This window comes from Ranitomeya imitator, chromosome 1 (assembly GCF_032444005.1).
Source record: "Ranitomeya imitator isolate aRanImi1 chromosome 1, aRanImi1.pri, whole genome shotgun sequence".
In the NCBI taxonomy this organism is placed as follows: Eukaryota; Metazoa; Chordata; class Amphibia; order Anura; family Dendrobatidae; genus Ranitomeya; species Ranitomeya imitator.
Window position 1 is genome coordinate 628,953,913 of NC_091282.1, and position 72,089 is coordinate 629,026,001.

The 72,089-nt window shown below is 42.3% G+C and overlaps 1 protein-coding gene across 2 annotated transcripts; it reads right to left on the reverse strand.

Moving 5' to 3' along the window:
* Positions 1 to 4,129: 4,129 nt before the first annotated feature.
* Positions 4,130 to 37,728, reverse strand: LOC138637951 (receptor-interacting serine/threonine-protein kinase 3-like). Of its 2 annotated transcripts, none has more exons than XM_069726875.1 (10): positions 37,504 to 37,728; positions 23,634 to 23,970; positions 22,673 to 22,812; positions 15,818 to 15,867; positions 15,491 to 15,649; positions 13,862 to 13,968; positions 13,403 to 13,463; positions 9,260 to 9,354; positions 7,282 to 7,336; positions 4,130 to 6,136 (listed from the first exon to the last, which is right to left on the reverse strand). In XM_069726875.1, the coding sequence occupies exons 1-10, from the start codon at positions 37,635 to 37,637 to the stop codon at positions 5,916 to 5,918; spliced, it is 1,359 nt and encodes a 452-aa protein (XP_069582976.1). In that variant the 5' UTR covers positions 37,638 to 37,728; the 3' UTR covers positions 4,130 to 5,915. The 2 variants fall into 2 exon arrangements, with proteins under 2 accessions (XP_069582976.1, XP_069582983.1); XM_069726882.1 differs by having other exon boundaries at positions 37,500 to 37,636.
* Positions 37,729 to 72,089: the final 34,361 nt, after the last annotated feature.

A 72,089-nucleotide genomic window follows, 5' to 3' on the forward strand; every position in this document is an offset into this window, starting at 1 on the left:
TTGCACAAGGGCCCCAAAGCTGTCTGTGTCCGCCCCTGTATACACATACATGCACAGTCATGACTGAATGTGTTGACGCCCTTGAAGTACTAGAAAATGAAGTATTTCTCCCACAGGAAAGATATATATCTTGGTACCGTGTTAGCCAGTAGATAGAAAATTGAGAATTGAGAGTCCTCACCATTGTTGCCATCTTTTCAGTTAGCCATTAAAAGGTATCAACCACTGAGGACTCTCAATTCTAAATGTATTTCTCCCAAAAAATTTAATGCAATTACACACATTTTGTTATACACATGTTTATTTCCTTTGCGTGTATTGGAACACAGCAAAAAACTGACAAAAAAAATGCAAACTGGACATAATTTCACACAAAAATGAACCAGACAAAATTGCTGGCAAGTAACAGGTGTGGGCAATATGAAAATCACACCTGAAACCAGTCAAAAATGGGAGAAGTTGACTCAATCTTTGCATTGTGTGTCTGTGTGTGCCACACTAAGCATGAATAACAGAAGGAGAAGAGGACTTGAGAACCAAAATAATGTATATTCCTACATACACACATATTTCCCCTAACTTATTTTAAAATATTATAAAAAAAAGTTAGATATACCAAAGCATAATTAGGATCAGAAAATCCACCTTAAATTATTTTATTTATTTATTATTATTTATTTATATAGTTAATTCCATGGTGCTGTACATGAGAACGACAGACTGGTACAGAGGGGAGATGCCGATTACCATAATAGATGGACCAGGTAGGGGGGATACGCAAGATGGGGGAAAGAGGATGAGTTCGTTTTGTCTACATTGAGTTTTAGGAAGCGAGAGGAGAAGGAGGAGGATATGGCTGATAGACACTCCGGGATTCTGGACAGCAGAGACATCTGGGCCAGAGAGGTAGTTCTGAGTGTCATCTGCATACAGGTGGTACTGGAAGCCATAGGACTTTATGAGTTGTCCTAGGCCAAGAGTATAGATGGAAAAAAGTAGGGGACAAAGCCTTGAGGGACTCCAACAGAGAGAGGGCGGGATGAGGAGATAGTGTGGGAGAAGGAAATGCTAATTGTGCGGTTGGATAGGTATGAGGCAATCCAGGACAGGGCAAGGTCTTTGATGCCAAGGGAAGAAAGAATCTGTAGCAGTAGGCAGTGATCGACTGTGTCGAAGGCAGAGGACATGTCGAGAAGGAGGAGGATGGAGAACTGTCTGTTAGCTTTGGCTGTGAGTAAGTCATTAGTAATTTTTGTCAGGGCAGATTCGGTGGAGTGGTGGGGGCAGAAGCCAGATTGGAGGTTGTCAAGGAGAGAGTGAGGGTACCGTCACACACTGCCATTTCCATCGCTACGACGGTACGATTCGTGACGTTCCAGCGATATCGTTACGATATCGCTGTGTCTGACACGCAGCAGCGATCAGGGATCCTGCTGAGAATCGTACGTCGTAGCAGATCGTTTGGAACTTTCTTTCGTCACTGGATTTCCCGCTGTCATCGCTAGATCGGTGTGTGTGACACCGATCTAGCGATGCGATCTAGCGATGCGTTCGCTTGTAACCAGGGTAAACATCGGGTTACTAAGCGCAGGACCGCGCTTAGTAACCCGATGTTTACCCTGGTTACCAGCGTAAATGTAAAAAAAAACAAACAGCACATACTTACATTCCGGTGTCCGTCAGGTCTCTTGCCGTCTGCTTCCCGCACTCAGTGACTGCCGGCCGTAAAGTGAAAGCAGAGCACAGCGGTGACGTCACCGCTGTGCTGTGCTTTCACTTTACGGCCGGCAGTCAGTGAGTGCGGGAAGCAGACGGCAAGGGACAGACACCGGAATGTAAGTATGTGCTGTTTGTTTTTTTTTACGCTGGTAACCAGGGTAAACATCGGGTTACTAAGCGCGGTCCTGCGCTTAGTAACCCGATGTTTACCCTGGTTACCTGGGGACCTCGGCATCGTTGGTTGCTGGAGAGCTGTCGTATCGCTGGTCGTGATCGTAGGTAAATCGTATAGTGTGACGGTACCCTTAGATGAGAGGTGGGAGGAAAGTTGAGCATGGTCGTGCTGCTCAAGGAGTTTTGAAGCAAACGGGACCAGTGATATGGGGCGATAGCTGGGCATAGCAGTTGGGTCAAGGTTAGTTTTTTTGGGGATGGGTGTAATGGTGGCATGTTTGACACTGCGTGCCAGAAATTCTTTTTAAAATTAATCAAAAATTGTGTGCTACAAAATAGTTCAATAACAAAAGACTTCCAATAGCTCATCCTGAAAAACAAGTGTTCAGACTAAAATCAAAAATATGGCGGCACAAAAAATTATGTTTTTTTAAGTATTTGTATAGTGCAAAAAAATAGTACACATAAAAATATATGTAGATCTGGCATTGCCACAAAGATATCAGCCCTACAAACTTAGCTAATTTGTCAATCATACCATACGGCCGTACGGTAAATGCCTTTTTTTTTTTATTTACAGAATTGCTTAAAAGGAAAACAGTAGTTTGCATACATCCCTACAATAATGCTGCCAAACACCCTTAGCACAAATAATGCTGCAACAGGCTCTCGCTCTCTCTGTCTGGTGAATCTGCTATGATTTGTGGAAATACCATATAATCTGTAATAACCGATTTTTAATAGCACTTGATCTTTTAGTCCTAATATCAGACTTGATCCCAAGATCATTTGATCTATTTTACTATATATTGCAATACTTCTGGAGCAACTTAATGCTGCTGTGAAACATTGTCATGTCGGATTGAATCGGTCAGACTGAATCTGTCACATCGGATAACACTATCTGCTGATATAGGGTTAAGTTGCAGGTAAATAGCATAAGAAAGGTTCCCGGCCTCCGTACTGAAAGTGTTGCTCCCAGGGAAAAATTAACTTTTAATACACCAGTGAGCCGCCGGCTTTCAGTCAGAGAGATGTTTAGGAGTGGTTTCAATCACAGCTCACAGCACCGTGACCGGCAAGAAGCACTCACAGACAATGACAGACGGCTCTGCACTGATGTGCTGTCAATCAAAGCTGTAATGCTGCTGCAGTGCAGTATAGTGCAATCTGCACCAGGGTATGCTGGTGAGGGAAGAGAGGTTGCACAAACACCGTAACACCACTGAGCAGCAGCACAAGCGCCACCTGGTGGCGAAAGAGTGGTCAGATGGGCTGAGTCAGAAACAATCAGGACAAGATGTAGCAGAGGTCACAGCAATACACGTGGTCAAATACAAGCCAGAAGTTAGAGACAGACGGGAGCAGAGATAACAGAGATGAGAGACAGTCAATCAAGTCAGAAGACAAGCCGGGTCACATACCAAAAGGTACAAAAATGGGGAGCAAACACTAATTAAAGTGGGGAGGCAGGAAAGGGAAGCCACGGGAACAGAGGAAATGGGCAAAGGACAAGACACGGTATCAAGGGGTCAGCTGCTCTAGCCTGGGAGCATGAACTATCACTGACATTGGTCTGCAGGCCACAGCAGACTGAAATAACCACACAGAACCCAAAATGAGGCAAAGCAGGTTAACCCCCGTATGACCAGACCGGGGAGAAAATAACATGAAAGAAACCCCAACAAAAAGCCCTGTGGCATGATTTTATCAAAACTGCAGCAGGCACCTCAGTAAGTGACACATCACTAGAATCATGGTCACTGCCCCACATCATGCTGCTTTCAGATGGGGTAACAAAAACCTGGTGACAGATTCCCCTTAAGAGAAAAAAAAATTGGCCTCAGTGTTGACAGAGAGTGTGAGCGTCCTGCTTTGGTATCAGAGCACTTTCTAAAGAGATTTATTCTAGGCGGGCTCTCTTTTGTTTGAGGAATGGTGGACTCCTTTTTTCAAGGAAAAAAAAATTAAAAGAAAGAAAATCAATACTACTATTAGATATACGTACTATGAAACCTAGATCACATTTTCGCAGCCTCATATCTTTTCTCCTTCTTTCATGTTTAGGACCATCCCTATAGCGAACAATCATTTTTCATGCAATTTGTGGATGTCTTTATTTTTGTGATACTTATATCACAATACTATATTCTTAACCGATCTTAGTTTTCCTTCGATTTCTTGTAGATAGCGTAAGATCCCGTGTTTGCTGAGAAGATTAGCACGATGGCGTCAGTGTTTTCACTCTTAACTTGATAATAAGGTTTTAATAACACTTCAACATAAACAACGTACAAAAATTCATATTCATAAAAATTGTCCCAAAAGCAAAAAGCTGTAAACACTAAGAAAAAACAGTACATAGTATAAAAAGATGCAAACTCAAGGACCTTATATTGGCCATATATGGTTCTGGTCTTCCTCTGGATATCAAAATTAGAATAGGAACTGCTCTCTGCATGGAGAGATATTCAGCACATTATAAAAAAACAAGTATAGCTTTTATCTGAAAATAATACTAACTAAACTGCTGTCCACAAAAGGCAAGTGATCAGTATAATAAAGAGCTGTACAAATCAAAGGTGTAATGAAAATGGGTGCTGGGGTTGCAGTTACACCTGGTTCTTGGATCCTATTGAGGCCAAAATGTCCTTTCGCCCATGCAGGAAGACTACCGTAGTTCTACTAAAGACTAATAGTTAAAGATCCTGCATTGTGACCAATGACCTTTAAGTTACACTTTCTGATGCTAAGTTACTATGTTATATAGCACCATGGAATCAATGGTGCTATATCAATGAATAATAATAATATCGACCTAATGACAGAACAGTCCAGCTGACATATGCTATCTATAGAAGCAGATAAAATAATTGAGCAACCACAATTGAATGAAATGAGATGTAGAAAATTTGCGAAAGACGTTTCTCAGTGAAGAAAATAACTGAAAACTGAAATTAAAAAAACCCCAAATGGTTGAGTATAATCGACTTTGGAAAGAGGCAGTTCTATAAGTTAAAACCAGAGTCCCAAATTCTGAAAGATGACAAAAAAGAGACACGGAGAGGTCAATGTCAAATTTGCTCACATTTGAAACACTTTGAAAGCACTAGTCAAATTTGGAGAGACCCAATCTCGGAAAAGGCAGGCGGAAGTTAAATAATCAGTTCGTTATAAAGGATGAACTTGAATTATGTAAACGTTATCAGTGGGATTGGTATTAATGGCGTCCATGATCTTCTTAGCAGTGGCTAAGGCTATCTTCCAAACTGTTATGCACCCTAAAAAATAATTTCATAGTTTTGTTGTAGTGAATGGTGATGGTCTTAGTTCGAGAATCGGCAACTTTAGACATATGAGAATTTTCCTGTGCCAAGTGGTTTGGTGTTTGAAGCAAGGTTTCCAGTGAGGATGGCTCAGTAGTTGGCTAAGCAATGTGAAATGTTGTCACAATATTATGGCAAGGCTGAAAATACCGGAACAATTCAGTTCTTGTTATACAAAAGCATAGCAAAGCTGGTGGCAGGTGGTTCAGTCTGGAGGGTCTGTGGAAATGTAGAGCTCTCACGTAAGAGAATATTAGAGGAACATCGTATTGGTAACAGTAAGACATTTGTTCTACCTTTCTCTACTGAGTAGAACCAATCTTGCCCCAAGGTCTTATATAAAGGAGAAGTTATTATAAAAATCATCTATTCTTGGATCTGATTGACACAAGTACATATTTCATAAGAATCAGCATCCACAAAGGCTGGTTCTCTTCTTCTTTCCTTGTAGGATAGGTGAATGACTGAAAGAGTTCAATTTCTCAGAGTGCTGGCAGGTATTTTGAATGTTTTGGACCATCCTATCTTTCGAGTTGTCTTTGTGCTTTGCCATATGATATAGGTCAGTATGTAACAGCACACCAAGATCTATTGAGCTTCATTAATACAGGACTGCAGTATCCAAATGTCCCAATAAATTGGTTACGTGGAATTGTTTGTGGTCAGTATTTATGCTTGAATTTTAATTGTCACGGTTTAAAATTTTTTGAGTAAAGATAAAATCTTGTCAGGATTCTTTACATATTTGGTAAGTAGGACTTTCCCAGCGATGTTCCCTAACTCCTTCAAACTCTGGTTGCTGTTCAGTTGCTCCTGTATTTCCTTAGGCACAATTTCATTATTATCAATCATCTTCTTTATCTTGTTATACTCTCCAGATTCCTTGACGACTGTCACAATGTTATCCACTACAAGCTCTGAAACAAAGACCAGTCATTAGCACATAAATATAGAAAGCACATATTATGTCTGCGAGTTTTTTAGAGCAAAGCTAGAGCCATTCATAACAGGCTTCACGGTGAGACTATGTAGCAATTACTGTCCAAACATCACATAATATAGTTAAACTTCATTGGGATGACATCCCATCTTAAGTCAAAAGTGGTCTGCATTATTGGTCCTTTTAAAGAGAAAAGCCAATACTCATGGTACATAAAGACATTGAAAATTTTGTCTATATCTTCCTAAATGAGTGGTCTTTTGAGGAGATTCTCTGTCATGCTGGAAACTCGCACGGGCGATAGGCACAGCTCTACTCACTGTGGTCATCGCTCTGTTCTCCCCAGTTGCTGACTGTCTCCATGAACTGCCTCTTGTAGCATTTCCAACACTGCTGCATCCTCCTGCTGCTGGTGAATCGCTACCTGGCTATACGGGGGCATGGCTACTTCCTGCAGGCATTTAATCCCATCCTGTGCTGCAGAAGGAAGATTCTCTGGCCTATCCCCAAGCAGCAGGGGGTTTATTAGGCAGCTCCTCCCACCACTACTTGCCTAATATAAGGTTCCAGTTCAATCTGTCTAGATTCCAGTAAGGACCTCTCTAGTATTATCTAACCTGTTTTCTGACCCATCTTGCCTGCCCTTTTATTTTGACCTTTCCTTTCCTAAACTCGACTACATACATTGAACATGTATTGCTTGCCTTGACCCCAGATTGTCTGACCATCTCTTTGACTCTGTCCACCAGCACCTCATATCCGTGTCTCTGACCCTTCCAGTGAGCTGCTGCAGACCAAGGTAGTGCCCTGAACTGGCACTTGGTGTCTACGTGCAGCCCAGCCTATCCTCACCATCAGAGGTTCAAGTGACTGCCCAGCAGTCACTTAGTTACACCGCTCTAGTGTAAGCCCGGCCTGTGGCACAGTAGGTCCACACCCACCAAAGTTACATTTTCCATAAATAGCGTTTATATGATATGTATAGTCTTCTTTGACTATCTTATGCTTATAGTCACACAGTGATTGTTTTGCCATAGCTTAGTGATTTTGATGGAGGATACCTATTCTTGAACTTTAGCTTTTGATTTTAGATGTGATATATGATATAAGATTGTTAATAACCTGCAGTTGAAATATCTTTGTTCACATGTATGACTTCTGGAGGCTGGGGAGGGTCCTGAAAGAGAAAAAAGCTAGAGTAAGCATGTGCTAATATTTTTTTTATAAAACTTTATTAGCGCATTTTAGCCCTCGGAAAAGATTATAACAAATATTTTGAGAACAAAATTATGTTTTTGATATCCAAAAGGAATGAAATCAATACAGTATAGATCGTAGTGATAACATATTGAAATATATCATATTATATATCTGTTATCCCCAAAAGACTTATAGAAGTAAATTTGAGGTAATACCGGTAATAATAATCTCTTTATTTATATAGCATCAACATATTACGCAGCGCTTCACAGACATTATCATATAGTATTACCAACAATGGGGGTAGGATTGGACGTAGAGTGTAGCGTCTACATGTCTTATAGTATAAATGATGGGCCTTCCACTAGAAAGGAGCGAATATATTAGACAAAGTTGAATTCTATTCCAACATTACAAAAATGTGAATTTGTCAAATGCTGATTTTTTGGAATTCGCTTCTACGAGGATTCAGGAAAAGAGTGCCATTTAGTGGTTATGAAAACATACTTTACCCATCACTTCTCCGACCCTTCAGCTCCACACCATCTCTTGTTTGGTTCTCATCTTCTTATCACCGCTGCTCACACTGATATCCCCAGGTCTCTTCATACTGACCCAGGAACGTCTGGCTCTCATGAGGCCCAGGATGTTTCCACACAAAATCGCGGCACATGTCTCGATGCAGAACCATCGCAAGCCTCATCAGAGCTAGAAGTTCCAGTCCAGTATGAAGAGGCCTCAGAAATTATTGCTAGTGGCAGTGATAAGAACAAGTATTAAGGACCAAATGGGTGAAAGTGAAAAGTGGAGGCGGGTCTTACATATTACTGATGTATGACCCCAGTGCATAATAAGAGGCATTCCATTTATGGAGTAAAACTTCTCTGAATTGAATTTCCCTGGAAATTCTGTGCAGACAATTTTTGAATGTTCACAAAAATTGAGCTTGAATTAAGTTGGCCATAAAACATATAAAACATACAAGAGAAAAAATGAGCAAAAACCCTTCTGTAAATAAGTAAAAAGCAGCAGGAGTTTTGCTCATTTTTGGTATTATTGTATTCTGTGCATGCTGGGGTGTGGCCATCTTTTTCTGAGCGGGAGATTGTATATAAAGTTTCCCAAGGCTGGTGTTCTGTTGGTTGGGCCCAGTCCTGTTGTCTGCCCTTATTTACACTGAGGTCAACATTGATACATGGTAAGGTTTCTAATATTAAACAGTGTAGGACTGTCCCAATCAGAGTTACCTTGTTGTGGTGGGATAGCTTTTATGCTATTATTGATAAAAAACAGTATTACTAAAAACTGTGTAATTTAGATGCACTTTTTTCATTTTACTTATTAACAGCAGAGTTTTTGCTCATGTTTTCTCTTGTACGCTTTATATGTTTTATGGCCAATGTGAACATGCGTTTATATGCTGCATGTGTACCAACTTTATTCAAGCTCAATTTTTTTGTTTTTTCTTTGTATTATTGCTTTTTGTGCAAGCCGGGGTGTGGCCACCCTTTTTTAAGCTGGAGATTGTATATAAAGCTCCCCCAGGCTGGTGTTCTACTGGTTGGGCCCAGTCCTGTTGTCTGCCCTTATTCACACTGAAGTCAACATTAACACATGGTAAGGTTTCTAGTATTAGACAGTGTAGGACTGTCCAGATCAGATTTACCTTGTTGTAGTGGGATGGCTTTTATGCTGTTTTTGATCAAAAACAGTATTACTAAAAACTGTTCTATTTTGATGCACTTTTTGCTTTTCACTTATTTACAGCAGGGTTTTTGCTCATTTTTTCTCTTGTATGTTTTAATTTTTGAATGTTGCCTGATCTGTTCATCTCTACCTACCACCCATCCTGTTGCAGACAACCTCTACTAGAAAAGCTCTAGTGCCATACAGAACACACCATATCATCTTTCTCAGGTTCTTCATCTTTTGCTTTTTTGTCTCTTGATCTTGGCTCCTCTATCACTTGAGTATCTTGAAGATCATCTCTGAAAGCTAAAATAGGTAATCTATTATTAGCAGAGCACAGTATATAATTTTTGGGTGTTGTAGCACAATAGATTTTACAATGAAGTTCTTAATACATGCAATGAATGGACAGGACTTTGATACAAGGATACAGCCTAGGCCTAGATGCATAATATTTAGAGAAAAAACACTTTGTAGAACTCAAATGCTAGCATTCTGGATTCTTCTTGTGATTAAATGACACAAACAACATCATGACATAATAAGAGGCTTTATTTGATGTTATGACGTCAAATAATCACAAGAGATGCTCAGGATCTCGGCACTAAAGTGCCAGCCGAACATGTTTGAACCACCGTGGTGCAGCTGGCATGATATACCGTCATGAGCGTTGGACCAGTGTCCTCATAATCATTTTGCTCAAGGGTTGTGGTGTTCTTTTAGTGTGCTTCCTTACAATATGAAAAATAGATTTTAGAGGGGTAATCATATACATGTCAATCTATGGGACCACATTGGCTTCAGGAGATAACAGAAAACCCAAATACATATTGTGAGATATGGAGTGTGGCGAGTAATAGCACCCACCCTCAAACTTTCTCAATCGGCTCCAAAAACATCATATGAGAAAGGAGAAAATACGGAGCATCGATGAACAATAAATATCAAAGTTTATTTCATAAATAGTCCATAATAAAAAGTGAAATTCATTGATATTATACAGTAACATACACGAAGATGCCAAGAAATGGTGAAGACCCCTCCCCCCACACTCAAGTGGTGCCCCCACAAAAGAAAGCATCAAAGACCCCCATGATCTAATATAATCAAATGCTGCTTAGCAATGGTCTAAGTAGACCTAGCCCTGGTCCAATACACAAATACCCCACCAAAGTGTATCTCCATCCCATAACACAAAAAATAGGGAATGAGTATAAGTACCAGGCTTACCAATATCGGGGGCAAGTTGGGAAGGAAAACAGGCGGAGAGTGGACCCCGATGCACGTTTTGTGGCAGCGCTGTGCCGCTTTCTCAAGGGGATGGCATTTGGTGCTGAAAAGGACCTTCAAATAGCCCAATGACCCCAATCACATGGTGGTTACCGACGAATCACAGAGGCACTCTCGGCGCGTGCGCATTGCGTCCGCCAGGTCCTAGCTGTGGAACCCGGCATCATGCCCAGTGCGCACGCGCGGGGAACAAAAAGCTCCCTGAGCACACGGACAAGGCCAAAAGACGCCAGTCCACACCAGGGAGCAGCAAACCGCAACGCGACACGCACGGCCACAGCTCAAACATACATTTTGTATCTTGCCATAACCTCCATAGCAAACAAAAGAGCCTAATACAACTGTTTCTAAATTACAATATCAGGAAAACACACTTTGAATGGGGATCGTGTCACTATACATAATAAGATGAATCCACGCATTGGGTAAGTATCAGTCCATTCAGAAGAGGGCAGTTGTCCAGCATGATGATCAAAAGGGGGTCATATATGTTGTCCATAGTTTATGTCTAGAATCCCCGAAGCATGAAGTGGCACATCAATCAGGAGTGTCGGCAAGATCAAAAACGGCTAAATGAAGGAAACCTTGGGCACCAGATGTATCAAAAGTTACTAATAATACAAGGAAAAATAAAAAAACATTAAAGAAACATACAAAAGCACATAAAAACAACAACCCGGCTGAAACGAAAGGGGAGAGGAAACAAAAGAAGGAATTGATGGGAAACAGGAGGTAACTAAATGTACACTATAACCAAAGCAGGAATAAGGGGCAAAATTCAAAATACTTATAAGAAGGGAGCAAAACTCAGTGCTTCGTTCAAGCCTTTTGGTGACATGGTATTAAGTTGCACAATCCATTTCATTTCGATTTGTGCTAAAAGTTTCTTATTGTCACCACCTCTAATCCCCATGTGCAGGACATCAATCTCCTTCACCCGAAGAAGTCTTGCGTCGCATTTATGATGCAACCTAAAGTGACGGGGGATTGTTTTAAGATCTGAAGTGTCAGACACTGTCCTGGCCGCACCAATGTCCCGCACATGCTCTCAGACTCGAACTCTAAGTTCACGAGTAGTGAGCCCCACATACACCATAGGGCAGGGACATGTAGCATAATAAGTCACGTTGGTTGTGCTACAGGAAATCTTCTGTCTAATTTGGAATTCCTTAGTTCCATCAGTGGAAACAAAACTAGAGCAGTGCAGGACAATCGTGCAGGCAAGATGGTGTCCGCACGGAAAGCATCCCCGGATGGGACCATTCATACCAAATGGATTGCTTGGGGTGGGGATATAATGGCTATGAACCAATAGATCATTTAAGTTTTTGCATCTCCTAGAGGTCATGTGTGGAAAGGACCCCAGGGAGGCCGTCAGGGAGGGCTCCGTCCCAAGGACGGACCAATGTTTAGTCAGAATGGAACGCATATTGTTCCACTTATGGTTGTAGGTAGACATGAACCGAATAGGGCCATCTCTACCTACATTTTTCTGCCTCCTGGGCGGATGTAACAAACTATCACGTGGGGTTTTTCTGGCTCGGTCATAACCGTGCTTGACAGATCTCCGACTATAACCCTGGGCCAGAAAACGATTTTTCAAATCCGAGGCCTGTGCCTTGAATTTGGATTCAGAGGAACATATTCGCCACATCCTAAGGAACTGTCCGACCGGGACGGCCCTAATCGCGGACGGGTCATGAGCTGATGAAGCATGTAATAAAGAATTAACCGAGGTCGACTTCCTAAAGACATCCACCTGGATACGCCGATTAGTATCGACCTCCACTCGGACGTCCAGGAAGTCAACCGTAACATCACTATAAGTGTACGTAAGCCGGATGTTAGAAGTGTTGCCATTCAATGTACCTATAAAATCCTCGAGCTGGTGGACCAACCCATCCCACAAGAAAAGAATATCATCAATGAAGCGATACCAGCACAGCACATGGGAGGCGGCCGGGTTGTTGTTTTTATGTGCTTTTGTATTTTTTTAATGCTTTTTATTTTTCCTTGTATTATTAGTAACTCTTGATACAGCTGGTGCCCAAGGTATCCTTCATTTATCCGTTTTTGATGTTGCCGACACTCCTGATTGATGTGCCACTTCATGCTTGGGGGATTCTAGACAAACTATGGACAAGATGTATGACCCCCTTTTGATAATCTTGATGGACAACTGCCCTCTTCTGAATGGACTGATACTTACCCAATGCATGGATCGCCCTATTAAGTATAGTGACACGATCTCCATTAAAAGTGTGCTTTCCTGATATTGTAATTTAGAAACAGTTGTATTAGGCTCTTTTGTTTGCTATGGAGGTTATGGCAAGATGCAAAATGTATGTTTGAGCTGTGGCCGTTTGAGCTTTTTGTTCCCTGCGCGTGCGCACTGGGCATGACGCCGGGTTCCACAGCTAGGACCTGGCGGACGCAATGCACACGAGCAGAGAGTGCCGCTGTGATTCGTCGGTAACCACCATGTGATTGGGGTCATTGGGCTATTTGTAGGTCCTTTTCAGCACCAAATGCCTTCCCCTTGAGAAAGCGGCACGGCGCTGCCGCGAAATGCGCGTTGGGATCCACTCTCCGGCTGTCTTCCCACCTCGCCCCCTATATTGGTAAGCCTGGTACTCATTCCCTTTTTATGTGTTTTGGGATGGAGTAACATTTAATATACTTTTGTGGGGTATTTGTGTATGGGACCAGGGCTAGGTCTACTTAGACCATTGCTTAACAGCATTTGACTATATTAGATCATGGGGGTCATTGATGCTTTCCTTTGTGGGGGCACCACTTGAGTGTGGGGGGAGGGGTCTTCAGCATTTCTTGGCATCTTCGTGTATGTTACTGTATAATAGCAACGAATTTCACTTTTTATTATGGACTATTTATGAAATCAACTTTGATATTTATTGTTCATCGATGCTCTGTATTTTCTCCTTTCTCATATATTGGTTTCAGGGGAGTGGTAGTTAGGTTTTGGTGCATCTATCTCCATGTTCTAAGAGTGAAAGAACCAAGTAAGGTGTTCTCCATCGACTCCCAAAGTAGTTGAACTGACCTCTGATGAAACTTTCTGCAGAAAGGCTGGGATCTTCTAATGTTTCAAATATATCTAGTAACTAAAAATGAGAAATTAGATTAGAGGGCATTTTTTACCCACATGTATGTAATTACATTATAATTATCAATTCTTCTGTATATTAATGTACCCACTTCTAAAAGCGTGTTATCTTTATATAAAACAAAAAAAATCTAGTCTAGACTAGTAGATATACTAGTACTATATGTACTTGATCCTACAACCATCTATGACATATGTGTGCTTGAAGTCTACAGTTGTAAAATAATATGTGAATGTATTTTCATTAGTACAATATCATTAGATGATGAGTCTTTATCAAACCTAGCTTCTATCAACCTTGATGTAAATCAAACAAGCCAAAAAAATGTACAAATTGAGAGAAGACACCAATGGTTGAAAATTGACAAATACAACTGAACCAACAGTAGACTGTACCTCATCTTGGGACGGTTTCTTATTGAGAAGATTTTCAACACTTCGACCAGCATCAATAACTTCATCTTTATATGCATCAAACATCATTGCCGTGAACACAGTACATTCTTATGAGAAAAAAAAAAACATGGATGGAAGAGTAAGATTACAAAATGCAGAACTATTGGCAATAAACAGTGCTGATTCTTTATGGTGGTAAATTCAACATGAGCAACAAATACGGTAACTTAATGTATTTTTTTTACTCAATATTTGAGATTAGAGAATAGTTTTGCAGGGCCCTTGTTCTGTGGCCATACAACTGGAGCCAGGAAATGTCCTCCCACTTGTCAGAATCCCTAGCATCATGCTTCATTCATCCATCATTTCAAGAGCTTGTTTGTAAGAAAAATTAAAGTCACTTAATATTTAGCAAAACTTCCTTGATCACCAAAAATTGCAATAAAAATGATCTTCAAAAAGAACAGTAGACCTCTATAATATGAACCTTCTTTACTTCTATTACATAGGACAAGTTTGTATTTACGCTCAATATTCCCATTAGATGGGAGAACTCATTGATATCAGTGACTAACCCTGAAGATCTAATCGAGAAAGAGAAATTGGTTGTTACTCTAAATTTAAATGTTCTAAAAGCTAATCCCACCTTGACTTTGCAATAAGGTTACATGTCCAGTCAGTGTGATTCAGCATCCTCTGAATGGGTTTTCTCTCAACACCAGTATATTTTTCCACGTCTTGACTGCCTACACAGTCTTGACTACTCTTCATCCTTGGTACTTTGTTTTCCCAAAGCAAATCAATTCCCCAGATTCCTATACCTCACAATATTGTTGAGTATTTGATGGCACATGATCACAATCCCATACGACAGTTATTTATATCGTATAGTACTGATCTGATGACCCAAACTGTACTTCTATGCATCATTTCCCGCTACTATGAGCAACTGCTTGTTTTGCTGAGTATACCTTAGTTCAGGTTGTTAAATCTAAGTATTCCAAAAAAGAAGTCTGATGAAGGCTACCTTCAGAAATGAAAATCAATGGTCATCAAAATATGGGTGGGCAAAACAAAATTTAAAAAAGGGGACCATTTATTTGAAAAATGCCCTACTAGCATTTTTCCATGAATATCAGTATGAATCACTAAGTAACAAAAAAAAGACTATGAGAATTGAGATACGTGTCAAACTTCAGTCAAATACACCTCAGTGTGTCTAGAAAAGGAAAGGTGATTTTCTCCACTCATGCGATGAACATTATTGGATTATATACATGACTAAGACTCTGATGTGTTGATTAATGCTATATTTTGCTAAATTTGATTATTCCACAATACTGCTTGGAAACCAACATTGGCTGAGACCAAGGACCCAGAACTCCTGATACTAATACTCACTTTGGTTAGATTGTGCCTAACATGCCAAATTTGACCAGGTCAGCTCCTGCCCGATATATCTCTTGACCAAACTATGGTACCAGAGAAAACTTCCTTTTTTTTAATTTATTTTAGGTCAAGACTAATAAACAAAACATGGGTAAAAAGACCATAGATATTATAAAGTGGTCTAAATTACACCCTAAAATTCAGTTCGACAGTGTTGGTAAATTAAATTTTTGTACTTACCATGGAAACTGGGTCGGTTCTCTGCATTTTGGTTCCAACATCTAATCATTAAATCTTTAGCTTCAGGCACCATTTTGACCTCACTGTGCTCATCTACATCGCTAATTCTAGGTCTTTGGCCTTCACCCACCAAGCGCCGGATATCAGCTGCATCTCTGCCTGTAATTGAGGGAGACAAATATATATATATATATATATATATATATATATATATATATATATATATAACTTGAAACCTGTTATATGTTGTGTCAACAAAAAAAATAAAGGACTGTAGTATTTTCCATGAATGTGCTATGTTGTCTGAGGCTGCATACTGGAACCTACCGTGGTATGGCTCTTCACGTGAGAACAATGTCCACATTAAGATTCCATAGCTGCAATTCAGAAAAAATAATAGAGACATATCACATATTCATTATTAGTTATTAATAATGTCAGATGAACTTCTGTCTAACAGTGCCTTGAAAAATTATTCATACCCCATTAACTTTTTCACATTTTTTCATGATACACCCACAAACATAAAAATATGTCATTGGGATTTTACAGTTCTGCTCAAATGTTTACATACTCCAGAAGAATTTTTGCTGTCTAGGCCTTTTTTCAGGGAATATGAATAATAACACCAAAACTTTTTCTCCTCTCATGGCTAGTGGTTGGGGGAAGTTGTTTATTGTCAAACTAATGTGTTCTCTTTTTAAATCATAATGACAACCCTAAATATCCAAGTGACCCTCATCAAAAGTTCACATACCCTGGTGATTTTGCCTGATAAAATGCACAGAAGTTGACACAAATGAGTTTAAATGGCTGCTAAAGGTAACATCCTCACCTGTGACCTGTTTGCTTGAAATCAGTTTGTGTGCATAAAAGCTGAGTGAGTTTCTGGGATCCAAACAGACTCTTCCATCTTTCATCCAGCCACTGACGTTTCTGGATTGTGAGTCATGGGGAAAGCAAAAGAATTTTCAACAAATCTACGGGAAAAGTTAATTGAACTGTATAAAACAAGACAGGGATGCAAAAAGATATCCAAGGAATTTATAATGCCAGTCAGCAGCGTTCAAACTGTGATAACCAAATGGAAAATCAGGGGCTCTGTAAAAACCACTGTCAGGTAGACCAACAAAAATGTCATCCATACCTGCCAGGAAAATTGTTCGGGATGCAAAGAAAATCCCACAAATAGCATCAGCTGAAATACAGGACTCTGTAAAATAGCGGTGTAGCTGTTTCAAGATGCACAATAAGGAGGAACTTGAATAAAATGTGCTGCATGGTTGAGTCACCAGAAAAATGATATTACTGCTCAAATGCCACAAAGTTTCTCGCCTACAATGCACAAAACAGCACAGAGAGCAGCCTCAAAACTTCTGGAAAAAGGTAATTTGGAGTGATGAGACCAAAGTAATACTTTTTCGCCACAACCATAAACATTACACTTGGAGAGGTCAACAAGGCTTATGATGAAAGGAACGTCATTCCTACTGAAAAGCACACAGTAGGATCACTGATATTTTGGGGATGTATGAGCTACAAAGGCACAGGAAACTTAGTCAAAGTTGAAGGAAAGATGAATGCAGTACGTTATCAGTAAACACTGGAGGCAAATTTGCACTCATCAGCATGGAAGCTGCGCATGGGATGCACTTGGACGTTCCAACATGACAACGATCCAAAACACAAGGCCAAGTCAACCAGTCATAGGCTACAGCAGAACAAAGTGAAGGTTCTGGAGTGGCCATCTCAGTCTCCTGACCTCAATACCATTAATCCACTATGGGTAGATCTCAATCACACAGCTCATGCTAGACAGCCCAGGAATTTACAGGAACTGGAGGCTTTTTGCCAAGAAGAGTGGGCAACTTTACCATCTGAGAAAATAAAGAACCTCATCCACAACTACCACAAAAGACTTCAAGATGTAATTTATGTTAGAGGGGACAATACAATGTATTAAGAAATGGGGTGCTAGGCGTCGGGATTCTCCTACTGCGTGGGATATATCCCAAGCATTTCCTGGTACTGTGGTCTCCCATTCTGCTATGGCCAAGGCAGGTGCTGCTCAGCACAGACGTCGATCCCAGCATCTTGCTCAGGCTCATGGTATACAATTGGTTACTGCTGGCTTTTCAGCCAAGTCTATGGGAACCAGTGATATTCTGATGCAGTCCTGCGCTCTAAGTCCAGAGATCACCTTACTGGGCATGTCCGTGACGTGGCGCCTTCTCATTGGTGGTCGGACGTTAGCTGCTCTGGTGATGTGGCGGCTCCGAATTGACCCGTGGGCTATGCCACGGCCGGCTGGGCATGAGTGTTTGGGGTTGAGCCTAGGGTTCAAAAGGCTCTCAGTGGCGCACTAGTATCACTTATCTGTTGTGTTTGTGAGTGGATACTCTACCACTCTGTTTGCACATCATGCTCTATACAGAGAGTTCTTATGTTGGCAGGTAGGATTAGGACTGGGTAGCTACCCCTTGGCTTAGCATGTGTTTCCTTCATGTGTGCGGTTAGCACAGCTGAGTTACAGAGCAAGTCCAACCTTCAGGCTACACCTCTCAGGGAAAACGTCAGGGCTTTGCACCTAGCGTCATATGAGTTTTTTCCTTTGGCTCTGCATCTGCTTCCTTCTTGTGTGTGATTGGCAGTTTAGTGGCAGAGAGACCGCAACCCACATGCTATCATCCCTGTGACATTTAACAGGGTATAGTACTCGGCTTATTGAATGCAGTACCTCTCAATGAAGTAACTGAGCTTGATACTTTGCGTTCTGTTCATACTGTGTGGAGTCTGATTAAGTTTAATGCTCACTGCTTCGTTCCGCCATTGTTCAAATTAGCAGCAGTTATACTTCTCTGCACGGTGGACCCCGGGTTGCGATTGCACTTTAATTCATATTTTAGTTAGTGCAATCCGCCAACCCTAACATGGTACATGTGAACTTTTGATCAGGGTCATTTGGATGTTTTGGGTTGTCATTATGATTTAAAAAGAGAAAACACAGTAGTTTGACAATAAATGGCTTCACCCACCCACTAACTATGAGTGGAGAAAAAGTTATGGTAGTATCATTCATATTCTCTGAAAAAAGGTCAAGAAAGCAGAAATGTTGCCAGGGTATGCAAATGTTTGAGCACAGCTGTATGTGATACCAACAAAAAAGTTGCAAGTGTTTGTGAAGTGTTATTGAAATGATATATGGTATTCTTATTATCTTACAAATTGGAAACTGGACTTCTTATGTCTTGCTTTTAAAAAATTGCTTTTTTCTTGCCTCTCTTCCATAAAGGCCATGTTTGTGGAGTGTACCATTAATACCACTTTCACATGTTCAGTATTGGGTCAGTATTTTACATTAGTATTTTTAAGCCAAAACCAGGAGTGGGTGTAAAATGCAAAAGTGGTGAACATGTTTCTATTATACTTTTTCTCTGATTTTTCCACTTCCGATTTCGGCTTGCAAATATTAGTTTAAAATAGTGAAAAAATACTGAACATGGAAATGTGGCCTTATTAGTGTTCTATTTCCTTGGAATGTTAGTTTAAGTCTACACCTTTCATTTTTCAACAGTGGATTCAATAGTGCTCCATGAGATATTCAGAGCTTGGACTTTTTTTATGTATACTAACCCTGCTTTACTTTTCCAAACAACTTTATCACCTTACTGGGCATTCATTTAGGGGGTGGGGTGTGTCTATATGTAAAATCGTCCTTAAAACCCATCCGGCGTGATAATATAGGTGAATTTAATGAAAATGTAGAATCCCTGTGGGTGGAGATAAGGGGAGGGGGAAAAAATAATAAATTACTGATAGGGGTTTGTTATAAATCTCCAAAAATAATGGAAGCAATGGATAATATCCTCGTAAAGCAAATAGATGAAGCTGCGACTCAAGGAGAAGTCATTATTATGGGGGACTTCAACTACCCTGAAATAGATTGGGGAACAGAAACCTGCAGTTCCAGCAAAGGTAATCGGTTTTTGACAACTATGAGAGACAATTACCTTTCACAACTGGTTCAGGACCCAACAAGAAGGGGGGAACTGCTAGACCTAATATTAACCAACAGACCAGACCGCATAGCAAATATAAGGGTTGGGGGTTACTTGGGAAATAGCAATCACAAAATAATACGTTTTCATGTATCCTTTAAAAAGATGTGTAATAGAGGGGTTACAAGGACACTAAACTTCAGGAGGGCAAATTTCCAACGGATGAGAGAGGATCTTGGTGCAATTAAATGGGACGATATCCTGAGACACAAAAATACACAAAGAAAATGGGAGACGTTTATTAACATCCTGGATAGGACCTGTGCACAGTATATACCGTATGGGAATAAACATATTAGGAATAGGAGGAAACCAATATGGCTAAATAGAGCTGTAAGGGGCGCAATAAGTGACAAAAAGAAAGCATTTAGAGAATTAAAGGAAGTAGGTAGTGAGGAGGCATTAAATAAATACAAAAAATTAAATAAATTCTGTAAAAAGCAAATCAAGGCAGCAAAGATTGAGACAGAGAGACTCATTGCCAGAGAGAGTAAAAATAATCCCAAAATATTCTTTAACTACATAAATAGTAAGAAACTAAAAAATCATAGTGTTGACCCCCTTAAAAATAGTCTGGGTGAAATGGTGGATGAGGATGAGGAAAAAGCCAATATGCTAAATGACTTTTTTTCATCAGTATTTACACAAGAAAATCCCATGGCAGACAAAATGACTAGTGATAAAAATTCCCCATTAAATGTCACCTGCTTAACCCAGCAAGAAGTGCGGCGGCGTCTAAAAATCACTAAAATTGACAAATCTCCGGGCCCGGATGGGATACACCCTCGAGTACTGCAGGAATTAAGTACAGTCATTGATAGACCATTATTTTTAATCTTTAAAGACTCCATAATAACAGGGTCTGTACCACAGGACTGGCATATAGCAAATGTGGTGCCAATATTCAAAAAGGGGACAAAAACTGAACTCGGAAATTATAGGCCAGTAAGCTTAACCTCTACTGTGGGTAAAATCCTGGAGGGCATTCTAAGGGATGCTATACTGGAGTATCTGAAGAGGAATAACCTCATGACCCAGTATCAGCACGGGTTTACTAGGGACCGTTCATGTCAGACTAATTTGATCAGTTTCTATGAAGAGGTAAGTTCCGGACTGGACCAAAGGAACCCAGTAGATGTAGTGTATATGGACTTTTCAAAAGCTTTTGATACGGTGCCACACAAAAGGTTGATACATAAAATGAGAATAATGTGGATAGGGGAAAATATGTGTAAGTGGGTTGAGAGCTGGCTCAGGGATAGGAAACAAAGGGTGGTTATTAATGGAACACACTCGGACTGGGTAGCGGTTAGCAGTGGGGTACCACAGGGGTCAGTATTGGGCCCTCTTCTTTTTAACATATTTATTAATGACCTTGTAGGGGGCATTCAGAGTAGAATTTCAATATTTGCAGATGACACTAAACTCTGCAGGGTAATCAATACAGAGGAGGACAATTTTATATTACAGGATGATTTATGTAAACTAGAAGCTTGGGCTGATAAATGGCAAATGAGCTTTAATGGGGATAAATGTAAGGTCATGCACTTGGGTAGAAGTAATAAGATGTATAATTATGTGCTTAATTCTAAAACTCTGGGCAAAACCGTCAATGAAAAAGACCTGGGTGTATGGGTGGATGACAAACTCATATTCAGTGGCCAGTGTCAGGCAGCTGCTACAAAGGCAAATAAAATAATGGGATGCATTAAAAGAGGCATAGATGCTCATAAGGAGAACATAATTTTACCTCTATACAAGTCACTTGTTCGACCACACTTAGAATACTGTGCACAGTTCTGGTCTCCGGTGTATAAGAAAGACATAGCTGAACTGGAGCGGGTGCAGAGAAGAGCGACCAAGGTTATTAAAGGACTGGGGGGTCTGCAATACCAAGATAGGTTATTACACTTGGGGCTATTTAGTTTGGAAAAACGAAGACTAAGGGGTTATCTTATGTTAATGTATAAATATATGAGGGGACAGTACAAAGACCTTTCTGATGATCTTTTTAATCATAGACCTGAAACAGGGACAAGGGGGCATCCTCTACGTTTGGAGGAAAAAAGGTTTAAGCATAATAACAGACGCGGATTCTTTACTGTAAGAGCAGTGAGACTATGGAACTCTCTGCCGTATGATGTTGTAATGAGTGATTCATTACTTAAATTTAAGAGGGGACTGGATACATTTCTGGAAAAGTATAATGTTACAGGGTATATACACTAGATTCCTTGATAGGGCGTTGATCCAGGGAACTAGTCTGATTGCCGTATGTGGAGTCGGGAAGGAATTTTTTTCCCCAAGGTGGAGCTTACTCTTTGCCACATGGTTTTTTTTTTTTGCCTTCCTCTGGATCAACATGTTAGGGCATGTTAGGTTAGGCTATGGGTTGAACTAGATGGACTTAAAGTCTTCCTTCAACCTTAATAACTATGTAACTATACTTGACATGTCTGTTGTGCTCCTCCTCATTAATTTTATACTTCACGCATACTTAATACTTTGTGCTGGTATCACAAAAAAAATCACATTAATATACATTTACGTTTGTGGATGTAATGTGAAAAAATGTGGAAAAGTTTACTGGATATGAATAGTTTTTCAAGGCACTGTATTTGTATTCCTAAAGAATCCAATGAAAGGGGCATCTCAATATCTATTGACTTATTGTGTGCAAGTTTTGACATAAATGCTTATGACCCAGTGATAAAAAAATGCAAAACCATTGGAGAGAGTCGAACGGTAAGAATGATTACTCTTGTCTTGAAAACTTAAAAATCTTTGACCCTAAGCATGTAAATGCTAAGTCAAGTTTTTAGTTTTTATAAACACCTCTTAATGGTGCCAAATGTGTTAATTTAATATGAAGAAGCAAAGATTGAAAGGATGTGTTGTTTAAGGGCTTGTTTCCATTTGCGAGATATACGCCCGTGTCTCGCATGTGGAAACGAAGCTCTGGCGCCGGCACTCCAGAGTGGAGCGTGCGGCTGCATGTGTTGCTATGCGGCTGCACGCTCCGCTCTGAAGTCCCGGCGCCAGAGCTTCGTTTCCACATGCGAGACACGGACGTATATCTCGCAAGTGGAAACAAGCCCTAACAGTCAGAAAATCGATCTCCTACCTGTAAACATCATAAGATTTAGTTGGACGATAGTTGATATCCTTCAGAGCTTCTGGGGCCATGTATGACCAGGTTCCAGCAAACGATGGAGTTGCAGAGCTAGTAACCCCAACAATCTTAGACAATCCAAAATCTGTGATCTTGAGAAAAAAGATACATTTACAAGCTGTATCCTACAGAAAACATTTGGTACTAGGGTTAGTAAGGATCCCATATACAAACCTTCACCGATCATTTATTGGGGCATATCAAAACAATATGCCATTATTTTCTGGGAATAAATGTATTGAAAAGGTCATATTTCATGGTTCAAATTTTGTTACCACTTTAGAAGTCTTATTTTTAGCTCTGATTTAGCCTTTTGATACCAGTGAGACTAAGAAGTGGCATAGAACATAGGCAGTTCTTGGACAAACACATTTCAAAACGTTGATCTCTAGATCCACTGGTAAGGCCTGTTCAGCTGTTTAGAAAGAGGCTACAAAAGGGAATGTCACAATGATTCATGGAGTCTAACTGAAACTGTCACATATCTACTCTCTCATGTCCTATTGGGTCTATATGAGGACCTACAGCAGATGTGCAAGTTTACTGTTATTGTTTTGTATGAAGTCATGCTCCTTTTGATATTCTGTATGTTTAGTATTACCTCGTATATATATCTATCCTAATTATATAGTTGGGTTCTTGTCTACATAACCACCTACCATTCCGGCAGAGCACAAGAGGCTTCTCAGGAGATTTGTCAACTGAGAATATGGAAAGTCTCTTCATTTTCCCAAACCTTTGCAAATTTTATTATGCATTTTAAGCTCAAAGAAGCCAAGCATTTGAGGTGTATGTTCAAATATTTCCTAGTAGGTTTCTTGTATGAGTACTTCCAGATCAGATGCATTAATTTGGCTAATACATATTTTTCTATGCCAATAATGCTGTGTAGTTGAGTAATGAATTTAATTACCTGTACATCTAAGTGCTTGTCCAACAGTACATTGCTTGGTTTCAGGTCTCGATGGATGATTGGTGGGTCAAGGCTGTGGAGGCAGTTCATACCCAGAGCCACCTGGTGAAAAATTTGAAACCTCAAGGCCCAAGGGACATCAGGGATTTTGTCATTGTCAAAGAGAGACAGTAAAGATCCATTAGGCATGTACTTCATGACCAGTCCATGTTCAGGAAGATCATCTTCAGGATTCCCATACACACCAATAAGTTGAAGTATGTGAGGATTGCTGCTGGCCTTCTGCATTATGCATTGTTCCTTTTTTAGATCCTTTATAAGTTTATTCAAATTGGAGCTGGATAAAAGCAAATAGTGCATATAGTAATACATATTGGAATTGTACCATTATACTTTCATTATGACTTCTGCCCATCATCCAACCCCTGGCGGTAAGTGACTAGTAATGCACCTAATGGGGGCTTTCTAGCTCAGCTCAGTAGCTGAGCATGCCTTATTCTCCATTATAGCTGATGCAGAGACAGAGGAAGGGGCTGACATAGCTATTGACCTGAGCCAAATAGCCACCCCTTAAACAAAGGGTCATATGCTGACACATCTATAGATTGTTTTTTACATCATTCACGTGGTGTAAAGAACATGTTAATTTCTTTCCACAGGTCATTGCAAGTCATCAATACCATTTAAACTCTGCAACATTAACATTGTAGAAAAAAAGCAAAGGAATGATGAATGGTGATGATTGAATAGTGAAATATTCTGATTTGGGAAAATTGGCACGGTACCGAATAATGAATCTAATGCAAGTCAATAGAAAAGCCGAATATTTTTCTGTTGGACCCAATAATCAGGTCTGGGGGCATGGTAAAAAGTTGAAATGAATGGGAAAGAGCTAAAGCTAAATGGAAACAGCATGGAGAAGATGCCAGCATGCCTTTCTGATTCACATATGGTAAATAGGAATAATGTCAGACTATTGCGCCTGTTATATGGATTTTGAAAAAGACTTACAAACCAAGTCAAACCAATTTTTTTTTTTAAATGGCAAAATGCTAAGAAACATTTTTTCCTTTATAATTACATATACATAATGCTAAGTAATAAAAATATTAGCATATGTTCACACGGAGCATTTTGGCTTTAGTTTTTCCTATTTGTGAGGGCTCTCACTCCAACATTTGGAAGGTCCTTCCCTCATGCAAAATAGTTTGCAAGATAGTGGAATACATATTCCCCATCCCTTTACAATGCAATTTCAAACATGCCCATTTGAATTTTGGGCTTGCCTGCCACCACCACCATGTCCACTGCCATGTCATTATGCGTCCCTCGCTTACAATTTGCAGAGTGCCAGCAGGTGCCATGAAACCTGAGTTTGGTATGGGACCTCAGGTGGCCCTGTATTATACATACGGGAGAGCTCTCACTCCTACATTTGGGAGGTCCGTCCCTCATGCCAAATAATTTGGAAGATAGCGAAATACATATTCCCCATCCCTTTACAATGTAATTTCAAATATGCCCATTTAAATTTTGGCCTTTGCCACCACCACCACCACGTCCACCACCATCTCATTATGCAGTTCTTGCTTCACATTTTCAGAGGGCCAACAGGTGCTGTGAATCCTGCATTTTTTAAGCTCAGCAGTTCATTTTTGCCCCCGGATCCCAATGTCATAGCAGGTGTAGCCGTTGTAAGGTAAATATAATACAGGAGTTGGGGCAGCCGTATGATCAATGTCATTTAACTTGGAAGGAGCCTACTCAAGGGAAAGAGACAGGAGTGCCATTGACCAATCTGCACATGCCTATGCAGCGCCCCAGAGTCCTGGTCATTGCAGTAATGTTGCTCTGCCACTAAGGGGAGCGATGTTATGTCTGATTGCACTAAAGGAGTTCACTTGACCAGGTATCACAGTCACACACTACACTTCACATTCCGGCCACCAGGGGGAGCAAAAGGCACTATGTACTAGGCCACTCCTCACACTGGTAAAACTGGGGGTTGGATAGGAAGTTAGGTCAGAACGCAGCCTGATAATCTGGGGGACAGAGAGAGAGAAGGAACAGATACGACAGTTGTGAGGACTATCCCATGGTGCTCAGCAGGGAAGGACTACAACACACAGGCGCTAGAAGGTAGACACTGATTCCCACCTGCAAAGATGGTCTCTGGATGTGCCTTCGGACCGGCCGGTCTCAGCCAGCCCCGTTAGCAGTGCTCTGGACTGCAGACCCCGAAGCCTTCAGTAAAGGTAAAGAGACTACAATCCGGTGTCCTCGTTATTCCTCGCACCTTGCACCACGCACCATCACCTTCCATTGGACGCCCCTTAGCAGGGTCACGGACCGGGTCTAGCCACCGTGACAACCCCAGCACCGAGACAGAGAGGACCGGTACCGAGAATCTGTGGCCCTGTGTCTGGGGGCGCTCCACCTATGCATTCTTCTGGAAACTACCCAACCAGACAGAATGTATCTTTTGCATGGTTTTGAGCAACAACGGAGTAATTACAGGATATGTTCCATAGGGTGTTGAGGTCTATGGAGTGTATTACTCAGGTGACAGGCAGTGCTGCAGAGCTCGGGTAAAGACCTTATCGTGGAAATGACCATGTTCCAATATGTATAAGGCTACAGCCTGAATAGGTCTGTGGAGCATATTAGCCTAGTCTCTTAGACGTGCTTAAAATATACAGAAACTGGCCAATACCCTGATAGGGCTGGCGGAATACACCAAATAAATATAAGGATAGTAATAAGGTACTTTCGTAGCGCAGGGTCCACCGTGCAGAGATGCTAACTGCTGCTCGGTAATGGCAGGCACAATATGGCGGTATAGTTACAAACACACGCAGGTTAACCATCACCTGGTGTGTACTGCAGCGAGCCCTGTTACTGCACAGAACAACTTGACTAAATTTAGAGCACAGAGTGCGTGCGGCATCGGACAGGCGAACGCCACTAACAACCGCTAACAGAAGAGATTTAGCGCACAGAGTGTGCGTGGCGTCGCACAGACGAATGCCAATATCTGACGCTAACTATCGGGAAGTGAACTGAGTGCACGGTGGTGCATAGGCAATGCCACTACTCGGTGCTGTCTCAAACTCCAATCACCCTATACACATACACAACCAGAGGGTAGGAGATCCTTAGGAGCTTTCACAAGAGACATACACGCTTGCACACACACACCACGATTACAGGATATACTAGTGTACGACCATGCGGCTGTGCGATCCTTTTATAGCTGCAGCCTTCCAGGACCTTGCTGATGGCCCAATCTGAGCTGCTTGAGGACCTGAGCATGTGACCTCCAACCACCAATGAGCGGTCGTCTCACAGGCAAGCTCAGATGGAGAAAAGCAGGACTTAGTCCCAGTAGCGTCTGCTCGCTGCTGACTAATGCTGGTTGCTATAGCTGAACCTGGGAGGGCAGAAGCAACCGAATGCACAGCATTATCCTGAGCAAGACGCTGGGACTGATGTCTTTGCTGAGTAGGATACTCTGTGGCTGAGGAAGAATGGGAGACCGCAGAGGTCATGGCTCGAGATTCCCCCTGTGCAGTAGCAGGAACTTGCCGCCTAACATACCCCACCACCATTTTTTAAAAGGAACCTAATTTCCAAATTTAGAAAATGTAAGGGAAGCAAGAGTTTAACAAAGAGACAGAAGTATCATGTATGATCCTGGAAAACATTATCAATGGCCTTTGTCCAGCACTGGAGAATGTAAATTGCTAAAGAATATGTATGCCCTATCTAACAATTTGTGAACAGACATATATGCTGACATGGGACAACTGAACGCTGTTCTGGGACAATGAACTGGATGTTGTTGCTGACTGTTGTGTCTGTACAACTGCAGGTTGTGGACAGGAAGCATCAGCGCCACCATCCTGGACAGCAGATTGTAAAGAGCATAACACAGGGGAAAGGCCAGTGCTTTCATCATCAGAAACAGATTTTGTACCCTGGTGTTCCGACCCCCTACTAGGGTGCTGCGTATATGAGGAATATGCAGCGCCCCAGAGTCCTGGTCATTGCAGTAATGTCGTTCTTCCACCAGAGGGAGCGATGTTACGTCTGATGGCACCAAAGGAGTTCACCCTGCCAGGTATCACAGCTACACACACACTTCACACTCCAGTTTACCAGGGGGAGCTAAGGGTTCTATCTACTAGGCCACTCCTTACATAGGGTAAAACTGGTGGGTTGGTGTTGTGAATTCTGCTCTTGGGTTCCCTCCAGTGGTTGTAGTTGGGAATGCAGTTGTCTCTGAGTCACAGACCTGGCCAGGTGTATCGGATGATTACAATTCTGACTGGGATATTTAAGTGGGCAGGATCCTTTAGCCCTTGCCAGTAGTCAATGTTCCTTGTGAAGTATTGGATCACTTTCTGGCTTCTCCTGCTCGCTGCCAATTTCAGCAAAGATAAGTGTTTGGTTTTTGTTTCTGTGGCACACTGCCAGTGTGCTTGTTTCAGTTTTATTCCTGCTCTGATTGTAGGATTCACTGGAGTTGCAGATTTACGCTCCTACATCTTTTAGTAAGATGTAGGAAGTTTTTGTATATTCTGCTGTGGATGTTTTGAAGGGTTTTTATACTGACCGCACAGAACTCTGTCCTATCCTGTCCTATCTAGCTAGAGTGGCCTCCTGTGCTAATCCTGTTTTTCTGCCTGTGTATGTTTTTTCCTCTCCGACTCACCACCAATATTTGTGGGAGGCTGTCTATCCTTTGGGGATTTTCTCTGAGGCAAGATAGTATTCCTATTTCCATCTTTAGGGGTATTTAGTTCTCCGGCTGTGACGAGGTGTCTAGGTGTGTTAGGTACACTCCACGGCTACTTCTAGTTGCAGTGTTAAGTTCAGGATTGCGGTCAGTACAGTGGTAACTTTCTCCAGTGAAAGTTGTCATGAAGCTCCTAGGTCCCTGGATCATAACAGTACTACTGGCCAACAATGAGTTAAATGCATCTCAGAAGAAGGGAAGGAAGCTCTTGAGCCATTTTTTTTTCTCCAGTCTTTTTTGTCTTCTCCTCCCTCTTTATCTCTGGGTGGCTGAGGAGCCTGGTGCAAGCATGAATGTTCAGGAATTAGTTTCTCGTGTAGACCAGCTTGCTGCTAGGGTGCAAGGTATTTCTGATTATATTGTTCAAACTCCTGCTTTAGAACCAAAGATTCCTACTCCTGATTTGTTTTCTGGTGACAGGTCTAAATTTTTGAGTTTTAAAAACAACTGTAAACTGTTTTTTGACCTGAGACCTCGATCCTCTGGTGATTCCATTCAGCAGGTAAAAATCGTAATCTCCCTGCTGCGTGGCGACCCGCAGGATTGGGCGTTTTCCCTGGAATCTGGGAATCCGGCTTTGCTTAATATTGACTCCTTTTTTCAGGCTTTAGGACTATTATATGATGAACTTAATTCTGTGGATCAAGCTGAGAAAACCTTGTTGGCCCTGTCTCAGGGTCAAGAGGCGGCAGAATTGTATTGTCAGAAATTCAGAAAATGGTCTGTGTTGACTAAATGGAATAATGATGCTTTGGCGGCAATTTTCAGAAGGGGGCTTTCTGAATCCGTTAAAGATGTTATGGTGGGGTTTCCCATGCCTTCCGGTCTGAGTGATTCTATGTCTCTGGCCATTCAGATTGACCGACGCCTGCGGGAGAGCAGAACTGTGCGCGCTGTGGCGTTATCCTCAGAACAAATTCCTGAGCCTATGCAATGTGATAGGATTCCGTCTAGAACGGAACGACAAGGTTTCAGACATCAAAATAGGTTGTGTTATTATTGTGGCGACGCTTCTCATGTCATTTCTGTCTGCCCTAAGCGGACAAAGAGGATCGCCAGTTCAATTACCATCAGTACTGTACAACCTAAATTTCTGTTATCTGTGTCCTTGATCTGATCATTGTCATCATTTTCTGTCATGGCGTTTGTGGATTCAGGCGCCGCCTTGAATTTAATGGATTTTGAGTTTGCCAAGCGTTGTGGTTTTCCCTTGCAGCCTTTGCAGAACCCTATTCCTTTAAGGGGCATTGATGCTACACCCTTGGCTAAAAATAAGCCCCAATTTTGGACACATGTGACCATGCGCATGGCGCCAGCCCATCAGGAAGATTATCGATTTCTGGTGTTGCATAACTTGCATGATGCTATCGTGCTGGGTTTTCCATGGTTGCAGGTACATAATCCTGTGTTGGACTGGAAGTCCATGTCTGTGACTAGTTGGGGTTGTCAGGGGGTTCATAATGATGTTCCTTTGATGTCAATCTCCTTTTCTTCACCTTCTGAAATTCCAGAGCTTTTGTCTGATTTTCAGGATGTATTCGATGAGCCCAAGTCCAGTTTACTTCCACCGCACAGGGACTGCGATTGTGCTATTGACTTGATTCCAGGCTGTAAGTTTCCTAAGGGTCGACTTTTTAATCTATCTGTGCCTGAACATACCGCCATGCAGAGCTATATTAAGGAGTCTTTGGAGAAAGGGCATATTCGGCCATCTTCTTCACCGTTGGGAGCGGGGTTCTTTTTTGTTGCTAAAAAAGATGGTTCCTTGAGACCCTGTATAGATTATCGCCTCTTGAATAAAATCACGGTCAAGTTTCAATACCCTTTACCTTTGCTTTCCGATTTGTTTGCTAGGATTAAGGGAGCTAGTTGGTTTACGAAGATTGATCTTCGGGGGGCATATAATCTTGTTCGTATTAAGCAGGGTGATGAATGGAAAACTGCGTTTAATACGCCCAAAGGCCATTTTGAATAACTTGTGATGCCATTCGGACTCTCTAATGCTCCATCTGTTTTTCAGTCCTTCATGCATGATATCTTCCGGACTTATCTTGATAAATTCTTGATTGTATATTTGGACGATATTTTGATTTTTTCCGATGATTGGGAGTCTCATGTGCAACAGGTCAGGATGTTATTTCAGATCCTTCGTGACAATGCCCTGTTTGTGAAAGGGTCTAAGTGTCTCTTTGGGGTGCAGAAAGTCTCTTTTTTGGGCTTCATTTTTTCTCCTTTGTCTATAGAGATGGATCCGGTTAAGGTTCAGGCCATTCATGATTGGATTCAGCCCACATCTGTGAAGAGCCTTCAGAAATTTTTGGGTTTTGCAAATTTTTATCGCCGTTTCATTGCTAATTTTTCCAGCGTGGTTAAACCCTTGACCGATTTGACGAAGAAGGGCGCTGATGTGGCGAATTGGTCCTCTGCGGCTGTCTCTGCCTTTCAGGAGCTTAAATGTCGATTTACTTCTGCTCCAGTGTTGCGCCAACCGGATGTTTCTCTTCCGTTTCAGGTTGAGGTTGACGCTTCTGAGATTGGGGCAGGGGCCGTTTTGTCTCAGAGGGATCCTGTTGGTTCCTTATTGAAACCATGTGCCTTCTTCTCCTGTAAGTTTTTGCCTGCTGAACGCAATTATGATGTCGGCAATCGGGAGTTGTTGGCTATGAAGTGGACGTTTGAGGAGTGGCGACATTGGCTTGAGGGAGCTAAGCACCGTATTGTGGTCTTGACCGATCATAAGAATTTGATTTACCTCGAGTCTGCTAAACGGCTGAATCCTAGACAGGCTCGATGGTCCTTGTTTTTTTCCCGTTTTGATTTCGTGGTCTCGTACCTTCCGGGTTCTAAGAATATTAAGGCTGATGCCCTCTCTAGGAGTTTTTTGCCTGATTCTCCTGAGGTCTTAGAGCCGGTCGGTATTCTGAAAGAGGGGGTGGTCCTTTCTGCCATTTCCCCTGATTTACGATGGGTTCTTCAGGAATTTCAGGCTGACAAACCTGACCGCTGTCCTGTGGGGAAATTGTTTGTTCCTGACAGATGGACTACTAGAGTGATTTCTGAGGTTCACTGTTCCATGTTGGCCGGTCATCCTGACATTTTTGGTACCAGAGATTTGGTTAGAAGGTCCTTTTGTCACGTGATGTGCGTTCTTTTGTGCAGTCCTGTGGGACTTGTGCACGGGCCAAGCTTTGTTGTTCCCGTGCTAGTGGGTTGCTTTTGCCATTGCCAGTCCCTGAGAGGCCCTGGACGCATATTTCGATGGATTTTATTTCTGATCTTCCGGTCTCCCAGAAGATGTCTGTTATCTGGGTTGTTTGTGACCGGTTCTCTAAGATGGTTCATTTGGTGCCCTTACCTAAATTGCCTTCCTCTTCAGATTTGGTTCCGTTGTTCTTTCAGCATGTGGTTCGTTTGCATGGTATTCCGGAGAATATTGTGTCCGACAGAGGTTCCCAGTTTGTTTCTAGGTTTTTGGCGGGCCTTTTGTGCTAGGCTGGGCATTGATTTGTCTTTTTCTTCTGCATTTCATCCTCAGACAAATGGCCAGACCGAGCATACTAATCAGACCTTGGAGACTTATTTGAGATGCTTTGTGTCTGCGGATCAGGATGATTGGGTGGCCTTCTTGCCATTGGCCGAGTTTGCCCTTAATAATCGGGCTAGTTCTGCTACCTTGGTTTCGCCTTTCTTTTGTAATTTTGGTTTTAATTCTCGTTTTTTTCTGAGCAGGTTGAGCCTTCTGACTGTCCTGGTGTGGATTCTGTGGTGGACAGGTTGCAGCAGATTTGGGCTCATGTGGTGGACAAGTTGGTGTTGTCTCAAGAGGAGGCTCAACGTTTTGCTAATCGTCGTCGGTGTGTTGGTTCCCGGCTTTGGGTTGGGGATCTGGTCTGGTTGTCTTCCCGTCATGTTCCTATGAAGGTTTCTTCTCCTAAGTTTAAGCCTCGGTTTATTGGTCCTTATAGGATTTCTGAGATTATTAATCCGGTGTCTTTTCGACTGGCGCTTCCGGCCTCGTTTGCTATCCATAATGTCTTCCATAGATCTTTGTTGCGGAAATATGTGGAGCCCGTTGTTCCCTCTGTTGATCCTCCGGCCCCTGTGTTGGTTGATGGGGAGTTGGAATATGTTGTTGAGAAGATTTTGGATTCCCATTTTTCAAGGCTGAAGCTCCAGTACCTGGTCAAATGGAAGGGTTATGGCCAGGAGGATAATTCTTAGTTTTTGCCTCTGATGTCCATGCTGCTGATTTGATCCGTGCCTTTCATCTGGCTCGTCCTGATCGTCCTGGGGGCCCTGGTGAGGGTTCGGTGACCCCTCCTCAAGGGGGAAGGTACTGTTGTGAATTCTGCTCTTGGGTTCCCTCCAGTGGTTCTAGGTGGGAATGCAGTTGTCTCTGAGTCACAGACCTGGCCAGGTGTATCGGATGATTACAATTCTGACTGGGATATTTAAGTGGGCAGGATCCTTTAGCCCTTGCCAGTAGTCAATGTTCCTTGTGAAGTGTTGGATCACTTTCTGGCTTCTCCTGCTCGCTGCCAATTTCAGCAAAGATAAGTGTTTGGTTTTTGTTTCTGTGGCACACTGCCAGTGTGCTTGTTTCAGTTTTATTCCTGCTCTGATTGTAGGATTCACTGGAGTTGCAGATTTACGCTCCTACATCTTTTAGTAAGATGTAGGAAGTTTTTGTATATTCTGCTGTGGATGTTTTGAAGGGTTTTATACTGACCGCACAGAACTCTGTCCTATCCTGTCCTATCTAGCTAGAGTGGCCTCCTGTGCTAATCCTGTTTTTCTGCCTGTGTATGTTTTTTCCTCTCCGACTCACCGCCAATATTTGTGGGGGGCTGTCTATCTTTTGGGGATTTTCTCTGAGGCAAGATAGTATTCCTATTTCCATCTTTAGGGGTATTTAGTTCTCCGGCTGTGACGAGGTGTCTAGGTGTGTTAGGTACACTCCACGGCTACTTCTAGTGCGGTGTTAAGTTCAGGATTGCGGTCAGTACAGTGGCCACTTTCTCCAGTAACAGTTCTCATGCAGCTCCTAGGTCACCTGATCATAACAGGTTGGTTAGGAAGTTAGTCAGTTCAGTGGAGGAGAACGAGGAGGGGAGAGCTCCTGGCTGGAGGCCGATGAGGAAAGGTCTCCAGGTCGAGCTGGCTGGGGTTATCCCTGGTCAGATCCAGACTGTAGTCTGAGGAGGAAGGAAAGAAGGACACGGATCTGCGCCTGCAACCCATGCGGTAGCCTCCTAAGAAAGGACACGAAAGGAAGTGTGCCGTAGTGATTGTGCACAGAAGTCATAGCAACAGGAGTAAAACATCAGTTCGAGACCAGCTAGAAGCAGGCTGCCTCCATCTGAAGCGCAGATCCAGTGGCTGGAACACCAAGGGAGTAATAGACTCTACGCTTTACTTCAGAGACCGGCAGGGCAGTCAATTCCAAGTTGGCTGTCCGACCTAAACACCTAAGCAGACAAGGTGGCAACGCGGAGGAGGGGCGACACTAGGGTCCCTATAAAATAGCCTCAGGCCACCACCGTCATATGGGTTTGTCCTATCCCTCTGGGGGACAGAGAGAGAGAAGTAACAAGAGTGAGAACCTTATGGTAGCTAATGCAAGTAGGGACCTACTACGTTACTGTGCGCAAGGGGAAGGTTACTGATTTCCACCTGGATAAGGGGACTCTGGAATTGCCATCAGACCGGCCGGACTGTGCCTACCCTGTCATCCGACACTCTGGACTGTGGATGCTGAAGCCTTCAGTAAAGGTAAAGAGACTGCACCCATTGTGTCCTCGTTATTCACCGCGTCTTGCACCATCCACCATCAACATCTACATTTCTGGGAATCCCTGGGGATATACTTCACCTGTGGGAAGCTATACCATCTAGCTGCCATTCCATCACCCCAGCGGACCCCTAAGCAGTGTCTGTCACTCTGACCGAATACCACAGGTGGCATCACGAACACTACCGTTATCTACAAACTCTGCCTTTTATTGGGCACCCCTCTTAGGGCCACGGTCCGGGTCTGGCCACCGTGACATCCTTGCTAAGGGAACTGAAGGACTCGGTACCGATTACCCCATTGCCCTTATGTGGGGGCGATCCAAATATATGGCGTATGCTAACAGGTAATATGTCGAATTTCCCGTTTTAAAGAGATGTGTGGGTAAGATTTTACAACTAGCAGCAAATGTATAGAGAATATTTCATTACTCATATTATTATTCTGTGTAAGGCTAAAACCTGAAGAATTGTGTGGAGCATGTTAATGCATTCATGTTCCAAAATGTCCACGTGCAGACCCAAAAATCAACATCAGGCTACATGCTTAAAGAGACTGTGAGAAGAGCAACACAATAAAAGAAATAATAATAGAATATATAGAGATTGAGAGTAGAAATTTGACTTTTGCACAATGTCTAAAGATTTCAAAAAATGACCCCAAGGGGTCTGTATCATACACGCTGAAAGAGGCGGTGATGGAGACCTCACAATACATTTAGCAGTTATTACAAGAGGTAGACATGGTGACTAGTACATGTTTCACCTGTGCACAGTTTTTAAAAAAATTAGCCTTTGGGTCTGTATCAGACCAGCTGAAAGATGCCGTGATGGGGACATCACAATTAGTTTTCAGTTATTACAAAAGGTAGAGATAAAGAGTAGAAATGTGACCATTGCAAAATGTTCAAAGGTTTCCAAAAATCGTCCCAAGGGATCGGTATCAAACACGTTGAACGAGGTCATGATAGAGACCTCACAATACATTTAGCAGTTATTACAAGAGGTACAGAATACAAGTTGCACCATTGCACACTGTGCAAAGGTTTAAAAAAAATAGCCAAGAGGTCTCTCTCAGACCAGCTGAAAGATGCCATGATGGGGACATCACAGTACACTCTGCAGTTATTACAAGAGCTAACTAAAAACTAAAAACCCGCTCAGACAACACACTCGCGCGTACAAGGAGAGGATGGGCCAAGTGTGCAGCTTGTAGCTAAAGGGCACTGAAGAATCAGGAAAGACACTGGTATGGTCACTTAAGTGGTCCTTCACCATCTTGGTCAACTTCTCCCTCCTCATCATAGTTACAACCACAGATAACCCTTGCTGATGAGATGGTCTCATGAAAATGGCCCAGTTAGTGGACTTCCCCCACGGGCTGCACCTGGTGTGCATGGCCCTCCCCTGTATTCCTCGTGTGTGAAGAGCTGGTACCTCTGCCACCAGCGTTGTCTGAGGGTAATGTTTTTTAAGCAAGTCTTCCACTGCGGCCCTCTGGCATACATTCACTGAAAATGGCACATCTGTCTCCGACATCAGAGAAGCTTTTCTCCTTGTGGGAGAAGAAAGGTGCACAGCCAGTATTTCATGGTGGACAAAATGTCTTTCATGCGAGGGCCTTGGGAAAGGCATCTGGGCATGAACTCTGCCATGTGTGGGTCACTACAAAGAGTCAAACTCAGGTGGGATACACCTTACTAGGTCCTTGGCACGGCTTTTGAGTAATGATGCACATTTGATGCAAATACATACTGTATATAGATCGCCTGATATAGTGCCTTTTTGACCTGTAATTGTGCATTAATATAACAGCACTGAACCCACGGGATTTTTTATATTGTGCGTTATGTGCATGGTCATAGAACTATGGAGAGTGACTTCAATATCTCTGTGTTTCCCGAATGTGTTTTTTGTATTGTAATATTTTATATATACAAATATAATTTTTGAAATAGACTAATAAAATTACTAAATTTTGTATGCACTTATGTACTCCGTGTTCTCCTATTTTGTTAAGGACATTTCTCCTCTGTTTCCATAGATTTCCCATGAAAATGAAAAAAAAACTCTTCTGAAATATAGATTTGTTTTTGGAATTCTGTATTGTCAGATGCGCCCTGACAATAGAGGTAACCGTAATACCGAGGTATCAATTCATTAATACATTTCCAGGAGGAATGACGGAGGAACAAAATAAAAGTTTTGAAAAAAAAAAGTCTCAGAATTCATATTTGTAGTTTTCACTTTCAGGAGAGCAGTGTATGGAGGCCTGAAGGCACAATGGAAAAACATAATTCCTTCTTTCAAGCCCTTTTTGCCATGTGTTTTTTTCTCATATCGTCCCTCATGCTCAAAAGTGAAAGTATCTTGTACCAGCGCCTTTCTTCTTCCTGCAGGCACATTTTTTTTATTTTTTTTTAAAAGCTCATACAAAAGCAATGCTCCTCCCTATTCCAGCTGGAATTTCCTGTTATTGCACAAAGTCAAGGTCATATTCATTATCCAGCTAGAAACGAGCTTCTCTGCAGAGTCTACAGGATGTAGCAGAGCGGAGTTTGCACCGCCACAAGGCGTACAATACCTTGTCTCTTCTGAAGATTATTGGAACAGTCATACGTTTTCCTCTCTGCATGGCAATGCGCACAGAGAGTTTTTTTTTAGTTTTTCAAAGGCGACGCACTTTTCAAGCTGAAACAGAAATACTTTTTTCGGGAAGGGTAGGTGAAGGCTGGAGGAGTTTATTCTTTCACTAGAGTGGTTTTGTATGAGTTTTACTTGCGGAGTTCATGGAGCAGAAACTATTCCAAGAGTGCGTGCACATGAGGTCTTTTTCAGGTACTATAGTCCAGAATCTACCTAAAAAAGGCACCGCGAAACCACCGCAAAAAATGGTCATAGTCACTTAAGGTTTTGTGGTCGCTGGCCATCACCATTCACCATCATTTATGCATGTAAGGCCTCGTTCACACTAGCAGTATTTGGTCAGTATTTTACATCAGTATTTGTAAGCCAAAACCAGGAGTGGGTGATAGATGCAGCAGTGGTGCATATGTTTCTATTATACTTTTCCTCTAATTGTTCCACTCCTGGTTTTGGCTTACAAATACTGATGTAAAATACTGACCAAATACTGCTAGTGTGACGGCAGCCTTACATAAGTGAAGGAAGGGTTCAACAGATCCGGAGAAGACTATGGTTAGTCCCGATTCCATTGTTGGACGTGGCCACCAAACATTAATATTCTTGAAACAACACAGTAGTAGCAGTAATCTTACCCACCTTCGCGACCCCTGGACCATCTTTATCGCTACCTCCATGTTCAGCCTCTTACTCCAGCCTCTATATACAACTCCGAACCCCCCGGCACCCACCAGCTGCCACCGCTCCACATCTCCAGCAGGTAGAAGATGCATCTTCTATGGGTCTGGAGGACGTGTCACCAGCACGGGAGCACAGCGCGTCTGATTCTGTGACGGAGCCTCTCTGGGTTTCCTGACCTCTTATTGTGCAAGACGTCATAATGAAAGCGGCAGCAAACTGCTGTGCAGCAAAGTAGTGATAGCCGGGAAATCCCAGGAATTTTCCCATCTGCCTGTTTAGTCCTGTCTGCTCATTGGGATCATAGTAGTAATTGAAGGGATATAATTCACTTCTTAAGCACCAGGTGATTTTCAGTTTTTTTTAGTTTTCATTTTTTCCTCCCCTTATTCCAAGAGCGATTACTTTTTTTTATTTTCCGTCGAAATAGCCATTTTAAGGCTGGAGTCACACTAGCTATTTTAAAATTGGTCCGATTTTGTTCCTGTAAAGTTGAATGACTGTAATGCGAGTGTCATGAGTTTTTCATGCGAGTACAATCCGATTTTTCACACCTAGAATCCGATTTGCATCCAACTCCAGTGCGATCTTAACATGAGCTTTTACATAGAGCAATTCTCTGACATTTACACATCGTTTTCAAAGGAAATTGTCTTCAAAACACACACACATTATATATATCTGTTTATATATTACATAGATAGATAGATAGATAGATAGATAGATAGATAGATAGATAGATAGATAGATAGATAAATCATAGATAGATAATAGATAGATACTGTGAAAGAAAGAAAGAAAGAAAGAAAGAAAGAAAGAAAGGAAGAAAGAAAGAAAGAAAGAAAGAAAGAAAGAAAGAAAGAAAGAAAGAAAGAAAGAAAGAAAGAAAGAAAGAAAGAAAGAAAGAAAGAAAGAAAGAAAGAAAAAAACTGGCAATTCATCTGCAGTGTACAGTATACTCACTGCAGGAGCCAACAGGATAGAAGAGATGGATTACATACAGTAAATACGTATAGAATAGGTATATAGATGTCAGTGACAAGTATAATTAGTACAGTGTGTGTGTGCAAATTACTGGACTTGTATTTAACACCTTCGCCTCGAAGCCTGTTTTCACCTTCCTGGCCAGGACAATATTTACAATGCTGACCACTGTCCCTTTATGAGGTTATAACTCTGGAACGCTTCAACGGATCCCAGTGATTCTGAGAATGTTTTCTTATAACATATTGTACTTCATGTTAGTGGAAAAATGGAAAAAATTCTTCGAGGTAACTTGCGTTTATTTTACAAAAGAAAAATTTTCATGGTCGTCATGACCCAGTTGACGCGTTTCGACTGCACTAGGCAGTCTTACTCATGACTAGTGTTGAGCGATACCGTCCGATACTTGAAAGTATCGGTATCGGATAGTATCGGCCGATACCCGAAAAATATCGGATATCGCCGATACCGATATCCGATACCAATACAAGTCAATGGGACATCAAGTATCGGAATGTATCCTCATGGATCCCAGGGTCTGAAGGAGAGGAAACTCTCCTTCAGGCCCTGGGATCCATATTAAAGTGTAAAATAAAGAATTAAAATAAAAAATATTGTTATATTCACCTCTCCGGCGGCCCCTGGACATCAGCGGGAGGATCCGGCGTCCGGCACGGCTTCTTTCTTCAAAATGCACGCCTTTAGGACCTGTGGAATGACGTCCCGGCTTCTGATTGGTCGCGTGCCGCCCATGTGACCGCCACGCGACCAATCAGAAGCCGCGACGTCATTCCTCAGGTCCTAAAAGGCGCTCATTCTAGGACTTTAGCTGAGGAATGACGTCGCGGCTTCTGATTGGTCGCGTGGCGGTCACATGGGCGGCACGCGACCAATCAGAAGCCGGGACGTCATACCACAGGTCCTAAAGGCGCGCATTTTGAAGAAAGAAGCCGTGCCGGACGCCGGTTCCTCGCGCAGATGTCCAGGGGCCGCCGGAGAGGTGAATATAACAATATTTTTTATTTTAATTCTTTATTTTACACTTCCGATACCGATACCCGATATCACAAAAATATCGGATCTCGGTATCGGAATTCCGATACCGCAAGTATCGGCCGATACCCGATACTTGCGGTATCGGAATGCTCAACACTACTCATGACTCTTCACTTCACCTCCTTGTCCAAGATTATTTTTTCTTTTTATTTTATTCTACTTTATTTTGTAATTTTTCTCTCCACGCTTGTTTGCAGGGCAATTGTCCTGGTCTTACCCCCATTTTTTCTTCCTTTTGCAGCCAGCCCCCTAGCCCTAACCAGGACCATTTTACTGTCATTTTAACACCTTCACCCCGAAGCCTGTTTTCACCTTCCTGACCAGGCCAATTTTTACAATTCTAACCACGGTTACTTTATGAGGTCATAACTCAGGAACGCTTCAACAGATCCGAGTGATTCTGAGAATGTTTTCTCATGACATATTGTACTTTAGGACAGTGGTAAAATTTCTTTGATATGACTTGCGTTTATTTGTGAAAAAAACAGAAATTTGGCAAAAAAATTGAACATTTTGCAATTTTCAAACTTTTAATTTTTATGCCCTTAAATCAGAGTCATATCACACAAAATAGTTAACCCCTTAACGACAGCCGATACGCCTTTTAACGGCCGCAGTTAAGGGTACTTAAACCACAGCGCCGTTAATTAACGGCTGTGGATGATGTGAATAGCGCCCCCCAGAGTCGGATTTCCTCTGGGGTCTCGGTTGCCGGGGGTAGCCGAGACCCCAGAGAACATGATCCAGGGGTTTTTTTAACCGACCCCCGGGTTGCGATCGCCGGTAATTGACCGTTTACCGCCGGCTTCTTCATCGGGAAAGAAAATGGTGAGCGCATACGCAGTGTGCCCGCCATGATCTGCCGGCCGACAGCTAGAGGAGTTGGGGCTAAAATTAGGGTCAGGGTTAGGGTTGGGGCTAAATTTAGGGTTAGGGTTAGGGTTGGGGCTAAATTTAGGGTTAGGACTAGGGCTAGGGTTAGGCTTCTTTCACACTAGCGTCGGCCCGACGTACCGACGCACGTTGTGAAAATTGTGCACAATGTGGGCAGCGGATGCAGTTTTTCAACGCATCCGCTGCCCAGTCTATGTCCTGGGGAGAAGGCGGCAGAGTTACGGCTCCGCATGAGCGGTCAGAAATGGCATATGCGACGTACAAAAAAAAGGTTACATTGAATGTTTTTTTGTGACGACGGTCCACCAAAACACGGATCCAGTGCATGACGGACGCGACAGGTGGCCATCCGTCGGCAATACAAGTCTATGGGCAAAAAAAGGCATCCTGCAGGCACATTTGCAGGATCTGTTTTTTGTCCAAAATGACGGATTGCGATGGATGCCACACGACGCAAGTGTGAAAGTAGCCTTAGGGCTAGGGTTAGGGTTGGGGCTAAAGTCAGGGCTAGGGTTAGGGTTGGGGCTAAATTTAGGGTTAGGGTTGGGGCTAAATTTAGGGTTGGGGCTAAAGTTAGGGCTAGGGTTAGGGTGGGAGCTAAAATTAGGGTTAGGGCTAGGGTTAGGGTTGGGGCTAAAGTTAGGGTTAGGGCTAGGGTTAGGGTTGGGGCTAAAGTTAGGGCTAGGGTTGGGGCTAAAGTTAGGGCTAGGGTTGGGGCTAAAGTTAGGGTTAGAGTTGGGATTAGGGTTAGGTTTTGGATTAGGGTTGGTATTAGGGTTAGGGTTGGCATTAGGTTTACGTTTAGGGTCAGGTTTGGGATTAGGGTTAAGGTTAGGGTTGGGATTAGGGTTAGGGGTGTATTAGGATTAGGGTTAGGTTTGAGGTTAGGGTTGAGATTAGGATTAGGGGTGTGTTGGATTTAGGGTTTTGATTAGGGTTATGGTTAGGGTTGAGATTAGGGTTGTTTTGGGGTTAGAGTTGTGATTATCGTTAGGGTTGTGATTAGGATTATGATCGGGTTGGGATTAGGGTTAGGGGTGTGTTGGGGTTAGGGTTGGAGTTAGAATTGGGGGGTTTCCACTGTTTAGGTACATCAGGGGGTCTCCAAACATGACAGCCAATTTTGCACTCAAAAAGTCAAATGGTGCTCCCTCCCTTCTGAGCTCTGTCGTGCGCCCAAACAGTGGTTTACCCCCACATATGGGGCATCAGCGTACTCGGGATAAATTGGACAACAACTTTTGGTGTCCAATTTCTCCTGTTACCCTTGTGAAAATAAAAACTTCGGGGCTACAAAATCTTTTTTGTGGAAAAAAAAAAATGTTTTCTTTTCACGACTCTGCATTATAAACCTCTGTGAAGCACTTGAGCATTCAAAGTTCTCACCACACATCTAGATAAGTTCCTTGGGGTGCCTAGTTTCCAAAATGGGGTCACTTGTGGGGGGTGTCTACTGTTTAGGTACATCAGGGGCTCTGCAAACGCAACATAACGCCGCAGACCATTCTATCAAAGTCTGCATTCCAAAACGGCGCTCCTTCCCTTCCAAGCTCTGCCGTGCGCCCAAACAGTGGTTTACCCCCACATATGGGGTACTAGCATACTCAGGACAAATTGAAAAAAACTTTTGGGGTCCAATTTCTCTTGTTACCTTTGTGAAAATAAAAACTTGGGGGCTAAAAAATCTTTTGTGGAAAAAAAAATATTTTTTATTTTCACAACTCTGCATTATAAACTTCTGTGAAGCACTTGGGCATTCAAAGTTCTCACCACACATCTAGATAAGTTCCATGGGGGGTCTAGCTTCCAAAATGGGGTCACTTGTGGGGGGTTTCTACTGTCTAGGCACATCAGGGGCTCTCCAAACGCGACATGGCATCCGATCTCAATTCCAGCCAATTCTACATTGAAAAAGTAAAACGGCACTCCTCTTCCAAGCTCTGCGGTGCGCCCAAACAGTGGTTTACCCCCACATATGGGGTATCGACGTACTCAGGAGAAATTGTACAACAACTTCTGTGGTCTAATTTCTCCTGTTACCCTTGTGAAAATAATAATTTGGGGGCAAAAAGATCATTTTTGTGAAAAAAATGCGATTTTTTTATTTTCACAGCTCTACGTTATAAACTTCTGTGAAACAGTTGATTACTAAGCTATTTTTCTTTTCTTTTCGTATTCTCATTTTATATTTCTTTTATTAAGCCCCACCTACTTGGGCTCCCCCCTCTATTTCCTCCTCTTTCTATCTCCCCCCTGGGTGAGCTGTTCTCCTTCGACCAGTTCGGTGTGATAGGTCTGTACCATGATTTACCAGTTACTTTTATAATTATAATGATACTATTTGCGTGCATGTCTCGCTCTTGGGGACATGGGCAAACTGTTTTTAGGTATGCTTTCTTTTATTTACGGTTTTGAAAGTCCTCGCCTGTTGCGGGGGCAAGGAGTTATTGCTTATAAGTTAAAGTTACCGTAGTCATTCTAGAGGGTTTACTCCCTCTAATTTTTCTTTTTTCTTTTTTTTTCTTTTTTCTCTTTTATGTAAGATTTATGCAAGGTTTGTGAACGAGTGTTTTTTGTGTTACTCTTCTCGAATTGTATATTATAAGAAAAAGTACTTTGCTCATTGTCGTAGTTTTTAACTACTGTTTTTCTTGTAAAATTCTCTTCTCTTTAATAAAAATATATTTACACATAAACTTCTGTGAAGCACTTGGGGGTTTAAAGTGCTCACCACACATCTAGATAATATATGGTTAAATTTCTGTTTTTACTCTTGTGAAAATTAAAAAAAATGGTTCTGAATTAAAATGTTTGCAAAAAAAGTTAAATGTTCATTTTTTCCTTCCACATTGTTTCAGTTCCTGTGAAGCACATAAAGGGTTAATAAACTTCTTGAATGTGGTTTTGAGCACCTTGAGGGGTGCAGTTTTTAAAATGGTGTCACACTTGGGTATTTTCTATCCTATAGACCCCTCAAAATGACTTCAAATGTGATGTGGTCCCTAAAAAAAATGGTGTTGTAAAAATGAGAAAGTGCTGGTCAACTTTTAACCCTTATAACTCCCTAACAAAAAAAAAATTTGTTTACAAAATTGTGCTGATGTAAAGTAGATATGTGGGAAATGTTATTTATTAACTATTTTTCGTGACATATCTCTGATTTAAGGGCATAAAAATACAAAGTTTGAAAATTGCAAAATTTTAAAAATTTTCGCCATATTTCCATTTTTTTCATAAATAATCGCAAGTAATATCGAAGAAATGTTACCACTACCATAAACTACAATATGTCACGAAAAAACATTCTCAGAATCTGCGGGATCCGTTAAAGCGTTCCAGAGTTATAACCTCATAAAGTAACAGTGGTCAGAATTGTAAAAATTGGCTCGGTCATTAGGTACCAAATTGGCTCTGTCACTAAGGGGTTAAAGGGAATCTGTCACCCCAAAATTTGCCTATAAGCTAAGGGTACCGTCACACAGTGGCATTTTGATCGCTACGACGGTACGATCCGTGACGCTCCAGCATCGTAACAATATCGCTCCGGCGTCATAGACTGCTGTCACACTTTGCAATGTACGACGCTGGAGCGATAATTTCATGACGTATGTGCGATGTAGAAGTCGTTGGTTACTATGCGCACATCGTATACGATATATGTTACACCATGCGATCATGCCGCCACAGCGGGACACTAGACGACGAAAGAAAGTTTCAAACGATCTGCTACGACGTACGATTCTCAGCGGGGTCCCTGATCGCAGGAGCGTGTCAGACACTGCGATATCGTAACTATATCGCTCGAACGTCACGAATCGTGCTGTCGTAGCGATCAAAATTGCACTGTGTGACGGTACCCTAAGGCCACCGGCATCAGGGGCTTATCTACAGTATTCTTTAATGCTGTAGATAAGCCCCCGATGTAACCTGCAAGATAAGAAAAAGAGGTTATATTATACTCAGTAAGAAGGAACATAAACCAGCTCACCCGTGATTCAGCAACCAAACCTCGGGAGCACGGACCCGCTGTGTCCAGGCGTGCAAGATCCAAAAAAAGAAAGGAATGTCCAGCTTCACCGAGTCCGTAAAAAAGCGATTTCTTTATTAACAAACTTTAAACATGGAGGATACAGACTTCAGCACAACCATATGGGTAAGAATCTCAACGCGTTTCTGGAGACTAGGCTCCCTTAATCATGACTCCATGTTTAAAGTTTGTTAATAAAGAAATCGCTTTTTTACGGACTCGTTGAAGCTGGACATTCCTTTCTTTTTTTTATATTATACTCACCCATCTTTGTATAGATGATCAAAGTTTGGATCATCTCGGGGAGGACACTGTGCATTATCACTATAATGCAACAATTTTTGGATCTTTTCAAATCGTGTCCTTGTCATGGCCATGCGGAATACTGGTACACTGTAGAGAATATCAGTACTCCAGTATTGCTGAAGCTTTGTTTTCAGATTATGCCTTTATGCTGCACAATTCCCCAAGATGTCATCATCTCTGCTGCATTTACAGGGATCCATATGGCATATGATGATGTGGGATTTTGGGTGAAAAATTGATGGGCATATAGGTTTGTCTGGGTCACCATAAAATGTATTAGTTCCTCACTGAAAATAATTTAAATTAGTCAATTTCAGTGAGGCCAGTGGTGTCAAACATGAATTCCTGAGCTGCCAATAATAATAATTTTCTGAGGGTGTGTAAGGGGATGAAGAGAAGAATGGACTTCAATGGGCCTGTCTCTTCCGCTCCGTGTCTGGAACCACTGGGGCAGATACCAGTGTTCCCAGAGGAGAGCTTATCTGACCTGGACCGACCTTCCCAAGTGACAGAAGGGGGTGGGTAACCGGTTAAAAGGCGCTGCACACGGAAAGCTGACAAGAGTCCGGGCAGAAAAGTGCAGAGTTCAGGAAAGTGAGCTGCCAGCTGCGACGCAGTCACTGAGTGTAACGACTCCCCGACTGAGGACTCTTGCAGAGAGGCGTGATGCTGTTAGCGCCAACCGGACTGACGCTGACCTGCCGGCCTCTGTGACTTGACTGGAGGAGACTCCCTAGACAGGTTAGAGGCAGACACTGGCATGGACAGGCCCGGTGAACTGAGCAGCAGGTCTGGGCCCCAAAGAGGAGTAATTGGACTGACCAAGGAGCGCAGTATCGTTCCTGTGGTGACTCATGCTGGAAAGAGCTGTGTGATAAACACCGGTGAGAGCAGGACCTCGTCTCACCCCTCCACCATCCTGCTGCCTGCCTTTGGCACCGTGTTTTCGTCGTGGACTGTGACCCGACTTCAAGTGCTGCTGTTGACGGTGCCAACGTTTGAGAATTAGACCCTTGAATTAAGCCTTCTTCGGACTGATAAGTTTATACCTGCCTTTTGTTTATTTCCCTGAAATACTGTTTTACCTTATAATTGTTGCATTTAATTCCTCCATCCTCTCCTCCCTGGGTGGAGTTGTTATCCCTGTTAATAAATCTTTAACTCTTGGTGTGCCTCAGATGCATGGTGACATCCTCCGTACCTGCAGATTATTACAGGTGCAATTCATATGGAATCGATTGCTGCAGGAGTTGCCGGGGTCCTAGAGTGCCTTGCTGGAGGTCTTTCCTCAGTAGATGAGAAGGAGGAGGAGGAATAGGGAATGTGGGATCTTCCTCACTGACTGTATTCCTGTCGGAGGCAAGGAAGGCGTATGCCTCCTCTGGTGAATAGCGTCTTCTTGACGAATGAGCCATTTTTTTTTCAAAACCCTGGGGATGTGTGGGTAAATGGTGCTTTTACACTTCTAATGTGTGAGGCTTGTGGATAGGGTACTATTTACTATGAAAAAAACAGAGAAAAGAAAAAGTAGAAAAAATGCAGAAGAAACAAGAAAAAATGAAAAGAAAAATCAGATGTAAAAAAATAAGTTTGTATAAAAAAAATTACAGACGCTCACTACACTAATGCCCTCCCTATAAATTTAACCGATGCAAATAATTATTTTTTACAAAAGAAAAACGAACGTCATCAACAATGTGATGTATGCTCCCCTAATGCACTTATTAAAAATTTACTCGATGCAACAAATTATTTATTACAAAAGAAAAACGAACGTCACCAACAATGTGACGTACTCTCCCCTAATGCCCTAGAAATTACCCAGCGATAGCGTTTTTTATATGCAAAAAAAAAAAAACCTCCCTAGGAATAAAACTTGTTTTTTGCATGATTTTTTTTCTCTTAACCCCTTAACGACCGCCGATACGCCTTTTAACGGCGGCCGCTAAGGGTACTTAAACCACAGCGCCGGTAATTAACGGCGCTGTGGAAAAAGTAAATAGCGCCCCCAGAGTCGGATTTTCTCCAGGGTCTCGGTGCCAGAGAACATGATTCGGGGGGGGTTTTACCGACCCCGGTTTTGTGATCGCCGGTAATTAACCGTTTACCGGCGATCGCAAAACAAAACAAAACGCGATTTCCCTTTTAATTTCTCTGTCCTCCGATTTGATCGCACATCAGAGGACAGAGAAATGGGGTCTGTTATGATCCGGTGACCTTGGAGCTGCATGAGAGCTTTCACTGGAGAAAGTGGCCACTATACTGACCGCAACCCTGAACTTAACACCGCAACTAGAAGTAGCCGTGGAGTGTACCTAACACACCTAGACACCTCGTCACAGTCGGAGAACTAAATACCCCTAAAGATGGAAATAGGAATACTATCTTGCCTCAGAGAAAATCCCCAAAGGATAGACAGCCCCCCACAAATATTGGCGGTGAGTCGGAGAGGAAAAAAACATACACAGGCAGAAAAAACAGGATTTAGCACAGGAGGCCACTCTAGCTAGATAGGACAGAATAGGACAGAGTTCTGTGCGGTCAGTATTAAAACCCTTCAAAAAATCCAAAGCAGAATATACAAAAAACTTCCTACATCTAACTAAAGATAATAAATCCTATATAGAAAAGAAATACCAAAATATATTGATAATAACTCAAAAAATAAATATTCAACAAAAAGCATATACCCCAAAAAGAATATTTACTGACAACAATTTCAAAAAAAAAATTCATTAAATATTTGTATTATTTAAAAAGGACATAACACAATTAATAACATTTTTATTAAAATATGTATATATATATAATTAATCCAGAATAAAATATATCATGAACAAAGATAATGGATAAAATATAAACCAGTATGTGGGGGGGCTACGACACGCAAAGAGCCAATCGATACAACAACCAATAATATATACCAAGTGGATACAAATATAATCATATAAAATATATTAAATAAAATAATATCACGGCTGACATATAAATAAAATTATTAACAATAACATATACCAAATGTAAAAAATAATATACAATAAAAATAATAAAAAAATATAATTCCTCTACAATTTTAACATGCGCACATAAACCAAACATATAAGTATTTCAATGAGATCCGACACTAGTCAAATGCACATCCACACAAGAGAGCCTATAATTGATGCATCATTGGCAAACTGACAATATATGTGTATGAATAATATAAACTAAAAAAATGTGAAAAAATCTGTGAAAAATAAATGTGTGAAAAATAACTATATAAGGAATTGCTATAAATCATATAAAAATAGGAAAAAAGTGTATGTGATAGTAAATTTATAAAGATATCTGATATAAATATAATTAAAAAGGTGATAAAAATATAAGTGATAAATAATATGTGAGTAAAATAATTAATCAATATTTATACATATCATTATAACAGATGTTATAATGAAATAGCATTTGACAGAATCCAAACTCACACCACTCCAACGCACGTTTCGCTCCCTGACGAAGCGGTTGCAAAACGTGCGTTGGAGTGGTGTGTGATGGGGCTGTGACGCGCATATGCTGGTTGGTATACACGGCTTACAAGTTTTTTTGCTGTTTGATCTGTGCTCATATTCTATTTATATTACTGAGATTGTTATCTTGTGCAGTACTTCTTGTGAGTTTGGATTCTGTCAAATGCTATTTCAATACTTCCGATATATTATTGATTATTGATTACAATATACATTTTATATATTATTATATTTCCTTATATACCTTTTTGCTGCATCATTGGATTGATAATATAACGTTCCACTCTATTTTATCATACAACACATCTGTTATAATGATATGTATAAATATTGATTAATTATTTTACTCACATATTATTTATCACTTATATTTTTATCACCTTTTTAATTATATTTATATCAGATATCTTTATAAATTTACTATCACATACACTTTTTTCCTATTTTTATATGATTTATAGCAATTCCTTATATAGTTATTTTTCACACATTTATTTTTCACAGATTTTTTCACATTTTTTTAGTTTATATTATTCATACACATATATTGTCAGTTTGCCAATGATGCATCAATTATAGGCTCTCTTGTGTGGATGTGCATTTGACTAGTGTCGGATCTCATTGAAATACTTATATGTTTGGTTTATGTGCGCATGTTAAAATTGTAGAGGAATTATATTTTTTTATTATTTTTATTGTATATTATTTTTTACATTTGGTATATGTTATTGTTAATAATTTTATTTATATGTCAGCCGTGATATTATTTTATTTAATATATTTTATATGATTATATTTGTATCCACTTGGTATATATTATTGGTTGTTGTATCGATTGGCTCTTGCGTGTCGTAGCCCCCCCACATACTGGTTTATATTTTATCCATTATCTTTGTTCATGATATATTTTATTCTGGATTAATTATATATATATATACATATTTTAATAAAAATGTTATTAATTGTGTTATGTCCTTTTTAAATAATAAAAATATTTAATGAAAAAAAATTTTTTAAATTGTTGTCAGTAAATATTCTTTTTGGGGTATATATCTAACTAAAGATGTAGGAGCGTATATCTGCAACTCCAGTGAAACCAACCAGACTGAGAAAACACAGACACACTCCAATCTGGACAAAAGAAAAACAAACGAACAGTACTGAAAATAAGCACACTGCATGTGTGCCACAGGAAAAAAACCAGACACTTATCTTTGCTGAACTGGCAGATAAGCAGGAGAGGCCAGGCAGAGATCCAACACTTCCAAAGAAACATTGACAACTGGCAAGGGCTAAAGGATCCTGCACACCTAAATATCCCAGTCAGAATTGTAATTATCCGATACACCTGGCCAGGACTGCGAGTCAGAGACAACTGCATTCCCACCAACAACCACTGGAGGGAACTCAAGAGCAGAATTCACAACAGGGGTCCCCAATAGCCCCCCGATACTTACCTGTCTCCCCCAGTGCTCCTCATGGCTCCCGATGGGCGCCGCCATCTTTTTCTGGCAAAAAAATGGCGGGCGCATGCGCAGTGCGCCCGCCGGCCGGCACCGGGAGGATCTTTTACCGACCCCTGTTTTGCGATCGACGGTAATTAACTGTTTACCGGCGACCGCAAAAAAAAAAGCAAAGTGTAATTCTCTGTCCTCTGGTGTGATCGCACATCAGAGGACAGAGAAATAGGGGGATTACCGGTGTCCCTGGGTCCTTCTGCTGCTCCTCCTGGCCGCCGGCGTCTTCATGGGAACAGAAAATGGCGGGCGTATGCGCAGTGCGCCCGCCATCTGTCGCCATCTGCCGGCCGGCAGGAGAAGAGCAGTTGGGGCTAAAATTAGGGTTAGGGTTAGGGCTAGGGTTAGGGTTAGGGTTAGGGCTAGGGTTAGGGTTAGGGTTAAATTTAGGGTTAGGGTTGGGGCTAAATTTAGGGTTAGGGTTCTTTCACACTTACATCGGTATGGGGCCGTCGCAATGCGTCAGCCCGACATACCGACATACGTTGTGAAAATTGTGCACAACTTGGGCAGCGGATGCAGTTTTTCAATGCATCCGCTGCCCAATCTATGTCCTGGGGAGGAGGGGGCCGGAGTTACGGCCACACATGCGCGGTCAGAAATGGCGGACGCGACGTACAAAAAAAGTTACATTGAACTTTTTTTGTGCCGATGGTCCGTCAAAACACAACTGATCCAGTGCACGACGGACGCGACGTGTGGCCATCCGTCGCGATCCGTCGGCAATACAAGTCTATGGGCAAAAAAACGCATCCTGCGGGCACATTTGCAGGATCCGTTTTTTGTCCAAAACGACGGATTGCGACGGATGCCAAACGCAAGTGTGAATGTAGCCTTAGGGCTAGGGTTAGGGTTGGGGCTAATGTTAGGGCTAGGGTTAGGGTTGGAGCTAAAGTTAGGGCTAGGATTAGGGTTGGGGCTAAATTTAGGGTTAGAGTAAGGGCTAGGGTTGGGGCTAAAGTTAGGGTTAGAGTTGGGATTAGGGTTAGGGATTGGATTAGAGTTGGTATTATGGTTAGGGTTGGCATTAGGGTTACGCTGGGATCAGGGTTAGGTTTGGGATTAGGGTTAAGGTTAAGGTTGTGATTAGGGGTGTTTTTGGATTAGGGTTAGGTTTGAGGTTAGGGTTGAGATTAGGATTAGGGGTGTGTTGGATTTAGGGTTTTGATTAGGGTTATGGTTGGGGTTGACATTAGGGTTGTTTTGGGGTAAGGGTTGTGATTATCGTTAGGGTTAGTGATTAGGATTATGGATCGGGTTGGGATTAGGGTTAGGGGTGTGTTGGGGTTAGGGTTGGAGCTAGAATTGGGGGGTTTCCACTGTCTAGGCACATCAGGGGCTCTCCAAACACGTCATGGTGTCGAATCTCAATTCCAGCCAATTCTACATTAAAAAAGTAAAATGGCACTCCTTCTCTTCCAAGCTCTGCGGTGCGCCCAAACAGTGGTTTACCCTCACATATGGGGTATCGAGGTATTCAGGAGATATTGCACAACAACTTTTGTAGTCTAATTTCTCCTGTTACCCTTGTGAAAATAAGAATTTGTGGGCGAAAAGATCATTTCTGTGTAAACAAATGTGATTTTTTATTTTCACGGCTCTACATTATAAACTTCTGTGAAGCTTTTGGGGGATCAAAGTGCTCACCACACATCTGGATAAGTTCCTTAAGGAGTCTAGTTTCCAAAATGGTGTCACTTGTGGGGGGGTTTCCACTGTTTAGGCACATCAGGGGCTCCCTAAACGTGACATGGCGTCCAATCTCAATTCCAGCCAATTCTGCATTGAAAAAGTCAAACGGCGCTCCTTCACTTCCAAGTTCTGCGGTGCGCCCAAAAAGTGGCTTACCCCCACAGATGGGGAATTGGCGTATTCAGGAGAAATTGCATAACAAAATTTATGGTTACATTTCTGTTTTTACACTTGTGAAAATAAAAAAAATGGTTCTGAATTAAAATGTTTGCAAAAAAAAAGTTAAATATTCATTTTTTCCTTCCACATTGTTTCAGTTCCTGTGAAGCACGTAAAGGGTTAATAAACTTCTTGAATGTGGTTTTGAGCACCTTGAGGGGTGCAGTTTTTAGAATGGTGTCATACTTGGTTATTTTCTATCATATAGGCCCCTCAAAATAACTTCAAATGTGATGTGATCCCTAAAAAAAATGGTGTTGTAAAAATGAGAAATTGCTGGTCAACTTTTAACCCTTATAACTTCCTAACAAAAAAAATTTTGTTTACAAAATAGTGCTGATGTAAAGTAGACATGTGGGAAATGTTATTTATTAAGTATTTTTCGTGACATATCTCTCTGATTTAAGGGCATAAAAATACAAAAAGTTTGAAAATTGCAAAATTTTAAAAATTTTCGCCATATTTCCGTTTTTTCATAAATAATTGCAAGTAATATTGAAGAAATGTTACCACTCACCAACATGAAGTACAATATGTCACGAGAAAACAATCTCAGAATCAGCGGGATCCGTTGAAGCGTTCCAGAGTTATAACCTCATAAAGTGACAGTGGTCAGAATTGTAAAGATTGGCTCGGTCATTAAGTACCAAATTGGCTCTGTCACTAAGGGGTTAAAGAAGATCGGTCTTCACTAAACGGCTACGCTACCTCTAAAACTACGCTGTACTAACTACTATAATTTTTTTTTCTAAAAAACCCAAATCGGTCGTCACTAAGGCCTCTTTCACATGTCAGTGTCTCCGGTACGTGTACTGACAGTTTTCTCACGTACCGGAGACACTGACACACGTAGACCCATTCAAATTCATGTCTCTGTGTTTTTTTTTTCTTTTCCCTTAAAAATAAAGTTTGTGCGTCCCCCCCCCCCGCCTCCCATCCCCTGTGTGCCTCCCCCCCCCCCCCCCCGCTTGCCACGAAATACTCACCGACACCCAGCTCAAACGATGTCTCCTCTCAGCGCCGGCAGCAGGCCCTGTGTGAGCGGCCACGTGTTACCGCTCATTACAGTGAGGAATATGCGCATATGTCGGTGAGTATTTCCTGGCAAGCGGGGGGGTGGAAAGATTTTTAATTCCTTCTCTCCAGCGAACTGCTGCTGGGAAGATGAAATGAATTCTATATTCAGCACCCAAAGCAGGCGACAGCGCTTACTGTAGCGCTGTCTCCTGCAAGGTCCATGTGGTCCTCAGTCGGCACACAGATGGCACACGGCTGCCGCACGTGTGCCACACTGATGTGCTACGTGGGCACACGGACACACGGACACGGATAATTCAGGTACCGATTTCTCCGGTACCGGAATTATCTGGACGTGTGAAAGAGGCCTAACACTGTGACGCCGGCTATTCTACCTAGCTACCTCTAAAACTATGCTGTACTAACTACTGTTATTATTTCTTTCTAAAAAAAAAAAATCGGACATCGCTTACACTGTGATGTCCGCTACGCTAATAAACTAAAAAAAGAAAAAGTCTTGTGGCGCAGTTTCTGATCAGCAGCGATACTGATCAGAGCACTGTAGACACAGGAAGAGCACAAATGTTCTGCACAGGATGCCGCGCACATGAAAAAAAGAGCAAAAAAGTGTGCTAAAAATTCAATTGGAAGGGGGTGGTTGGCACTGGAACAGGGATAGGGGACTGGGAAAGGGTTGGAGAAGGTGCTGCTGCTGTGATCACAGATGAGTCACACAGCAGACAGCGCACAGCACAGCACAGATTGCAGGCAGGGCCGGTTTTAGGCAAAGTAGGGCCCTGGGCAAAAGTTTAAAGTGAGGCCCCAAAAATGCTAACATATTACCTATCACACAGAAATATTTCTGTGGTATTTACAAGCGCTAAGTTCAGGCCGCTAAACGAGCACGATCGACAATATTGAAGTCGTTCTACGCTTTTTTCCCAGCCTCTTTAGGGGAGGTGCACACATTCAATAATTGGCAGCACTTTGGATGCAGCACATGTCCACTGCGCCCAAAGTGCTATCAGTTATTGAACGCAGGTGAATCCACATGTGTTCATTGAACCATCCGGATTCACCGCATTCAATACATTGTACGGGTGAAATTTATCTTGCGGAGACAAATAAAGATAAATTGACATGCTGTGGCCTGGAAAGATGCGCTGCATGTCTGACTCCATGGGTGAGCTGCAGGTGTCTGTGCACGCATATTGGGCATGGGATTTCTTGAAACACGATTAGTGATGGGCGAGCACTAAAATGCTCGGGTGCTCGTTGCTCGGGTCGAGCAAATTGGAATACTAAGGTTTAAAAACGTCTGAAAATTATGGAAACACTGCTCAAATGACCCAGGGACCTCATGGGGATCGCCCCTGGAAGCATTCCTGACTTCTAGTTCACAGCCTTAATCATTTTTTTCCGAGATTCATGCCATTTTTCCCTGTGCCACAAAAAATACATGAAAAAGAAACGAAAACAGGTTTTGCTTGGAAATATGTCAAGGTACATCCTTTGCAGGTTAATGACTTGCCTGTAAGGCCAAATATTTAACTCCAGTCTAAAAATTTCCTCTCCCACTTAGGGTACCGTCACACTTAGCGACGCTGCAGCGATACCGACAACGATCCGGATCGCTGCAGCGTCGCTGTTTGGTCGCTGGAGAGCTGTCACACAGACCGCTCTCCAGCGACCAACGATGCCGGTAACCAGGGTAAACATCGGGTAACTAAGCGCAGGGCCGCGCTTAGTAACCCGATGTTTACCCTGGTTACCATCCTAAAAGTAAAACAAAACAAACACTACATACTTACCTACAGCCGTCTGTCCTCCAGCGCTGTGCTCTGCACTCCTCCTGTACTGGCTGTGAGCACAGCGGCCGGAAAGCAGAGCGGTGACGTCACCGCTCTGCTTTCCGGCTGACCGACGCTCACAGCCAGTACAGGAGGAGTGCAGAGCACAGCGCTGGAGGACAGACGGCTGTAGGTAAGTATGTAGTGTTTGGTTTTTTTTACTTTTAGGATGGTAACCAGGGTAAACATCGGGTTACTAAGCGCGGCCCTGCGCTTAGTTACCCGATGTTTACCCTGGTTACCAGTGAAGACATCGCTGAATCGGTGTCACACACGCCGATTCAGCGATGTCTGCGGGGAGTCCAGCGACCAAATAAAGTTCTGGACTTTCTTCCCCGACCAGCGACAGCACAGCAGGGGCCTGATCGCTGCTGCCTGTCACACTGGACGATATCGCTAGCGAGGACGCTGCAACGTCACGGATCGCTAGCGATATCGTCTAGTGTGACGGTACCTTTAGGCTTAGTTCAGACGCTGCGTTTTTGAAGCATTTTTCAACTTTAAAATTGCTTTCAATCAATACAAATGCATTCACTGGGAAATGTCATTGTAACATTTAACACCCCTAGCTGGCCATGTGGTGTGTGACACATAAGCAGACCCATCTTGTTTCATTTATGAAGGAGGGACTCTTAATATCACAGAGCCTAGTTTTACTGGTGCATCAGGGGGCATTAATCTTCTTAAAGGGCCATTACTAAACTGTGGGTCTCTTAAGCTGTTGTAGCCTATGCTGTGAGTGGATGGGCTGCCAAGAATTACGATGCACCACAATACCCCTGTCATAAGATGTCAAGGGGGGACCCCTGAAAAAATGTTGCATTGAATTCAAGGCCTGCCCTGCTACCAATTCATATGCCCCCCAATAAGCCTTTGAACCCATATACTGGATGGGCAAATGAAAATCCACTTCACAATATGCATTTTGTACTTCCGTACTCCTTTGTTTTATACAGTGGCAGGAAGACCAGCCCTGCTGCATAGTCATATGTACCCCATTAGGCCTTGGAACCCACATACTGAATGGGCCCAGGAAAATCCACTTCACAACATGTAGTTTGTGCTCCATACTCCTGTGTATTTTGTGCTCAGCGTTTTTGATGCTACAGATCTGCAGCAGTTTTCCATGCAGTCTACAGTACCATGTAAACCTATGGAAAACCAAATCCTCTGTGCACATGCTGCGGAAAAAAACGCGCGGAAACGCAGCATTGTCTTTTCCGCAGCATGTCAATTCTTTGTGCGGATCTGCAGCGTTTCTGCACCCATTGACTTGCATTAAGTCAGGCAATTCTGCAGCAAAACCGCAGATATAAAAAAGATCTGCGGTTTAGCTGTGGTAAAACGCTGCAGATCGGGAGGGGGGAATAGTGTGGACGGTGCATGGGCGGTGTGTGGGTGGAGACTGTGTGCGTGTGTGTGCGGGGTCTGTGCGGGCCTGCCGGGGGTCTGTTCGGGCTGCCGGGGGTCTGTGCAGGCCTGCCGGGAGTCTGTGCGGGCCTGCCCGGGGTCTGTGCGGGCCTGCTGGGGGTCTGTGTGGGCCTCTCGGGGGTCTGTGCAGGCCTCTCGAGGGTCTTGGTGTCTGTGTGCAGGCATCGTCCGATGGGACTACAAGTCCCATCGGACTATGCCTGCTACAATGACAGTGATTGACACATTAGCCAATGATGGGACAGTAGTAGCCCCTTCATCCGGCTAATGTGTTGAATGTAAAAAAAAAACACAAACATGCATACTACATACAACATACTACATACATACTACATACAAACATACTGCATACATACTACATACAACATACTACATACTTACTACATACATACTACATACAACATACTACATACAACATACTACATACATACAATATACATACATACATACTACATACATACTACATACTACATACATACTACATACATACATACTACATACATACTACATACTGTACATACATACTACATATATACTACATACATACAAAATACATACATACTACATACATATATCATACAACATACTGCATACATACTACATACAACATACTACATATATACTACATACATGCTACATACTACATACATACTACATACTACATACTACATACATACAACATACATACATACAACAAACTACATACAACATACTACATACATACAACATACATCATGCATACTACATACATACATATTACATACTACATTCATACAACATACATGCAACATACATACATACATACTTGCAAAATACATACTGATATAGAAGGGTTAATAGGTTGCCTTTAAGTGCCTTTTGCCTTTAATTGCTAGAATTACTAGAATCTGTTGTTGTAGTAGCCTGCTAGTCTCCTTTCACTTCTTATCATGTATGTTCTCAATAGTCAGCCAAAACATGCTCTGAGTACGTGAGAGAATAAAGGTCAGTATGACCCTGGGTGATGGTGGGGGCTACATGAATTGCATTAAGAGTTACATTTGTTGTAAATGGTATAAAATACTGCCTTTTGCTGCATTATATGAGATAAAAGTGAATTTCACACAGAACAACGTGTGCGATTCTTTTGTCTCCAAGCGCTTGTCAATTAATTCCACAATTTGGTCTCACTGGTAATCTGTCAGCTGACATTGGGTCAGAACGAAAACAGCTACGAGATATACTACATACAACATACTACATACATACAACATACTAATTACATACAATATACATACATACAACATACTACATACATACAACATACATAATGCATGCATACTAAATACATACATAATACATACATACTTAATACAACATACTACATACATGCAACATACTACACACATGCAACATACAGTGGGGCAAAAAAGTATTTAGTCAGTCAGCAATAGTGCAAGTTCCACCACTTAAAAAGATGAGAGGCGTCTGTAATTTACATCATAGGTAGACCTCAACTATGGGAGACAAACTGAGAAAAAAAAATCCAGAAAATCACATTGTCTGTTTTTTTTAACATTTTATTTGCATATTATGGTGGAAAATAAGTATTTGGTCAGAAACAAACAATCAAGATTTCTGGCTCTCACAGACCTGTAACTTCTTCTTTAAGAGTCTCCTCTTTCCTCCACTCATTACCTGTAATAATGGCACCTGTTTAAACTTGTTATCAGTATAAAAAGACACCTGTGCACACCCTCAAACAGTCTGACTCCAAACTCCACTATGGTGAAGACCAAAGACCTGTCAAAGGACACCAGAAACAAAATTGTAGCCCTGCACCAGGCTGGGAAGACTGAATCTGCAATAGCCAACCAGCTTGGAGTGAAGAAATCAACAGTGGGAGCAATAATTAGAAAATGGAAGACATACAAGACCACTGATAATCTCCCTCGATCTGGGGCTCCACGCAAAATCCCACCCCGTGGGGTCAGAATGATCACAAGAACGGTGAGCAAAAATCCCAGAACCACGCGGGGGGACCTAGTGAATGAACTGCAGAGAGCTGGGACCAATGTAACAAGGCCTACCATAAGTAACACACTACACCACCATGGACTCAGATCCTGCAGTGCCAGACGTGTCCCACTGCTTAAGCCAGTACATGTCTGGGCCCATCTGAAGTTTGCTAGAGAGCATTTGGATGATCCAGAGGAGTTTTGGGAGAATGTCCTATGGTCTGATGAAACCAAACTGGAACTGTTTGGTAGAAACACAACTTGTCGTGTTTGGAGGAAAAAGAATACTGAGTTGCATCCATCAAACACCATACCTACTGTAAAGCATGGTGGTGGAAACATCATGCTTTGGGGCTGTTTCTCTGCAAAGGGGCCAGGACGACTGATCCGGATACATGAAAGAATGAATGGGGCCATGTATTGTGAGATTTTGAGTGCAAACCTCCTTCCATCAGCAAGGGCATTGAAGATGAAACGTGGCTGGGTCTTTCAACATGACAATGATCCAAAGCACACCGCCAGGGCAACGAAGGAGTGGCTTCGTAAGAAGCATTTCAAGGTCCTGGAGTGGCCTAGCCAGTCTCCAGATCTCAACCCTATAGAAAACCTTTGGAGGGAGTTAAAAGTCCGTGTTGCCAAGCGAAAAGCCAAAAACATCACTGCTCTAGAGGAGATCTGCATGGAGGAATGGGCCAACATACCAACAACAGTGTGTGGCAACCTTGTGAAGACTTACAGAAAACGTTTGACCTCTGTCATTGCCAACAAAGGATATATTACAAAGTATTGAGATGAAATTTTGTTTCTGACCACATACTTATTTTCCACCATAATATGCAAATAAAATGTTAAAAAAACAGACAATGTGATTTTCTGGATTTTTTTTTCTCAGTTTGTCTCCCATAGTTGAGGTCTACCTATGATGTAAATTACAGACGCCTCTCATCTTTTTAAGTGGTGGAACTTGCACTATTGCTGACTGACTAAATACTTTTTTGCCCCACTGTACATACATACAACATACTACATACATACTACATACATACTGCATACATACATACAATATACTACATTAAACATATTACATACATACTACATACATACTGCATTCATACTACATACATACTACATTCATAGTACATTCATACTACATACATACTACATACAACATACTGCATACAGTACAGACCAAAAGTTTGGACACACCTCATTTAAAGATTTTTCTGTATTTTCATGCCTATGAAAATTGTGCATTCACACTGAAGGCATCAAAACTATGAATTACCACATGTGGAATTATATACTTAACAAAAAAGTGTGAAACAACTGAAAATATGTTTTATATTCTAGGTTCTTCAAAGTAGCCACCTTTTCTTTGATGGCTGCTTTGCACACTCTTGGCATTCTCTTGATGAGCTTCAAGAGGTATTCACCGGGATTGGTCTTCCAACAATCTTGAAGGAGTTCCCAGAGATGCTTAGCACTTGTTGGCCCTTTTGCCTTCACTCTGCCATCCAGCTCACCCCAAACCATCTCGATTAGGTTCAGGTCTGGTGACTGTGGAGGCCAGGTCATCTGGCGTAGCACCCCATCACTCTCCTTCTTGGTCAAATAGCCCTTACACAGCTCGGAGGTGTGTTTGGTGTCATTGCCCTGTTGAAAAATAAATGATGGTCCAACTAAACGCAAACCGGATGGAATTGCATGCCGTTGCAAGATGCTGTGGTAGCCATGCTGGTTCAGTATGCCTTAAATTTTGAATAAATCCCTAACAGTGTCACCAGCAAAGCACCCCCACACCGTCAGACCTCCTCCTCCATGCTTAGCGGTGGGAATCAAGCATGTAGAGTCCATCCGTTCACCTTTTCTGCGTCGCACAAAGACACGGTGTTTGGAACCAAAGATCTCAAATTTGGACTCATCAGACCAAAGCACAGATTTCCACTGGTCTAATGTCCATTCCTTGTGTTCTTTAGCCCAAACAAGTCGCCTCTGCTGGTTGCCTGTCCTTAGCAGTGGTTTCCTAGCAGCTATTTTACCATGAAGGCCTGCTGCACAAAGTCTCCTCTTAACAGTTGTTGTAGAGCTGTGTCTGCTGCTAGAACTCTGTGTGGCATTGACCTGGTCTCTAATCTGAGCTGCTGTTAACCTGCGATTTCTGAGGCTGGTGACTCAGATAAACTTATCCTCAGAAGTAGAGGTGACTCTTGGACTTCCTTTCCTGGGACAGTGCTAATGTTAGCCAGTTTCCTTGTAGAAAGAAAACCAAACAACTGAATAATTTGGAACCCTAGAGCAATAGAAAACCAAACCAGAAAAAACAAGGATCCCTAAAAAATAACTTTTAATCGTAGTAGTTAAAAATAGAAGACTTTATATATCATAATAAAAAAGTACACAGTGTACCTAAAGAACCCTATAATGGACTATAATAAATCCTGCCTGTCAGTGGAGGTTGGTACCCTAATAAACGACGATTGGCGCCCCCACTCCTCGACGGCTCACCCTTTTAAATCCCTAAAAAGGCCTAAATACCAGAAAGCCTAGTGAGCCCTAAAGTACAATCCTATACTGTCAGCTACCTACCAGTGGAGGTTGGCACCCTAATTTTCTGCGGTAGGCGCCCCCACTCCTCGGCGGCTGACCCTAGGGTCCCTCACAGTCCCTATAATAGGGATAGACAGAAGATAATGTCCCACATACACCTCCGATACCCGTGAAAAAACACAAAAAAATGAAAAAATAAAATACAAAAAAATAAAAAAGAAAAATAGAAAAATAAATTGCTATCACAATTCTATACAGCAATATATGGTGGGTGTCATATATATGGTAGATGTCACATAACAATATATACCACCACAATAAATATGAAACCAAAAAGGTCCAGCCACATAACCAATGGTACTTCTTCATATACATGTATACCACAAGATGGCAGTATATCCCTGTCATCTATCAAGAAGCCAACCATACATAAGAATATACAGTTAGGTCCATATATATTTGGACAGAGACAACATTTTTCTAATTTTGGTTATAGACATTACCACAATGAATTTTAAACAAAACAATTCAGATGCAGTTGAAGTACAGACTTTCAGCTTTCATTTGAGGGTATCCACATTAAAATTGGATGAAGGGTTTAGGAGTTTCAGCTCCTTAACATGTGCCACCCTGTTTTTATAGGGACCAAAAGTAATTGGACAATTGACTCCAAGGCTATTTCATGGACAGGTGTGGGCAATCCCTTCATTATGTCATTCTCAATTAAGCAGATAAAAGGCCTGGAGTTGATTTGAGGTGTGGTGCTAGAATTTGGAAGGTTTTGCTGTGAAGTAAACATGAGGTCAAAGGAGCTCTCTGTATAGGTGAAACAAGCCATCCTTAAGCTGCGAAAACAGAAAAAACCCATCCGAGAAATTGCTACAATATTAGGTGTGGCAAAATCTACAATTTGGTACATCCTGAGAAAGAAAGAAAGCACTGGTGAACTCATGAATGCAAAAAGACCTGGGTGCCCACGGAAGACAACAGTGGTGGATGATTGCAGAATAATCTCCATGGTGAAGAGAAACCCCTTCACTACAGGCAACCAAGCGAACAACACTCTCCAGGAGGTAGGCGTATCAATATCCAAATCTACCATAAAGAGAAGACTGCATGAAAATAAATACAGAGGGTTCACTGCACGGTGCAAGCAACTCATAAGCATCGAGAATAAAAACTCTAGACTGGACTTTGCTAAAAAACATCTAAAAAAGCCAGCACAGTTCTGGAATAACATTCTTTGGACAGATGAAACCAAGATCAACCTCTACCAGAATGGTGGAAAGAGAAAAGTATGGCGAAGGCGTGGTACAGCCCATGATCCAAAGCACACAACATCCTCTGTAAAACACGGCAGAGACAGTGTGATGGCTTGGGCATGCATGGCTGCCAGTGGCACTGGGTCACTAGTGTTTATTGATGATGTGACACAGGACAGAAGCAGCCGAATGAATTCTGAGGTATTCAGAAACATACTGTGTGCTCAGATCCAGCCAAATGCAGCAAAACTGATTGGTCGTCGTTTCATACTACAGATGGACAATGACCCAAAACATAAAGCCGAAGCAACCCAGGAGTTTATTAAAGCAAAGAAGTGGAATATTCTTGAATGGCCAAGTCAGTCATCTGATCTCAACCCAATTGAGCATGCATTTCACTTGTTAAAGACTAAACTTCAGACAGAAAGGCCCACAAACAAACAGCAACTGAAAACCACTGTAGTGAAGGCCTGGCAGAGCATCAAAAAGGAGGAAACACAGCGTCTGGTGATGTCCATGCGTTCAAGACTTCAGGCAGTCATTGCCAACAAAGGGTTTTCAACCAAGTACTAAAAATGAACATTTTATTTAAAATTATTGAATCTGTCCAATTACTTTTGGTCTCTTTAAAAACAGGGGTGGCACATGTTAAGGAGCTGAAACTCCTAAACCCTTCATCCAATTTTAATGTGGATACCCTCAAATGAAAGCAGAAAGTCTGTACATCAACTGCATCTGAATTGTTTTGTTTAAAATTCATTGTGGTAATGTCTATAACCAAAATTAGAAAAATGTTGTCTCTGTCCAAATATATATGGACCTAACTGTAAATAAACCAATTTATTTTTTACAAACAAAATACAGATAAATAAACAAAACATATAAAAAGCTACTAGATATCTTCCTGGTCATACCCCATGGGAGAGCGGCGAGGAGCACTAGCCAAGAATACTAAAGCAAAAATATCCACCCTGAAAAAACTGTCAGTACTATCCCCATAGATATAGGTGCACCCAGGCATCCTAATGTAGGAAATCACGATAGTGGCAGTTTAAAACACCCTTCTGACTACATACATAAATCCACCTGTTCCCAAGAGTAGTACTAGTGTATTTTACAGAGTAGAAGGGGTCCCAAATAATTACCAGTATAAGCTTCTGAACGGTGCGTCCTCCCACGTCACAATCCCAGCGCCCCGACGCGCGTTTCGCCCTGGCTTCTTCCGGGGGCGTGTCTATACCCAGGTTGAGTGATGTTAAATAGAGTCTCTAAGCCAATCCCGTGTTGCCGTCTGATTACCCGCGGCCGCCGATGCACGCCGCACACACTCCGGGAATGGCTCCAATGGCGCATGCGTCAGTCACCTCTGCTCTGGATGAAGAAGCACTTCCTGACAACCGCCGGGTGGACCGCAAGCAGGAACGCAAGCGGAAACCACCAGTGACGCTGTCCGAAGTGCCCGGAGGGGAAGACCCGCGCATGCGCACCGCCACACCCGGAGTGGAAAGAAAAATAAGAAGAAGACAGAATTACCGCTCCCGGCTAACCCACAAAGAAAAAGACAGAAAAATAGCCCTTTTGCCCAGTCAAATGAATCTATCATCCCATTGGTACAGACGTGAAGGGCACAAATCTAAATAGTACATAAAAATATAAATAATGTCTATATACTTACTATATACTGTATTATTACATAGTTACTGTATAGCGCCCCTAATATAAAGTGCAAGGAACCATAAATATGCATGTATAAAGTACATGCAATATTACATCAAGGCCCCCATAAAGTGCATAAAATCCAATAGTGTGATGTGAATGCCGAAAATAACCCTATTGGTGCAATCCATCCTATCAAAATGCATATACAATTTAATATGCCATAAAGTGCATAGTGCCCATATATATTAGTCCTAAATAGCGTGAGCCCCTAGAATCCCTCTAGTGCCTATAATATATATACTAATAGGCAATAAAGTGCATAGTGATAAGATAAATAGATCCTAGAACAATGTGGGGAACCAGGATCAAAAGACCAAGATCCTGGAAGAAAAAGTCAGGATCCAACTGTGTAACTGTATAAGATAATATCACTTTTGAATAAGTAAAGTGCAATAACCATTCCTATTGTGAACTATGAAGTGGTGCATATTATATTACAAAGAAAGTGAATATAGCTGAGAAAAGGATTATACAAAAATTTATTAAAGCCCTAATACAGTAATCATAAACCGCACAGTAATCATTAAAAATACACAGTCCTATAAAAGCCGGGACACATGGACCCATGTATATTCATATAATAATGGTTAACTAGCCCCACATATAAATAAATCTAAAAAGCCCCCTTTATAGGAAACCATAGTACTTCCAATTCTTGTATATGCATGTGATAGTCCTAGGCAATAATAATGACTCTAAATAATTTTCTTCCATAGTTATAATCTTCTTTCTTCTTTTTACTACGTAGGACTTCCAACCGGGAACCGACACATACATGCTGGACTCCTCCTCCCAACAACACGAAAAAAGAGATTGAATCGTAAGTATGTACTTTAATTCTCTTGTTGAAGTTGATAGCGTTGCATCTACAAGTGATGTTGAAAGTGCACGTGACCAGTTACCCAAAGGAACGGAAAAAAGGAAAAGGTTTCCAGAGATGTTCCAAAAAGCACAGAAAGGAGGTAGACCGGGTGATCGCTATCAGGTAATTAATTTATCTAAACATGTCTTAAGTAAAGAACAGGTCGAAGTATTACAACGTGGACTGACTTTCTCCCCCTCCAACAACTTAGACTCGTTCACATCGATAAAGGATACTCACTTATTTGCGAGGAAAGTAGTGCTGAAAAAATTACATGCCTCTAAAAATGACAGCCGATTCAGTGATGTCTGCGGGAGATCCATCGATGAAATAAAGTTCTGGCCTTTCTGCTCCAACTAACAATGTCACAGCAGGATCCAGATCGCTGCTGCGTGTCAAACACAACGATATCGCTATCCAGGACGCTGCAACGTCACGGATCGCTAGCGATATCGTTGTTAAGTTGTTCCGTGTGAAGGTACCTTTAAATATGAGTGTCTGAGCAAAGGGTCTGAATACTTATGACCATGTGATAGATCAGTTTTTCTTTTTTAATATGCAAAAACTTCTACATTTCTGTTTTTTTTCAGTCAAGATGGGGTGCAGAGTATACATTAATGGGAAAAAAATAACTTTTTTAACCCCTTCAAGACCCAGCCTATTTTGACCTTAAAGACCTTGCCGTTTTTTGCAATTCTGACCAGTGTCCCTTTATGGGTTAATAACTCAGGAACGCTTCAACGGATCCTAGCGGTTCTGAGATTGTTTTTTCGTGACATATTGGGCTTCATGTTAGTGGTAAATTTAGGTCAATAAATTCTGCATTTATTTGTGATAAACACGGAAATTTGGCGAAAATTTTGAAAATTTCGCAATTTTCACATTTTGAATTTTTATTCTGTTAAACCAGAGAGATATGTGACACAAAATAGTTAATAAATAACATTTCCCACATGTTTACTTTACATCAGCACAATTTTGGAAACAAAATTTTTTTTTGTTAGGAAGTTATAAGGGTTAAAATTTGACCAGCGATTTGTCATTTTTACAACGAAATTTACAAAACCATTTTTTTTAGCGACCACCTCACATTTGAAGTCAGTTTGAGGGGTCTATATGGCTGAAAATACCCAAAAGTGACACCATTCTAAAAACTGCACCCCTCAAGGTACTCAAAACCACATTCAAGAAGTTTATTAACCCTTCAGGTGCTTCACAGCAGCAGAAGCAACATGGAAGGAAAAAATGAACATTTAACTTTTTAGTCACAAAAATTATCTTTTAGCAACAATTTTTTTATTTTCCCAATGGTAAAAGGAGAAACTGAACCACGAAAGTTGTTGTCCAATTTGTCCTGAGTACGCTGATACCTCATATGTGGGGGTAAACCACTGTTTGGGCGCACGGCAGGGCTTGGAAGGGAAGGAGCGCCATTTGACTTTTTGAATCAAAAATTGGCTCCACTCTTTAGCGGACACCATGTCACGTTTGGAGAGCCCCCGTGTGCCTAAAAATTGGAGCTCCCCCACAAGTGACCCCATTTTGGAAACTAGACGCCCCAAGGAACTTATCTAGATGCATAGTGAGCACTTTGAACCCCCAGGTGCTTCACAAATTGATCCGTAAAAATGAAAAAGTACTTTTTTTTCACAAAAAAATTCTTTTAGCCTCAATTTTTTCATTTTCACATGGGCAACAGGATAAAATAGATCCTAAAATGTGTTGGGCAATTTCTCCTGAGTACACCAATACCTCACATGTGGGGGTAAACCACTGTTTGGGCACATGGTAAGGCTCGGAAGGGAAGGAGCGCCATTTGACTTTTTGAATGAAAAATTATTTCCATCGTTAGCGGACACCATGTCGCGTTTGGATAGCTCCTGTGTGCCTAAACATTGGCGCTCCCCCACAAGTGACCCCATTTTGGAAACTAGACCCCCCAAGGAACTTATTTAGATGCCTAGTGAGCACTTTAAACCCTCAGGTGCTTCACAAATTGATCTGTAAAAATGAAAAAGTACTTTTTTTTCACAAAAAAATTATTTTCGCCTCAATTTTTTCATTTTCACATGGGCAGTAGGATAAAATTTATCATAAAATTTGTTGGGCAATTTCTCCCGAGTACGCCGATACCTCATATGTGGGGGTAAACCACTGTTTGGGCACACGGCAGGGCTCGGAAGGGAAGGCGCGCCATTTGACTTTTTGAATGGAAAATTAGCTCCAATTGTTAGCGGACACCATGTCGCGTTTGGAGAGCCCCCTGTGTGCCTAAACATTGGAGCTCCCCCACAAGTGACCCCATTTTGGAAACTAGACCCCCCAAGGAACTTATCTAGATGCATATTGAGCACTTTAAACCCCCAGGTGCTTCACAGAAGTTTATAACGCAGAGCCATGAAAATAAAAAATAATTTTTCTTTCCTCAAAAATGATTTTTTAGCCTGGAATTTCCTATTTTGCCAAGGATAATGGGAGAAATTGGACCCCAAATATTGTTGTCCAGTTTGTCCTGAGTACGCTGATACCCCATATGTGGGGGTAAACCACTGTTTGGTCGCACGGCAGGGCTCGGAAGGGATGGCACGCCATTTGGCTTTTTAAATGGAAAATTAGCTCCAATCATTAGCGGACACCATGTCACGTTTGGAGAGCCCCTGTGTGCTTAAACATTGGAGATCCCCCAGAAATGACACCATTTTGGAAACTAGACCCCCAAAGGAACTAATCTAGATGTGTGGTGAGGACTTTGAACCCCCAAGTGCTTCACAGAAGTTTATAACGCAGAGCCATGAAAATAAAAAAAAAAATTATTTTCTCAAAAATGATCTTTTAGCCTGCAATTTTTTATTTTCCCAAGGGTAACAGGAGAAATTTGACCCCAAAAGTTGTTGTCCAGTTTCTCCTGAGTACGCTGATACCCCATATGTGGGGGTAAATCACTGTTTGGGCACATGCCGGGGCTCGGAAGTGAAGTAGTGACGTTTTGAAATGCAGACTTTGATGGAATGCTCTGTGGGCGTCACGTTGCGTTTGCAGAGCCCCTGATGTGGCTTAACAGTAGAAACCCCCCACAAGTGACCCCATTTTGGAAACTAGACCCCCAAAGGAACTTATCTAGATGTGTGGTGAGCACTTTGAACCCCCAAGTGCTTCATAGAAGTTTATAATGCAGAGCCGTGAAAATAATAAATACGTTTTCTTTCCTCAAAAATAATTATTTAGCCCAGAATTTTTTAATTTTCCCAAGGGTAACAGGAGAAATTTGACCCCAATATTTGTTGTCCAGTTTCTCCTGAGTACGGTGATACCCCATATGTGGGGGTAAACTACTGTTTGGGCACATGCCGGGGCTTGGAATTGAAGTAGTGACGTTTTGAAATGCAGACTTTGATGGAATGCTCTGCGGGCGTCACGTTGCGTTTGCAGAGCCCTTGATGTGCCTAAACAGTAGAAACCCCCCACAAGTGACCCCATTTTGGAAACTAGACCCTGAAAGGAACTTATCTAGATGTGTGGTGAGCACTTTGAACCCCCAAGTGCTTCATAGAAGTTTATAATGCAGAGCCGTGAAAATAATAAATACGTTTTCTTTCCTCAAAAATAATTATTTAGCCCAGAATTTTTTATTTTCCCAAGGGTTACAGGAGAAATTGGACCCCAAAAGTTGTTGTCCAGTTTCTCCTGAGTACGCTGATACCCCATATGTGGGGGTAAACCACTGTTTGGGCACACGTCGGGGCTCAGAAGGGAAGTAGTGACTTTTGAAATGCAGACTTTGATGGAATGGTCTGCGGGTGTCACGTTGCGTTTGCAGAGCCCCTGGTGTGCCTAAACAGTAGAGACCCCCCACAAGTGACCCCATTTTAGAAACTAGACCCCCCAAGGAACTTATCTAGATATGTGGTGAGCATTTTGAACCCCCAAGTGCTTCACAGACGTTTACAACGCAGAGCCGTGAAAATAAAAAATCATTTTTCTTTCCTCAAAAATTATGTTTTAGCAAGCATTTTTTTAGATTCACAAGGGTAACAGGAGAAATTGGACCCCAGTAATTGTTGCGCAGTTTGTCCTGAGTATGCTGGTACCCCATATGTGGGGGTAAACCACTGTTTGGGCACACGTCAGGGCTCGGAAGTGAGGGAGCACCATTTGACTTTTTGAATACGAGATTGGCTGGAATCAATGGTGGCGCCATGTTGCGTTTGGAGACCCCTGATGTGCCTAAACAGTGGTAACCCCTCAATTCTACCTCCAACACTAACCCCAATACACCCCTAACCCTAATCCCAACTGTAGCCATAATCCTAATCACAACCCTAACCCCAACACACCCCTAACCACAACACTAACCCCAACACACCCCTAACCCTAATCACAACCCTAATTCCAACCCTAACCCTAAGGCTATGTGCCCACGTTGCGGATTCGTGTGAGATATTTCCGCACCATTTTTGAAAAATCTGCGGGTAAAAGGCACTGCGTTTTACCTGCGGATTTTCCGCGGATTTCCAGTGTTTTTTGTGCGGATTTCACCTGCGGATTCCTATTGAGGAACAGGTGTAAAACGCTGCGGAATCCGCACAAAGAATTGACATGCTGCGGAAAATACAACGCAGCGTTCCCGCGCGGTATTTTCCGCACCATGGGCACAGCGGATTTGGTTTTTCATATGTTTACATGGTACTGTAAACCTGATGGAACACTGCTGCGAATCCGCAGCCAAATCCGCACCGTGTGCACATAGCCTAATTCTAAAGGTATGTGCACACGCTGCGGATCCGCAGCAGTTTCCCATGAGTGTACAGTTCAATGTAAACCTATGGGAAACAAAAATCGCTGTACACATGCTGCGGAAAAACTGCACGGAAACGCAGCGGTTTACATTCCGCAGCATGTCACTTCTTTGTGCGGATTCCGCAGCGGTTTTACAACTGCTCCAATAGAAAATCGCAATTGTAAAACCGCAGTGAAATGCGCAGAAAAAAACGCGGTAAATCCGCCATAAATCCGCAGCGGTTTAGCACTGCGGATTTATCAAATCCGCAGCGGAAAAATCCGCAGAGGACCAGAATACGTGTGCACATTCCTAACCCTAACCCTAGCCCTAACCCTAGCCCTAACCCTACCCCTACCCCTAACCCTACCCCTAACCCTACCCCTAACCCTACCCCTAACCCTAACCCTAACCCTACCCCTACCCCTACCCCTAGCCCTAACCTTAACCCTAACCCTACCCCTAACCCTAACCCTACCCCTAACCCTAACCCTATTCTAACATTAGTGGAAAAAAAAAAATTTCTTTATTTTTTTATTGTCCCTACCTATGGGGGTGACAAAGGGGGGGGGGGTCATTTATTATTTTTTTTATTTTGATCACTGAGATAGATTATATCTCAGTGATCAAAATGCACTTTGGAACGAATCTGCCGGCCGGCAGATTCGGCGGGCGCACTGCGCATGCGCCCGCCATTTTGGAAGATGGCGGCGCCCGGGAGAAGACGGACGGGACCACGGCTGGATCGGTAAGTATGATAGGGTGGGGGGGACCACGGGGGGGGGGGGATCGGAGCACGGGGGGGGGGAATCGGAGCGCGGGAGGGGTGGAACGGAGCGCGGGGGGCGTGGAACGGAGCACGGGGGGGCTGGAATGGAGCACGGGGGGGTGGAACGGAGCACGGGGGGGTGGATCGGAGTGCAGGGGGGGTGATTGGAGCACGGGGGGGTGATTGGAGCACGGGGGGAGCGGACAAGAGCACGGGGGGGAGCGGAGCACTGGACGGAGGGGAGCCGGAGCAGTGTACCGGCCAGATCGGAGGGGTGGGGGGGGCGATCGGAGGGGTGGGGTGGGGGCACACTAGTATTTCCAGCCATGGCCGATGATATTTCAGCATCGGCCATGGCTGGATTGTAATATTTCACCCGTTATAATGGGTGAAATATTACAAATCGCTCTGATTGGCAGTTTCACTTTCAACAGCCAATCAGAGCGATCGTAGCCACGAGGGGGTGAAGCCACCCCCCCTGGGCTAAACTACCACTCCCCCTGTCCCTGCAGATCGGGTGAAATGGGAGTTAACCCTTTCACCCGATCTGCAGGGACGCGATCTTTCCATGACGCCGCATAGGCGTCATGGGTCGGAATGGCACCGACTTTCATGACGCCTACGTGGCGTCATGGGTCGGGAAGGGGTTAAATATACCAAATGGTTGCAATGAAACAAAGGGTGAAAAATTTAAAGAGGTGTTAGGGTCGGCGGAACGCATTAAATAAAATCTAATATATAAAGCTGAATGTGTGTGTGTATGTGTGTATGTACAGTTAGGTCCATATATATTTGGACAGAGACAACATTTTTCTAATTTTGGTTATAGACATTACCACAATGAATTTTAACCAAAACAATTCAGATGCAGTTGAAGTTCAGACTTTCAGCTTTCATTTGAGGGTATCCACATTAAAATTGGCTGAAGGGTTTAGTAGTTTCAGCTCCTTAACTTGTGCCACCCTGTTTTTAAAGGGACCAAAAGTAATTGGACAATTGACTCCAAGGCTATTTCATGGACAGGTGTGGGCAATCCCTTCGTTATATCATTCTCAATTAAGCAGATAAAAGGCCAGGAGTTGATTTGAGGTGTGGTTCATGCATTTGGAAGGTTTTGCTGTGAAGTAAACATGTGGTCAAACGAGCTCTCTATGCAGGTAGAAACAAGCCATCCTTAAGCTGCGAAAACAGAAAAAACCCATCCGAGAAATTGCTACAATATTAGGAGTGGCAAAATCTATAGTTTGGTACATCCTGAGAAAGAAAGAATGCACTGGTGAACTCTTCAATGCAAAAAGACCTGGGCGCCCACGGAAGACAACAGTGGTGGATGATCGCAAAATAATCTCTGTGATGAAGAGAAACCCCTTCACAACAGCCAACCAAGTGAACAACACTCTCCAGGAGGTAGGCGTATCAATATCCATATCTACCATAAAGAGAAGACTGCATGAAAGTAAATACAGAGGGTTCACTGCATAGTGCAAGCCACTCATAAGCATCAAGAATAAGAAGGCTAGACTGGACTTTGCTAAAAAACATCTAAAAAACCCAGCACAGTTCTGGAAGAACATTCTTTGGACAGATGAAACCAAGATCAACCTCTACCAGAATGATGGAAAGTGAAAAGTATGGCGAAGGCGTGGTACAGCTCATGATCCAAAGCATACCACATCATCTGTAAAACACGGCGGAGGCAGTGTGATGGCTTGGGCATGCATGGCTGCCAGTGGCACTGGGTCACTAGTATTTATTGATGATGTGACACAGGACAGAAGCAGCCGAATGAATTCTGAGGCATTCAGAGACATACTGTGTGCTCAGATCCAGCCAAATGCAGCCAAACTGATTGGTCGTCGTTTCATACTACAGATGGACAATGACCCAAAACATAAAGCCAATGCAACCCAGGAGTTTATTAAAGCAAAGAAGTGGAATATTCTTGAATGGCCAAGTCAGTCACCTGATCTCAACCCAATTGAGCATGCATTTCATTTGTTAAAGACTAAACTTCAGACTGAAAGGCCCACAAACAAACAGCAACTGAAAACCACCGCAGTGAAGGCCTGGCAGAGCATCAAAAAGGAGGAAACACAGCGTCTGGTGATGTCC

What these genes read in the sequence shown, in the direction of transcription:
- LOC138637951 (XM_069726875.1), bottom strand. Translation starts at nt 37,637, where the DNA reads ATGCATCTTCTACCTGCTGGAGATGTGGAGCGGTGGCAGCTGGTGGGT. An exon ending in ACAAGCACTTAGATGTACAG is followed by an intron (nt 22,813 to 23,633) that starts GTAATTAAATTC and finishes TTTTTTCTCAAG; the next exon opens with ATCACAGATTTTGGATTGTC. An exon ending in ACGTGAAGAGCCATACCACG is followed by an intron (nt 15,650 to 15,817) that starts GTAGGTTCCAGT and finishes CCTCAATTACAG; the next exon opens with GCAGAGATGCAGCTGATATC.